At 39.6% G+C, this 72089-nt stretch overlaps 2 protein-coding genes across 2 annotated transcripts; both read left to right on the top strand.

Moving 5' to 3' along the window:
- Nucleotides 1-15278: 15278 nt before the first annotated feature.
- hivep3a (HIVEP zinc finger 3a) lies at nt 15279-32823 on the top strand (the record flags this gene model as incomplete). Its single annotated transcript, XM_079828531.1, has 6 exons — nt 15279-19061; nt 19562-19701; nt 28224-28399; nt 28952-29053; nt 30238-30926; nt 32254-32823. 6 exons carry the CDS (start codon nt 15279-15281, stop codon nt 32821-32823), a joined length of 5460 nt encoding a protein of 1819 aa, XP_079684657.1.
- A 20565-nt stretch (nt 32824-53388) lies between these two features.
- Nucleotides 53389-55754, top strand: edn2 (endothelin 2). Its single transcript, XM_079828634.1, has 5 exons — nt 53389-53544; nt 54131-54284; nt 54563-54676; nt 55140-55232; nt 55336-55754. The coding sequence occupies exons 1-5, from the start codon at nt 53484-53486 to the stop codon at nt 55421-55423; spliced, it is 510 nt and encodes a 169-aa protein (XP_079684760.1). The 5' UTR covers nt 53389-53483; the 3' UTR covers nt 55424-55754.
- The last annotated feature ends 16335 nt before the right edge of the window (nt 55755-72089 follow it).

The following is a 72089-nucleotide window of genomic DNA, read 5'->3' as shown; positions in this document are numbered from 1 at the left end:
AGAATTACTAAACACAGCAACATACTCATGACAGATAAAAACATTATCCTGAATGTGTGTGGAAACAATGTACTGAATGTACTGAAATATGCATAAATACAATATGCGATTAATGCGTCTAGAGCGCACATACACGGTTTGTTTGCACTTCAATATAACAGACTTGCTCATGCTTACTGTACAACTCCTGTAGGTCACTGCAATCATTTTTACCTTGATTATAATCCGCATCCATCAAAACTTTACTAGTGAGATGGTGGTTTACTTTATCCAACCGAGAAACGTAGTTTGCATATCATCTGGCCAGCGGTGGGTTTTGATGTTCCGTTATTTCACACAGTGTGATGCGTGAGGGATTGTGCTCTTCAGAAACAATGACGAGCTTTTGTATTAAAGCTAAACAGACTCTGGAATGAATATTCTTTATTCTGGTTTTCTTTACCTATTTTTTGAAAGAATTAAACTTTCCTCGAGTTTAGCGGCTTAATTTGATATGATCGCAAATAGAGAAGTGAAATTGAGTTAAAGGGTTAGAATATAAATTTCTGCCTACCAGAGTTAATGGTGTTTTGTGCCATTGTAATTTCTCAGTGTGATAAACTCCTGACTTCTAAGATCATGTAACTGCGTGACATAAATTACGCTAATGATGCAATTTCACAGTAATTTATTTGCGTTATTTGTGTTAAATTATTTTAACGCATTAAGAATGATATTGAATTAATTGCACGTGTTAACCCGTTAACACGTTAAAGTTGAGAACCCTAATTAAAATATATTAGATTTATTTCATTTTCAGTGCATATACCATTTATACATTTTAGGATGGGGTCCCTCACACAAGAATGATCATATTGGGGGTCTGTAACATCTAAAAATTGGAAACCCCTGGTTTAGACTATATGTGATTGTCGCTCTCTGTTTTGCAGGTGACATTGAGCCCAGAGTTTTCTCCATTGTTGCAAAGTACAGGATTTTCAGACAGACCCATCTGGAGTACACTGGTAAGACAGACTCACCTAGTGTCTGATGTTCTAGTCTAATGTGACATGACAGGCGAGGACGGGTTGAATGTTGAGTAACTCAGAGTACATGTATTCTGTCTATAGTTAACTGCTGTGCTGTTATCCTTGCTTTAGAGAGAGCTGGTACACGTCTTATAATTTTTGGGACTATGCTTTTACAAGGGTTTTCAAATATACTGTTGTTTCTGGAAAATTACTAGTAAATTTGACCGCTGCACCACATCTCATAGGTGAGCGCACATTTTTAATAACATGTGTTGAGACCCTTTCTTACTAAAGATACAGCTGCTCGACAACATCTTTTTAAATGCTCCCTTCTGTGTGAACTGCTCCATACACCTGTCACTTGTACATTTAAAGGGGGGTCTAATGCTATTTCATGCATCCTGACTTATTTACACTGTTAAAGAGTTGGATTCTCATGCCAAACATGTCCAAACATTTTTTTTTTAATTATCTATATTTTAATATATGAATTTGGATTCAGTATTTCTGATCCAAATACACTCCTTTAGGATTCAAACAAGTTTCGGAAAGTTTTTTTTGAGAATTGCCATGTATTTCGTCAAAAAGGGTGGAATTCCTTGTATGGGCACTTCTCCCAGAAGAGCACATGTGCACACATCAACTTGCTTCGTTCAGGTTACGGCAGCACTGTCATTTAGACAACGAAATCAACAACGTCACTAAAGACAAAGTGTGTTTCTGGTTGTGAGGGAAAGATAACCTCAGCTTCTAGGGATGGTCCAAATACCATTTTTTTGAGCTTCGAAGCTTCTGTAGTAATCAACACTGAATATTCAGAGGGAGGGGGCTGAATATAATCTTCTTTCTAATAAAGTCAGGAATTCCGAGATTCTCAGTGGCGCACCTCACGCGGGCAGGATTTATATGATCCGAGAACGGACACTGCACTAGTGATACAAAACACACAGGTCTGTTACGTCCCAGTAACAAGCACCTTTATTTTGCAGTAGATTAATTTAGATTGATAATAACAGGTAATAGGCTTGCTGCCATAGTCGGTGTTACCGGTGTTCAAAAATGTAAACGCATCTATTTAAGGGAGTTAGTCATTGTATGTTTTGTTGTTATGTTTCTCATTAAGTATTTCGCCAGATTTTATAGTGTAAACATTTTCAAACGCGAATGAGAACCGTTTCGAGGGGGATGCTGGTTTTTAGGGCTGGGACGGTATGGATTCTTTCTTACTGCGGTTGAAAAGCAAGAAATTCCTGCAGTTCAGCGGTAAACCGCTTTAAACGGCTCCCGCTCGACTTTCGCGCACAGCCGCACACGCACACACCAGCGCAGGCAATTGAACATAATATGGAACATGTTTATTTTACATGTATTTTTTCACGTTTAGAACAGGAACTATAAGAACAGAAACGGAACAATATCTGAAAAAAAAGTGTTTATGTTTCAGTATTGCGGGAATGCGGTAACCGTCCCAGCCTTACTGGGTTTGTGAGAAAAAAACAAATATTCAAATTCCCAAATTGAAAATCGAATACCAACCCACCGAACGAATATTCAAATATCCTGGTCCAGCCCTATCAGCTTCCCAAACAACCCAGCATTGAGGAAACAGTGGATTCAGTTTGTTTTACCGGAGCAGCAAGGAATTCTGCAAGTGTGTTTGTTTGTTGAGTCGAAATCGCAGGCGGTGAGTAAAACTGCATCAAATGTCTGTGTTTTGTTGGCAATCGGCGTGCAAGCGGATATAATGTAAACATAACGAACATATAGTGAATCGAAAGTTATCCAGGGATAATGTGATGATGTATTGTGTGTGTGTGTGTGTGTGTGTGCTTGTAAGTGACTCTTTAGCTCCGCCCACAACACGCCTTCATGAGTTCAGCTGTTTTCGGAAAGAATCGATACAGCGATAGTGCCTGCCCATCAAGGCTGCCCAAAAACGCTTTGGTGGACACACGGCCTACGACTTTAAATTGGCGGGTGAAGGGTGGTGCGACGCCCGACCCAGGTGGGACCAACGTCCAGACTCACCTTGCAGCCGTCTTGCAGTCTGACCCAGAGGCCAGAAACATCTCAAAGAGTCTGACCAGGGGTGTAAGCCAGCGTCATCGTCCGTTCCTGTGCAAGTCCAGCAATGGACAATGACGCTGGCTTACACCCCTGGTCAGACTCTTTGAGATGTTTCGGCTCCGGGGGGGCGATGGTGGGCGCTGTCCTCTCTTCCTCAGGCTCTGGCTCACATGTCGTGACAGGCTTCCACTCTGCGGGGGGCTCTGGCATAAATTCCTTTGATCGGGTGGTTATGGGCTAGCCTCTGGGTCAGACTGCAAGACGGCTGCAAGGTGAGTCTGGACGTTGATGTTGTAATCAACATCCACTTTGTCCACTGTGAGTGTGGATCAATTCACCCACAGCGCAAAACGGATGTAATCCTTCAGGGTCCAGCACGGATTGCCCTGGGGCATGACAAAGCGAATGTCGTTGTCCAATCCACACCGAAATCCCTCCATCAAGCAGATGTCATTACAGCTGGCACGGTGGCAGGTGTTGACAAACTCCTCCACATACACCTCAAGGGTTTTCCCGTTTTTAAAAATAAACCGTTGCTCTCCTCAACGGGGGGAACATTAATGGATGCAATATCCTTATTTTCTCGTTTTCAGGTTCAGTATTCTGTAACGCTAAGAGTAAGATGATGAAGAAGTCCACAAAGATTAAAATAAAACCAGTGGTGTATAAAGTACTTGAAAGCCATACTTGAGTAAAAGTATAGATATCTTATCAGAAAATGACTTTGGTAGAAAGTAAAGTCACTGTTTAGAATATTACTTGAGTAAAAGTTTTAAAGTATGTGATATGTATTGTACTTAAGTATAAAAAGTTTTTTTTAATATATATATATTAAACATACTTAAGTATTGAAAGTAAAAGTACAAGTAAATGCAAAATACAAAAGTAGCAAAATAAATATTAAAAATGGTTCTATACACAGTTTGAGCAGCAAGATTGTGTTCAGTTTAACTCTTCTATTTTGATTTCTTTTAATTAAAAAAATGGCAAAATGTTTATTGTTGTTAAAATCCACGCCTGTCCTGGACTCAGTTTCCCATGATCCTCCCTGTCCGAAACCTGAACTCACTCCGTCATCATCTCTCCCTCTCTCCCCGGATTCTCCACGAGCCTGCTCCAGTTCTCCACGAGCCAGCTCCAGTTCTCCACGAGCCAGCTCCAGTTCTCCATGAGCCCGCTCCAGTTCTCCACGAGCCCGCTCCAGTTCTCCACGAGCCCGCTCCAGTTCTCCACGAGCCAGCTCCAGTTCTCCACGAGCCAGCTCCAGTTCTCCACGAGCCCGCTCCAGTTCTCGATGAGCCCACTCCAGTTCTCCATGAGCCAGCTCCAGTTCTCCACGAGCCCGTTCCAGCCCACGAACCCTTTCCTACTCACAAATTTGCCCCATTCCTCGAGCCCCATTCCACGAGCTCCAGTTCTTCAGCCAGCTCCAGTTCTCCACGAGCCAGCTCCAGTTTTCCACAAGCCAGCTCCAGTTCTCCACGAGCCCGCTCCTGTTCTCCACGAGCCCGCTCCAGTTCTCCATGAGCCCGCTCCCGCCCACGAATCCTTTCCTACTCACAAACTTGCCCCATTCCACGAGCCCTTACTGCCACCCCTAAAACTCCCGAAGGAATTTTTTTTGGGGGGGCTATGTACCCGTGGGGACCATGTGGGTGGGGCTCCTGACCTGTCATGGCAGTCAACTGGCACCTGAACCACCATGGCCGCCCGAGACTCCTGACCCGTCATGGCCGCCCGAGGCTCCTGATCCGCCATGGCATCCCACGGCTCCTGACCTGTCATGGCAGTCCACGGCACCTGAACCACCATGGCCGCCCGAGACACCTGACCCGCCATGGCATAAAAGCGAACAAATGGATAAAAATGAATGCAAATAGATAGTAACAATCGTGACATTAATCAGTTCAGATTTGCGTGTGTTTTTGTCACATTGTTTTAAACATTGTTGTTCACAAAGCCCCAAAGGCAAATACACTGCTGTTCTCCACTAATGCAGCATTTAGTCAACAAAATAATTACTTTATAGTGATATGAAAACATATAGCGTACTGTATAACATACCATTTTGTTGTCTATGTTTTGAACCCGTTTTTGAAGTGTCTCTGTGCAATGGGCAGCCTCACGTCACATGTCAAAACAAACTCTACAAGGCATCAGTGAGTTTTTTTTTATTTGGCCTCTAGAGGTCGCTCTCGGTCTGTATAATGACAGAGGCAAGGGGCAACCTCCCCCAGTTTCTCTTGAAGCCAATACGGAAGTGACTTAAACTGCAATTAATCTACTGGGCACTAGGGACAGGCTCCAAAAGGGAGCAGAATCTCATTGAGCCCCATGTTAAAATGCCCAACTTTACACCAGAACATGTTTACAGCTTTGTAAAAATTGTGGTTTTGATTTATATATCTAATTTTGCCCTTTTTGTTTATAACCATTTTGTTTATAACTCATTAATTTACATTATATAAAGCCTTAAAGTTCTGCATAATTAAGGGCGTGGCCACTTTGAGTGACAGGTGGATAGCCGTTTGTCTGCTGTCTGTTAGTCATGACGTCACCTCAGCTCCACCCACGTCCCGCCTTTTTGCCCATTTTCTGTTATCCGGGAGTGACGCGTGATGATGCGCTGCCAAGATGGCAACGGCCTACTTTAAGCTTCAAAACTGCTCTTCAGAATCCTATGGGTGACGTCACGGACACTACGTCCATATTTTTTTACAGTCTATGGACAGACAGCTGCTCTAGCTACGGACGCAACCTGGAAAATGAAATCAACCGCAGTTTTGTGAACACTTGTTTGCACATGCTTGCTTGCAGTCTGTGTTCTTCCGACTTTATTTTGTAGTAAGTAACGAAAATGCTTTGGGGAAATGTATCGGAGTAAAAATATACATTTTATTTAAGAAATGTAGTGGAGTTAAAGTAAAAGTTGACAGAAATATAAAAATTCAAGTAAAGTATAGATTCTCCCAAAAAATACTCAAGTACTGTTACAAAGTATTATTACTTTGTTACATCACACCACTGAATAAAACAAGGTTTTATTACTAAACTCCAAGGCTGGTAAATTCAAGAACAAGTATGCATGTGAAACAGTGTGCTCAACACAAACAATACCGGACAATGAGTGATACAAACAGAGGAACCTAAATAGACAGAAATAATGAACTAAATGTAAAGCAGCTGTGTCCATTATTCAGTGTCCATAGAAACTAATTATTGGCGGGAAACTAAGACAAAGGAGAACGTGTGACTGAAAAAACAACCTAAGGCACTGTCCACACAAACATGGGTATTTTCAAAACTGCAGCTTTTTCTATGCGGTTTGGCCGTTTGTCCATACGCAAACGCAGTATCTGGTTACTGAATCCAAACTTTTTTGAAAACTCCTGCAAAGGTGAAGAATTTTAGAAACGCTGGTTACAGTGTTGTCGTGTGGAGAGTGAAACCGAAGATTTTGGCTTGTTATGTCAGAACCGGGAATGGCAGTAACCAGGCTTCTAATTGGCCAACGTGGCTTTACGGTTAGAGTTATATTGCCACCTGTTGGTTTGGCATGCTCTTGACAGCGCTTCATAACGGGTTTTTGCATTTTCATGTGGATGCGGAAAAACTCTTTTTATAAAAATACGTGTGGACTAGGCCAAAAAGTCAATGAAAATGTAACTAACTGAACAGAACTGTGACATTCTGATGATATTACAGGGAATTTTCACCTTCATGAGGTCATAGTTTTTTCTAACCGTATGAAAACGGGAAAGCACATGAAAGTATGTTGTCCGTTTACATCACTTAATTTTTCACTTTTCCTATTCATTGAAATTCTCAATGTGAAAAAATTTAGCTGTTACTTACTCTAATCAACATAAAAATGAATGCAAAGTATTCAGAGATACAAAAGTAATTTACAAGAAGCACCAAAACACCCTGAACCAGAATTGAACTCATTCTGGTCTAAACTGGTCTTTTCCAGTAGGGATGTGTTTCAAGTTTGCCCTTTCTCACCCAGCAGCCTATTACCTTCAGTACTGCACAAAGTACTGCACACTGAGCTTCAGATTCCTTTAAACCGTATGAATGGAAAGAAACAGAAAACTGTGGTGATGTCAGAGCTCCTGGTCCTATTTCAGCTGGAGCAGAGGACATTCTCCAGAGCCACTCTAACTGGACCCCCTTTTTTCCACCTGTGGCCTGATTCTTTCCATCTTGTGCAGATTCAGGGCTGATGGGAGCAGCTGAAAGCTCAATGGGAAAGTGTACTTAAAGTGTGTTACCTCACTCTCTCCACACTAGAAAGACAAACACAAAGATAATAATAACTAGAAATGTCCAGTTCTGTCCGGAATGAATGAGGGAATCCTTATAAATGCCTTTAAATAATGTGCCAACAGAGTATGTGCATTATACTACATTGCGTTTCAGTCAGTGCTGTTGAAAACTGTGTGGGAAATACAGCTTTTACAATTTCATCAAAATTAGAGCAATGATTAAAAATAATGTATAATAATTGTCACTCTTGAAGCAGCCCTTGTGAATAATTATTTATTACAGAAATAATATATTTCAAAAGAACTTATTAATTAATGTAATGTGAACTGAATGTGTCTTGGACATGTTCAGTTTTGTGGACTCTTATTTAGATATTCTGTTCCATTTTCTTTGGTTCCTGTTTACCTGATCTGTTGGTTGTTGATTTAATTATGCACCTGTCACGCGTTACAGAAGACTGAACCAAGAAAGGATTTAATAATGGACTTACCAGTTGTCTATCTGCAACTATCTGATGAACAACAGATCTCTGTTCACCATCTGCCCCGCTGAGGAGGACATCACCAGCCCCACTCTGGACCCAGAGTCCAAAGTCCCAGAGTCCCTCTACGTCCCAGAGCCCACTCACAAGATAGAGTCTGACCAGGTGCCGGCAACATCGTCTGTGCCAGTGGGTGCCCTCGTGGAGTATGAGGGAATGGAGTGGGTCCCTGTCCATGCCCCTGCCGATGAGGTTGAGTTGTGTCTGGCCTCTAAATCATTATGTGAGGAAGTTATTCCCTATGGTTTCCTGTGCCTGCTGGTCCCACCAGGAACTAAAAACACAGGAACTGACAAAAGAATATCAAGAGTCCATAAGAGCTCCCCACCCCCAGTCTGACAAGCAGAAAGTTCATAGATGGCCTTCTCGGCCATGACAGGGTAGACAGAGAGTTTAGATTCGGGCCTCCTTAGCCGTGACAGGTTAGACGGAGAGTTCATATTCGGCCTCTTTGGCGGTGACAGAGTGACAGAGATAAAGCCTCGAGAGGACCCGTAGAAGTTGCCTGTGGTGTGGAAGTGTTTGCGGTGGCACAAGATGGCGGTAGCCTTCATAGACAGTGCAGACTACAGTGGCAGTAACTCTGGGACCACCTGACTCGGATGCGCTGAGACCACTGTACTTGTTTTGTCTCTTGGAAATGTACATTTGACAGTTGATTGAATCGGCATTAGCAGTAGCTTGAGTTGGGAAGCAGATATAAATTTATTTTCATTAACACAAACAGTACCATCTGTAAAAATGAGTTAGAACTATACTCTTATTAAAACTAACCATTGGTCTTCCATAGTATCATTCATTTATATCATGATAACCACAGGTAAAACACACATGACACCTCACTAATATACAAAGTAACAATATGGTTTTGTTTGTATCTAGAATAGCTAGAAAAGCTTTGTGTTCTCTTGATTGCATATATTTAGCTCCAACAAGTAACCTTTTGGTAAGGAGACCTCAAAAGTACAAAGTTTACTCAAAAATACAGTTTGTGCTCAATACTAAATTAAATGAAAACAATTAATTTATAATTATTGCACAGGAGAGACTTTTCAAACAAAGGGAAAAATATGTATATTGGTATCAGCAAAATGAGTTAAAAAGTATCGATCAGATATCGACAAAAATCTAATATCATTCCTCCCTCAGTAGAAATATTACTTTTAAACTTATTTCAAATTATTAATATGAAAGTAACTCTTTATTAGAGTTGGGGTACTTGAACTTGGACTCGACCCGGACTTGAGTCCAATTTTGAATGAACTTGTCACACACTCGGGTGAATTTGTACTCGGACTTGACACTGACTTGGACATTTTGTACTCTGAAAATATTCCGAGTGCAGTCGAGTCCATGTGTAACCGGCATAAATAAGAAATTAATTAATGTCTCCCCACCTGTCATTTTACTGCACCACACCGGCAGGCAGCAGTAGCATCATCTTATGCTTGCAGACAAAACACACATCACACACTGGATCGCAATACGTGGGCTAGGATAATGTCTTCAAAGTCAGAAATAATTTGTTTTGCTTATGAAAATCATAAAGAATTGATTTGCAAGAAATCCGGTAAAAAGAAGCACTCTGCAGATTGCAAATCAACTCTTACTGATGTGTCTGGCATGACTTTCTAGCGACATGTTCAAAGAAAACCTAGAGAAATGTAAGTTGCTTATTATAACTTTTAATACCAACTTAAATCCAAATAACTTAGGGCTGGGCGATATGACGATAAATATCGGATTTTTGTGACAGCGGCAGACAGATTAAAGTGGCAGACAGAAATGAGGCCGCCTCATCGTGCATCATCAGTAACAAATTATCTAATGGTTTACACTTGGACTGTCAAATAAATTCACATACATCATGTCAAAATGCAAGTCTGACGAAGTATTCATGTAAACACTGTCGGTTATGTCTTAAGTAAATGGAAACAGTTAATCGTCAATATAACAGTCCAATAAACTTGCTGCTGTAATGTTAATCAAACAACAAAAGACAAAATCACTCACTCTACTGCTGACTAACTTTAGTAAATTTAATAAGAACCACTGTACATGTCATACAGTGAAGTTTGTTTTATTTTACATTTAATTGTTTTATTAAATTTCTATAGTATTTATTCTTACTTGAATAATCGTACTTGAGAAAACATATCACTATCGTGAAATAAGATTTTAGTATCGCCCACCACTAAACATTAGAATTTGGTGATACCAGAGGCATTAAATAATTGAAATACAATAAAACAGGTTTATTTGTGTAATAATAAAAGTTCTACATATATATCTATGTCCATTCTATTCTTTGAAACCATTTTTGATTGGAAACTAGTTGAGGTTCTGTTGACAAAATAAAAATGTTAAACGGCAATGGCTAGATGTAATAGTGGTATTTTTGTTCAATTGTATATTGCCATTGGTTTAATGGGTTGAAAGGTTAAAATATTAATAGAAGGTAAAAATATACAACAGCAATTTCTAATCTTTTTTCAATTTAATTACTTTCTAGACTCGGACTCGGCCGATAAGAACTCGGACTTGAGTCTAACTCGGCCCCTTTTGGACTTGGACTTGGACTCAGACTTGGAGTCGGACTTGATTGTTTAAGACTTGGTCTTGACTCGAACTCGACAAAGGTGGATTCGGACCCAACACTACTATGTATTATATAGAACATTTAGATATTTTACTACACAAGATTAACATACTGATAAATAAATTATTTATCTTGATGTTCGCTGGACAACTGACTCATATCTGACTATAAACAACTGACTATAAACATCATTATGGGTCCCGACTGGATATCATGCTTCACTGGAAGAAAAATTGACAGCAAATAACTAAAATCTGAGCAAATATCTTAATCTTTGCATTTGTACACTGACAGCCTTTAAAATGTATCAACACAATAAAGCCGGGTGCACACTGTCCGATTTATAATAGTCCTTTACGATTGTTCCTTGTCAGACTGTATGAACATGATCTCCGCTGTAAGCCATGTCACACTGTAAGATCTCAGTTGTCATTAATAAAAACGAAAGCACGCAAGAAAACTTGTGCAGAGTTTTATATCATCAATCAATGACGCGTTTGGTGAAAGTGAGCTGCATTACAAGCGGGATTGAAATGGTGGCTACAAAGAAATCTCTAGCTTTCATTTTGGTCATAGTTTGTCTTGAAAAACGAAGATAATTTGACGGTCGTCGTAGGAGAAGTCACACTGCAGGACTATGCGCCAAATCTTCTGACACTGCCAGAATTTCGTCTGCGGTCAAATTTGATCGCAGCGGTCATTAATTGGCTGTCAGTGAACATGTCAAACTAACGATCAAAGACTTCAGATTTTAGCTTTGGGCTAAAAAAATGTTTTGTCTCAGGTGGCCAAACCGTGGTCAAAATCGCAGTGTGCACCCGGCTTAAGTCAGAGAATGTGGTTAATCAAAGTCTTTTTGCTAATCCATTCCCTTTTTCTTGCATTTCAGAGTAAAAACTAAATTTTCAATGATAAAATAATGTAGACTGAGACTTGATTTTGTCCATGTTATGCCAGGAATTGACTAGATTGAGAAAAGTGGGCTGTACATACTAGGATGAAGCCAGTCCTGATTGCAAGTTTGCTAAAACATTACCCAATCGATTGCAAAGCCTATACGTGACGTCAGTGCAAAAGCACATTGATTTCTGAGGCAATGAGCAATGAATGGACATGAATTGTTCGCAGTAATGTCAGGTGATGTGTTAAGAAAGTAAACATGGTCAATTTTAATCCCCCCTCACCCCTCCCTGAAAATACATGACACATTTCGCATTGATAAGTGGCATCTGTGCCTCCCCACTCATAGAAAATCTTTACTGTCCATCCACAGTACATGAAGCATAATCTCACCTCCCCTTTCCCTCACGGTTACCGTGCTAGACTACGGCAGCTCATTCATACATTCAGCCCCTCTCTCTCACTGTCTCTCTCGCTATGACTCACTCGCGCTCAGCCTCGCAGCCTTCACTCAAAGCCTGACTACTCTCACATATTAGCAGGGCTGAAGAGAAGACCTGCAGCTTCAAGGTAAATAAAAAAACAATGATGATTACTAGTCTAATCTGCTTAATTACCAGATTTCACACGCATCCACTTCTGCAGAGCTCACATTTACGGGATCTTGATGCGGCTTATCTTAAAGGGCTCTCAGCTATCTATATGGTTCGTATTATGTGTTATGCTGAATTGTGAGAGTTATATGTCTGATTGTACAGTATGTACTAACTGACGTGGAGTCTGGGAGGCTGTGTGCTGCCTGTAGTGTACTGTGCGTGTGTGTGTTTCAAATGGCTGCCAGTACAGAAGGCAAGCAAAGTGAATGAATGAACTGACTGTACTGCGTATGTGTCCTCCTCTACGCTGCTCTGCCGTATGAATGAGACTCGGGGTGGATGGATGCCGGGGGTGGCCCAAGGCTCTTTCACTGGAGGGAGGGGAAATTTAAATCCCGGGAGATGGACGTGAACAGTCTAGATGAAGTCATTGGGATTGGGCTGATGATTTGCTAATGTGATAAGCGTAAGGTGTACAGAAGAGACTTGAAAGAGTAGATGCGTAGGACGGGCAAAAGATTGCTTATCTGGAATGCCTGACACAGGTGATTAGTGCATCAACAGATTCAGAATGACTGCAGAGCAGATGCTTTATGTAGTTTATCTATGTCTGCATGAGTAATGTTTATGTAATGTGAAGTTATACCGAGAGATTTCATAATGAGTATGCAGTAACTGCAAGTTTTTTTTTTTCTTTTTAACTTTTGACCATGTATGTGAGCATTTTGAATGCTGTATTTATTATTTTATAGAGCCACAATAGTACAATAGCTTTGCTAATCCTGGGATGATATATTTTTAAATCCTAAAATTTAGTTTTTGCATTCATCTTTTAAAATTGAAAAAAGTTTTATTTCATTATTTAAAGGAAACAATGAAAAGAAGTACTAGCTTCTGAAATTGTTTTTCCTTGTCCATCACCTCCTGTCTAGAGAGATAGGGATTTTTGGAGGGAAGGGGGGCACCTTGGCTTGTCAGGCGCTCACTCTGTAGTCAGGGAGGATGCTGGGAGATAAATTTAGCCCTCCAGCTTTGCTTCCATCTGCCATTGCATGGTTTAGGGCCGTTGCTATAGGAACCACCATGGGTGCCCATTAGTGAGTGAAAGGAAAATTTGGCGAGGTTTCTTAAACGTATTTAAACAACATATTTTAGATTTGGTTAAGTACAGTGTAAAGCTTCTGTTTTGTGTGTTTGTGGTTTTAACAGAGTGGACGAAGCTTTATTCCCAGTTTCTAACCATCTGAGCCTGGCAGGGTTACGCTGTGGTTTGGTAAGACTCGTCACTGACCTTGTTATAAAATATTTTAAAATGCTCACATGTGCCCAGTGGCCATACACAATGCAGCTGGATGATTCTCTTTGTCACATATACAGTATTGAATGTTTTCATGTTCTCATGGTTTCAGTACAATCATTGCCAATGGTTCTTCCCTTTTGCTGGCACAATCCCTTTAAATGTACGTTTTGTCTGCGGTCTAGGAGAACATCATGTTTTGAGTTAATTACCTGCAGAGATTTTATGAGTTCACTGCAAAAGACTTCCTTGTGTGTTTCAAGTTAAATTATAATCCTGTCTCTTAATCAAGAACATATTTGGAAAAACAGCTCATAGTCAAGAACATGTTTGAAAAAACAGCTCAGAGAGAACAGATCAGTCTCTCTGTTGAAGCAATATGTGTAGTTTGAATACAGAATTGTGGAACAGTTATAGAACTGTAGTTGAGCTAAAATGAGTCATTATGATGTGCCACTGCAGTCTGTGATTCAAGGTCGCCAGTGTTTTTGAGTGGGAGGACAGAACAGGTGGTTCTAGAGAGATGAATGCTTGCTTGACTCACATCCAAGTCCAGACAACCACCATGTTTTAGGCCTCCTACACTATCCGTCCGACCTACATATACTCATCAAACCGAACAAACCATGAGCCACAGAGTGACATGTGAATACAACCCAGGCAGTTTTCTTACTTTGTTAGAAGTCTTCAAATCACAGTGCCCTTTTGTTAAAACAAAGATGTATTTAGTATTTCAATGCTATCAGTTAATTTTCCATGAATCAAATATTTTGAATTATTGAATATAATTGTCACCTGTCAGATTATCTACTCTCCACAATACAGGTTTCTTAAATCATACACTCATCTGTTTTTACTATAATTGGAAGTCTGTGATCACTTAGAGTTGGATTCATACAAGCATTGTGCTGGAATGTATAGTTGGCAGGGATTTTGATATGTACCAGCAGGATCTCCTGTGATTCCACACCTAACCGCCCCCTAAAGCAAAGCGTGGGTGCCAATACCAGCTGGTCAGTGAGTGGGATGCCTGATTCCTTATTGTGTTCTAGTGAAAGTAGTGTCAGAGTCAGTGAATGCTGTATTAAATTGTGCTTTAGTTAAGAATACCAAAGAACCTGTAGTCTTTACTCTTTGTTACAAATAATTTTAATCCTTTTTTATAAGCACATACATGTACACAGACACTTTAGTGTTACTTTTAGTCCAGTTAGACAGTTTTTTTTTAACCAATTTACGTGTAACAGTCAATGTGAACAACTGCATGTTAATAGCAGGAATAAGGTTAGCTAAGATCCCATTAGATGTAGTTCATTAAGTGATTTAGTGATTTCAGAAGTTTTGGTACTTTGGTACCAAGTCGACTAAAATAAAAAAAATTGTAACATGCCAGTCTTTCTGCAGTATTGGTAATACCTAGCACAAATTCAGGTCAATAACTTTGATCTGTCTGACTGACAGGCTACTTCTTTCAAATGCTCACATATTTATTTTGTGTGCATGATCTGTGTGGTCTGGAGGCTTTGAGCTTTGCTACACATGAGTATAGGGTGTGTTGTGCATTATATTCTATCAGCAATTATAATGTAGAATTGACAGTCTGACTAATTCTGTTGCCTTCTGGTATTCCCCAGAATTTGAATCTCTAAAGTGGATCATCACCTGAACCAGGCAGAACATAAAGCATCTTCAGAACGCAGGAACTTGAGAACCAGCCAGGGCACTCATGGGAAAACATAGTTGCCATGAATTTCCAAGGACAAGAAAGGACAAGAAACAGAAGAGGCGTAATTATCTGTAACTGAAAAAAAGTTGTGGTGGTATTCCATACAATTAATTTGAAGAAGCTCTTCTCACATCAAGCAATAATGTATACAGAATGCTCCAGTTGTGACAGATATGTACAATCCATGCATATGTTGAATGAAACAAATTATTAAGCAATGCTCTGAATTAATTCAATTAATTGGTCATTCATAGTCTGGATTCATCCCATTTTATGGAGGCCTTGCATAGCCAGTTGACCACAGGGGAGCAATCTGCATGTTTAGAAAAGCAGAATGAGACCCCAGTGGACAGCCCCCAGCCTCATTCAGTCCCACAGTATCATGACCAGAACAAGGCCACCCAGCAACATCATGCACAACAGCAAAAACGTATTAATCTTGAGAGAAAGCGTCTCAGATTACAGAAGAAAACTGCTCAGGAGACAGACACTGTTGAAGATGGAAAGCCACCAAGGGCATCTGGTAGTTTTGAATATCTTGATGATAACATGAGACAGCCTAGTGAAATGCCATCTGGAGCTTCATCCTCAGCAGTATCTGCTATACCATCCTGTTCCATGGATGAGGCCCTGGAAGGTACACCTCGACAAAAACGTGAGCGTAAACCTCAAAAGCCTGGAAAGTATGTGTGCTCATACTGTGGTCGTGCTTGTGCCAAGCCCAGTGTGCTTCAAAAACACATTCGTTCCCACACTGGAGAGAGACCTTACCCATGTGCACCATGTGGATTCTCCTTCAAGACTAAAAGTAACCTGTACAAGCACCGAAAGTCACATACTCATAGGGTGAAAGCTGGTCTGACTGCAGACAGGGAGGGACCAAGTATAAGTTGTTCAGAGGAGCCACTTACAGAATCAGATGAAGAAAGCCAACCATCTTCCTTTTTAGAAAAACAAAGGATGCCCATTCAAAAGCAAAATACTACAGAAAAGTGCTCTGAGGGACAGTTACAAGGTACAGAGGATTCCCATGCAGTTAAAAAGAGACTTGCAATGAGACTTAGCAGAGGAAGACGTACACCTATAGGATCATCTGATGAAACATCCTCATCATTTGGTCTAAGTAGCAAAGGTAGCACAGAGTCAGGCTATTTTTCTCGATCTGAGAGCACAGAAATCTCTCAAGATAGTCCACCAAACACAAGTGCCAAAAGCTATGCAGAGGTCATCCTTGGAAAGTTTGGTCGTCTTGGTCAATTACAAAGGACTGCTCATCAGCAACATGCCAATCCTGCTGGGCAAGAAAGTAAAAGAATTCCATTCTCTGTGCCTAAAAAGCAAGTTATTGACCACATAACAAAACTCATCACCATCAATGAGGCTGTGGTAGACACCAGTAAGATTGACAGTGTCAAACCAAGAAGGTTCTCACTCTCTAGGAGAAGCAGCACAGAACTAAAGTCAGCCTCTTCTAAAGAGCCATTTCTTCACAGTCCAAAAGAAATAGATGCAAGTACAAAGAGCAGTGGTTCCATTACTCTTGGTGTACCTTGTGAGAAATTTCAGCACCATTCTCTCAGTATGCAACAAACTGACCCCACGTCAACTGCTCCTCTCCTGAGAAGTCACTCTATGCCCTCAGATGCAAGTGTTAGTGATGTGTCTGAAACTTCTCGTAGCCTTCGCCTTAGCCAATCCTTTGATGACCAGCAACCAGTTCAGAATCGGCGTCATGGTATGCTAAGACGACAGCCTGCTATTGAATTGCCTATCGGTGCTGAAATAACCATAGACGAACATCCCTACTCTAGCTCATCATTTCATCCCTCAGTTCCTGCACTGCCTGATCCCAGCCAGAAACAAGAGCCACTTGAGTGTGATGCATGTGGTATGGCTTTTAATGACTGGGAGAGATATCAAACACACAAACAACACTGCTGCACGGTTCATATTTCTCAACAAACTGACATTCCAGTCAATCAAGTAGAAGAACACACAAGAACATTCACAACTCGTCCTGGTGCTTTTGCATTTAGAAAAAGAAGAAAAGAAGAGAGTATCGAACTTGATGATCCTTCTTTACCATCGGTTTCTTATATATCACTCAAAGGATATACACCATCTTGTGAACAGCCTATTAAAGGGACCAGTGAATTAGGTCAAGAACATGGCACAGAATGTGCTTTGAAAGGAATATCTGTCATACAGCATACTAGTTCATTTGAGAAACATGATAGTACTTTAAAAACCCCTGGACCAGATGAGGTCTCTCACTCTCGTGATGTCTCCCATTCTTCTCCTTGCTCACAATCAAGGGAGCAGACAAATAAACCATATTTCCGTAAACTTGTACGGCAACACAATGTCCAAGTGCCAGAGATTCTGGTCACTGAAGATTCAAACACCAACACCATGGCAGTATCACCCCCTCCAAATGTCCCTAAAATCAAGGATGCTGAAAAGGTCAGTGAGTTCCAATGGCCCCAAAGAAGTCCAACTTTGGCCCAACTTCCAATTGAGAAGTTGCCGCCTAAAAAGAAACGTCTCCGTCTTGCAGAAGCCACCCAGTCATCAGGGGACTCAAGCTTTGAATCGATGTCCCTGCCTCACAGTCCAAGTCAAGACAGTTGTGTGTCTCACACCTCCAGTCGGTCAACTTCATTTGAAGAGGCTTGCAAAGCTGATGCAGATATGACACCAACTAGGAAATCAAGAGCCACTCATACTTTGACAATTCCCACAAATTCTCACAGAGAAATGAGGCGCTCTGCATCTGAGCAGGCACCCCATGTTCCTCAAAATGTTAACCTTATTAAGGAAACTCGCAGTAAGTCATTTGACTACAGCAGTTTGTCTCCAGATCGGACCCCTGCAGGATGGAGAGAAAGGCGGAAATGCCTTCTAATGAGGCATAGTGCAGTGAGGGAACCTGAGGAGGAGGATCAATCTTCTAAAGTCTTCAACACCAATTCTCCAGCTCAAAGGACTAGCACATCACCTAGCCATAGCCCAGGAATCTCTTACAGTCCAACCACCACCCATCTTGTGTCTTTAAGCAATACCGTACACTCATTTAGTGAGAAGCAGATAATACAATCACAGGATGTTTTATCAGAGAATACCCAGCAGAATGCGTTGCAGTTGAACCCACTGATTCATACTGACCAGCCCACAACAATGGGAAGTCTGCTTTGTCCATCAGGTGCTGCAAGAGCTCATTATTCTTCAATGTCGACAGGACTCAAGCTTGAAATTCCAATGGAGAATGACTTGGTGAATTCTGATACAAGTATCAACCAACCATACCTCACTCATTATCACCACCATCAGAATCTCGGTTTTGATGTTACTTCAAACACAGAACTACTGAGAACTTTACCAGCCCAGATAATTCCAGTCCGTCTTAATTCACACCTTTCACACCATTCAGGCTCTATTTATACTACAGTTTCACAAACATTTGTCTCAAGGTCTCAGGAACCTTGCTGCTCTGGAGTCAGTTCAGTTGCAGTGGCCTCAAAGTTTGAAATCATGGACCAACAACCAATATCTGATGGATCCAAATCAGTATGTGCTGGATCAGCCAAACGTGTGCTGTCCCCCACAAGCAGTGGGGAGCTCAGCCCAGAAAGTGAGCAACAGCAGAAACGGGTGAAAGAGGAGGAGAACAACCAGGAAAATGAAACAGGAAATGATGGAGTTTTGATTGAATGCAAGAAGGATGAAAGACTGGGTGAGCAAAGTGTCATCTTACCAACAGAACACAAAGAACCACCATTTCTGACTCTTAACACTAACCTTACTTGTAGCTGGTGCTATCTAAACTACATAAAGCCCAATCCATCTATAAGGAGTGAACAACAAAACTCAGTCTATTCTTCATGGTGTACAAGTACCCGCGACCCAAACCCTCCTGGCCTGACAAGCAAGGACATGCTAGCCCTGTTGCACTGCAGACAGAGATCAGAAACAGTCATCTACACCATGGCAGACATGTCACCCTCTCTGGACAGGAAACAAGAGACACCTGAATCCCCGAAGCCTGACGTGACTGAGGTAAATGTAACAACTCTTGCATTTATTAAGTCAATTATTTCTGCCCTGCTTGGAAATTCAGCGTAAACTTGTAGCTGTGTTTTGGAACATGGTAGCTGGTTTCTAGCTGCTCCAAGCTGGTCATTAGTTGGTTAACCAGCTACCATGTTACCAAAACAGCTTGACCACTTTAAACTGAATTTGAAATAACTGATATGCTAGCTGACATTAATATTATTAAATTGAGGGATTATGTTTTTTTTAAGCTCAGTATTTTAAAAGGCAGGTTTTATGTAATACAAAAGGTAAGTGGCTTACAAATCTCACAATTAGCTTCACAGTCCCCACTCTTTTAAACTATCCTTAAATCGAATCTTCACAAGACAACGTAAATGTAAACTTATACATTTTATTTATAAAAAGTAAACTTAAAATGTTGAATGAGACTCCCCCCCCATCTCTGTCTCCCTGGGCACCCGGAATAGGGTTGGTGAACTTGCCCGTGTCTCTCTCGAGTGTAGGTACATGCCACTCAGCCCACAGAACCGAAAGAAGCCCAGCAAGCTGAGTTGACAGAGGTAGAAAATAAAACAGCGGTGGAGAAGGAGGACCAACTATCTACCTCCAAGTACAGCTCACGGGTACAGATTTGTGAGGGAGGGTAAGTAATAATAATGCATAACACTTGTATAAATGCAACAAAAAAAAAGAAAGAAAGTCTAAAAGCATAAAGAATATAGATTTTCAGTTTATCTTTGCTACTGTGTTTGCAAGGCAGCATTGTATAGAATTTTTTGTTGCTTTTCTACACTCTTTTCTGCAAGAAATTCAGCTTAAACCTACATTTAAACTTTGTTTTGTAGATACCTTTTATTCTTAGGTGTACTGTCATGTGCTGTCTATTTTTGCTTTTGTAAACAATATACTTGTAAAAGTTAATAAAAATGGACTTACATCATTAGCATTTGGCCATTCAAAATGAAACCCAGAGTGATAATGACATTGTAATATTTGCATACTTGTTTGTGATTCATCTTCTTTTTTTCATTTCTTTGCATACTGAATTATGATTGGTCTTCTTTCTTGTGTTTGGTCGTTTCTGTCTTGCATTTATTTAACCATATATATCTGTCTTTACACTCTAAAGATGATATCATGTTAGCTGTTGATTCTTATACCCAGCTGTAAGAAAACCAGACGGATGTGAGCATCATGATAACAAGGCTCTGATATACCATTTCTTTTAGAACCAAAAACAAACTTATAACTTTTTTTTGCTGCCTTGCAAGCAATGTTTTTTAAAGCAAATCCAGTTTAATGCTGATATAGATACAGCAGCTATGAATGTCCTCCTCTCCACACCCATCTGAAAGCTAGAATCTTTGTAGTTCCTGCACTGTGCATCCTGCTCATACTGTATGTGTGGTGGCTTTCTGTCACTAGTTTGTCAGTATTTTGAGCAGTGTTGTTCTTGCCCCGCTGCAGGAGATCGGTTGGCTGTCAGAGCCAACACGGACCGTCTGTTACACAGCCCGAGCCAGGAAACTACCTAGCCTGGCGGTCACTTCCTGTGGAACCCCACAGAGTCCCATTTACACCATACTGCATCAATGATTTTGGTCATTGAGCTGAAGGCATGTGGAGATGGCCAAGAGGCAGTAGAGTCACATTTTGAGGTGTTTTCAGATGAATGAAAAACCAACATCTAAGAGATTTAAGTGGTTTTCAGCTGGATTTGCTTTAATACCCAAATTATCCAAATTATAAGTGGCAGCTAAAAACAGTTCCAAAATAGTTTGTTGTACAAAAAGTTAAACATTTTTTTAATTGAAAACTGCATAGGCCCAAGAAAATTCCCAATTATTTACATGATTAGCTGAATAGGAAATTTAGGTCAGAAATTTTGGTCACATCATATGCATTTGCAGGTTGGAGTTCACCAAAACTTTAAAGGTGCCTTGCCACACAAAACCGTTTTTACTTATATTTTTTGATGTTAGGTCCATATGTGTTTGTGTTATGTCGTGAATGTGAAAAATTAACTGCTACCTCCTCTGTCAGCTCTAGCAACTGAAAAGAAATAAGCGGAGAAATCAGGTCAATTACAAAAGCCGGTCAGTCTGATGTGGTGTTGCCTGAGCTCATTACTATTCATGAGCTCGCTCAGTTGAGACCGCGCCCACAGAATTCGTCTAACTCAGTGACAGTTTTCGGGACTTATTTTCCGATAATTACCGGCGGACAATACATTATCCCGCTTATTATACGGCTACTTGCCAAAACGAGAAAAGAAACTTAACACAATGGGTCTTTAAAAATTATTTTGCTATCGTCTAGTGGCTTCTGCTGGCAAAATAAATAGTTTTTGCCACACAGATAGAACTTTACAGTTTCAGGTGTTGCGTGGCGACGTCTTACTAGCTGACTTTCACTTTCAATGAAATTCCATTGCAATAAGCAAACAGACTTATTGCAGAATGATATGAAAGACGTGAATCAAAAGCACAAAACCCATTGCCATTGACAGCGGTCATTTTATACTTTGCAGCGGTAATTATATAGATTTAACAGACCTCTGAATGTTGGGAAGGCCAATTCATGCAAATGAAGCTTTCTGCAGCACTCTGAAGAGCATGTAATAAGCTATAAGAACATGCTGTAGTTAGCATTTCAAATGGCAAAACTACCAGGCTCAAACCATCTTTGCTTCTGTAATGCCAAAATTACAAGTAGGCTATTTGTCTTTGAATGTCTATCTATCCATGTCTCCAAATGCAGGCATAGCCCTTTTTGTCATATAAACACATTTGGCCACTAGCCAATAGTATAATGTTTTAAAAGTGAAGATGTCAGAAGACAATTGCCACAAATACATTGTATAACTTTTCAAACTGTTTGATGGTTTAATTGCACATAAATTACCATTCAGATACAACCATGGCTGAATGAGCTGGTTGCAGTTTTTGTGGTGCAATATATATATATATATATATATATATATATATATATATATATATATATATATATATATATATATATATATATATATATATATATATATATATATATATATATATATATATATATATATATATATTTATATATATTTATATATATATGTGTGTCTCCTCTTCAGATTCAGGGTCATATATATATGTCAATATACCTGAAGAAGCCATTTCTGCAGCAAATCCAGACGATAGTAAACAAAGTTCATCTACTTGTTGCTTTGGGTAAAGGATGCTGATAGCCAGGCTTTCATTGGCTAGCTGTTAGCCAATCAGAGTCAAGTAGCTTAGCTCGTTGAATATTAAAGGGTTAGTTCACCCAAAAATGAAAATTCTGTCATTAATTACTTACCCTCATGTCGTTGGACACCCGTAAGACCTCCGTTCATCTTCGGAACAGAAATGAAGATATTTTAGTTGAAATCTGATGGCTCTGAAAGGCCTCCATTGGCACAATGGCACGGTTCACTCTCAAGACCCTTAAAAGGTACTAAAGACGTGGTTACAAAGTCCATCTCACTACAGTGGTTCTAAAATAACTTTATGAATCGGCGAGAATAGTTTTTGTGCGCAAAAAACCCCTAAATAACGACTTACATAGTGATGACGATTTCAAAACAAGGCATCATGAAGCTTCGAAGCGTTATGAATCAGTGAGCCGAATCATGATTCAGATCGCATGTCAAACCGCCAAACTGCTGAAATTTGGCGATTCAAACCGCAGATTCAACTCGCTGATTCATAACGCTTCGAAGCTTCATGATACCAATGGAGGCCTTTCAGAGCCATCAGATTTCAACTAAAATATCTTCATTTCTGTTCCGAAGATGAACGGAGGTCTCACGGGTGTCGAACGACATGAGGGTAAGTAATTAATGACAGAATTTTCATTTTTGGGTGAACTAACCCTTTAATGAGAACTGATGCAAATCGAGCTGAGTCTTCCTGCAGGCTTTCTATACCACGCTAGAATTGCTTGAAACAAGGTAACCAAGGCATTTTTTCCCACAAAACATTTTTACGGAGTCCATGGGAGAACTTCAGACATTACCACAAAAGTAATGATATACGTGTGGCAGGGCATCTTTAGTTTTTTGTTTGCAACAAACTGCAAAACTTCTTTGCATTAGGTTGTGTATTCGGGTCTCCCATGTTAGCATGCATATGAATGAAAGACAATGAAAAATAAAGTCTAGTGTGGCTGTTTTAACCGCTCATTTTAACCCTTTTTGCAATTGAACCCATATTTAATGTATCATTTGGATGCAGTTTAATGGAATGCATGGACCTGCACATGAGCATCAAAAGATATGTACAGTATATATGTTTTTCCAACCAGTTTAAAAAGCCTATTTATTTTGCTCTTTTACTTTGCACAATTATATAGTAGTTACTTTTTATTATTATTTTGCATTTAGCATCTCTCAATCCTGTCAAAACAGACCTGTGACCTACTTTGGGTCTTGTCCAACCAGTTGAAAACCACTAGCGTAAAGTCCAAAGTATACTTCCGTTTTAATTCGAGCGCTTAACGTATGCATACAGTCGAACGTATAAATCCCAGAGTATACTTAAGTTTTGACATGAACTCTAGCATATGCATACAAATGGATACATAAGATTTCAAAGTATACTTAATTTAATGTCTGTGGTATTTCTCTCCAGAAGTTAAAGGGATATTTCACCCCACAATTAAAATGACCCCATGATTTACTCACCCTCAAGCCATCCTAGGTGTATATGACATTCTTCTTTCAGACAAATACAATCAGAGTTATATTAGAATATGTCCTGGCTCTTCCAAGTTTTATATGGCAGTGAATGGCAGCCCAACATTTGAAGACCAAAGTGCATCCATCTATTATAAAAGTAATCCACATGGCTACGAGGGTTAATAAAGGCCTTCTGAAGTAAATCGGTGGGTTTTTGTAAGAAAAATATCCATATTTAACATGTTATAAAGTAAAATATCTAGCTTCTGGCCGACCGCCATTATAAAACTTGGAAGAACCAGGACATAACTCCAATTGTATCCGTGTGGAAGATAAATGGCATATACACCTAGGATGGCTTGAGGGTGAGTAAATTATGGGATAATGTTCATTTTTGGGTGAAATATCCCTTTAAGTCTTTGTACTCATTTAACCCCTTAAACCCAAAGTTTACCACCGGCAATATTACTTAACTCCTAAGAGTTATTTGCTGTTAAAAACAAAAAAATTGTTTTCATCATTTATTAAATACTTTTTTTGTACTATATACTATAATATGTCAAAAACCTCATACAGCTGAGATAGTCATATGTCATTTGAAAGATCTCAAGGAGTAGAATACAACAAGCATAATTGTTTTGGGCTTTGATTAAACTTGAGCGTTTTTGTACGTAAAGCCCCACAAGACCCATATCTAAATTATATACGGATACAGCATTCATGACACGTTTTTCCTCGAAACTTCATGATTTTCATTATTCATTATTCAATTTATTTATTAAATTTCATCTTTGTCTAGTGTCCAGTTATGATCATTAAAAAAACTGTTTAAACTAGAGTTGCGTGTATCTCTTAACCCCCTCACACAAACATCTTTTATGTTCATTAGAGTGAGTGGTTATTTTTAATAAAAGAGGGAGGTGTATATAATAATAGTAAATAAAAAATAGATAAATCTGAGCTATGAATTAAAACTATAAATGAGTCTGGCTTCAAGCCCTATGTTAAAGGTTATGTAGTCTGTAACTTAGTCTGTCGTGACTGAGATCAGTTTGAAGACACAAGTCTTCTTAGAAACAACCATCTGCGGCACTTCTGAAGAATGGTAGCATTTTTAAAACACAGCCATGAAATTGACTCATAATTTGTGCTGTGCTGTTTCACCATCCAAGTATGGTCTTTGGGGAGCATTGAAACAGAGTTTAGGAGACATTTCTGTCTCTTCAGAATGAAAAGACTCAATGTGGTTAAGGTGGTTTGTGCATCTTAAAATGGAAGCTCTGAGGTTTTAGTTGATGTATGAGGGGAGTGATTTTGCGTGAAAGTTTGGAAAATGGATTGAGCCAGCGTTTCAGGTGAAGGGTAATTATGTGGTTTCTGCTCAATTCATCCTCACTTAATGCATATGTCATGAATTTTCACATGTGAGTTTATGTAACATGATTGATGCCCTTTCTTCAGGCCATTTCTAACCTCTCAATAATTAGTTGTCACTATTGCTCATACTTAAGTTTAGTTATTAAACTTCAGTTATTAAAACATTCAAACAACGTTTGAACAATTAAATGCATTTGAACAGCCACAAAAGACCGCCCCCTCACTGCCTACTGGCCTACCATGTGACCGTTATAGGACGTGTTTTGAGAAAGTGCACCAAAATCATCCTTTCTGCTTGCTGGCAAGCAGTGTAATGGCTTCATTTACACTGCTTAAATGGCAGCACAATGGCTTTACGCTGTGCTCCCACAAAAGTGATGTAGAGTGTGACGAAATAAGAAGGGAGGGTCTACAACAAGTGGTCACAGGAGATTTAGAAATGCATGTTAAGACCAGGTGTAAACGATGTGTCGACTGACCACTTGTGGATCATTGAAAATGCATCTTAACATTAAGTGTAAAAAGGGCCTAAGTCTTGAAGGTGGATTCCTTTGACTCTGCTTGAGCAACCACCTTGCATTGTTTTAGCAACCACCCAAAGCACCTTAGCAAATATGAAGAAACATGCTAAAAACTGCCCAGAAATAGTTTTTGCATGCCTAAGCATCACTCATATTTTCTTCAGAAACTATTAAATCTAATTGCAGTGCCTTTTGGACCCACTTTAATTTAAAGTTTTGGAATTCCGGTATGTTTAAAATGACATGTGTTATTGGATCATATTAATTCTGTCTTAACATGTGTGGTGAACAGTAGTCTGTTACTTTGGAAATATATCATACCACAACCACAAATTAAATAGCTGCACGGCCTAAATCTAAAAAACGAAACCCCCCAAAGTTGAACTCTATTATGGCTGTTATTTTTTAAGAAAGCTGGCACACAGTTCTTGATTTGTACTCATGTTATTGGTTATGAGCTGCTGGTTGGGTCCAGGGTTCCCCCCCTCTCAGCTGTTTGCATTGGCACAGAAGCCCGGGCTCTGGGCACAGAGCGGCATTGCAAGATCCCCATGTTTGAGCCGGGGTGGTGGTGAAGGGGGTCGGATGGGAGGGGGGCCCTAGTTCTTGACATTATAAATGGCCCTCTGTTTGAGGTCAAGTGGAGGCCCCGTTTTGGGACTTTCTGGACACAAACAGGGTGGATACCCAGCCAGACTACCCGTGTGTGTGTGTGTCTGTGGGTAGGCGGAGGGGGAGCGTATGGATATATATGCATGCGTGGTGTCTGAAAGAGGGTCTGTGCCAAGCATACCAAGTTGTTTAAGAGCACCTTTAAAAGCATACCATGCAGGTGCTATAGATTGGAGATCAGATCTCCCACACAGACCTGTGAGATCAATGTATAGGCCTCTTTATGCGCATATTCCAGCCCAGAGGCTTTGCTTTGCTGGTATTTTAATTAACCTAAAGGTGATGTTGAGAACTTGCAGTGTCAGTGTCAACCTACATGTGCTGCCTTTCAGTTCCATTCTGTTTGTTTAACTTATTAAACATAGAAAAAATAGTGCTAATCTGATATGATTCACCTTTTTGTTGCACGCATTTCAGCCAGTTAAAGGGTTTGTTCAGGCAAACATTGAAAATGCTGTCTTTATTTAATCACCCTCATGTTTGTCCAAACCCAAATGAGATGTGTTCCCTTGTGAAAAAGAAGTGCGCTTAATAAATGTGCAACTGTAGTGTAAGTCAAATCTTATAAAAGTATATATAAAATATATAATATGACTTAAGTGCATTTTCATGACTATGTTTCTTAACACATCAATACTTAAGTACTTAACACACTTAAAGGTGTACTTTTTAATTAAGTCAATTTAAATGTTTCATTGAGAGTATATTTTAAATCGTTTTGTTAATCTTTTGCCGTGCTTTAAAGAAGTACTCTTATTTGGATGTGTTAACATACTAAAGCACTTGATATGTAAAGTACTTGATAGTAATTTTAACTGTACCATGTTTTTCAATATTCCATTTAATATAGGGCTGTCAAACGATTAATCGCGATTAATCACATCCAAAAAAATGTGTGTACTGTGTATAATTATTATGTACATTTGAATACACATACATGTATATATTTAAGAAATATTTGAATGCATATAATGTATATATATTTATAGCATTTATATTATATATAAATATAAATATTTTATATATAAATATAAAAAATATGTACTTAATAAGTATACACAGTACACACACATACAGCACATTATGTAAAAACAAACTTTTATTTTGGATGCGATTAAACGTTTGACAGCACTAATTTAAAGTAAATATATTGTATATATAATTGTATATATAACGTACTAAATTGTGTCTTCATTACAATACAATCAGCAGATCCTTTTAATCATAATTCAAAGACAATATAATTAGATATGACCTTGCATATAAACATGTACTTAAGTCCTACTTTAGTGGGTCATAAAAGCACTCTAAAACTACATTTAAATTATAATACATTCATAGCACATATTAAATTATGATACATTTTCATGTAATTACAATTAACATGCAATTAAGTGCCAGAAAACATTACATTCAGTTTGTACTTATGTATAGTCTTTTACAGTATTTAATTTCCGTAATAAGTACTTCTTTTTCACAAGGGTTCAGAAGGGTTCCAAAGTGCTATTTTTTTCATAACGAGAACTATCAAGCTCCAATAAAAGTCAAAAGTAGTTCATACGGTTTGTGTGACCAATTCCAAGTCTTCTGAAGCCATGGGGTCGCTTTGTTTGGGGGGGGGGGGGGGGGGGGGGGGGGGTTATTCGCTAATTGAATTATGTGTTTAATTTGCTAATTAAAACATGGTTGTCATCAGTGATTACAAACTTTTTTCTGTTTCACCAAAAAAAGACAAAAGAAAGAAAGACATTTGTGGGTTATCTATAGTCTTTCCCTTTAGTAGTTCATCTTATAAGGATCAGTCTGTTATCTGTAAGTGATTCCTGATCATGGGCAAAGCCCAGTGAAGGTTCACACAACATATTCTTTCAGCTTTTATGTTTTGTTTTTCAGCTACAGGTCAAGTGAGGAATACGTGTATGTACGTGGCCGGGGGAGAGGACGATATGTATGTGAAGAGTGTGGGATACGCTGTAAGAAACCCAGCATGCTGCGCAAACACATACGACTACACACGGACGATCGACCTTACGTCTGCCAGCACTGTAACTTTGCCTTCAAAACCAAAGGTATGCTGCACAACTGATGAATGGAGATATGTGGCTTTAAGTTAATGTCTATCTATATTATGTTTTATTAATATTATTATTATTATTATTTTTTTTTTACAAATTCATAAAAAATATTAGGCCTAATATTAACTTTGAGCCCCTCTATTATACGTAGTAGACATCTAAAAGACAAATTTAACTTTTAGCATGCAGATATACGTACACAATTAAAATGTACAGTCTTTCACTTTCAGGAAAATTCATCAAAAATATAGATGACAATCTCCTGCTCAAGGGTTTATGCAAATATTTTGTCAAATAAAATGTACTGTAGAGTAGAATAGGATCATCAATATGCGCCCCCTGTCCTGTCGTAGAAATATTGTCAACACAAGAAAAATTGTGGTTTCTAATAGATGTTATTATATCACTAGTTCAATGACATCAGGGGTTGTTTATATGGACATGGTTAACTAAGTCTACACCTGTACTCTCAAAGGGACTCACTTGATATAAATAAGTTTCTTTTTTTTCATTCCCATGTTGAAGCTCTCATACTGCTTTCCTCAGGGAATTTAACCAAACATATGAAGTCAAAGGCTCATGGGAAGAGGTGTCCAGAGGGAACTGCTCCAGGACCAGTTCAGTGCGAGCTTGAGACAGATGAGGGAGGTGAGAAACAAAAAAATATGTTTTTGAAAGAAGTCTCTTCTTCTTGCTCACCAAGGCGTTTATTTGATCACAAGTAAAACAGTAATATTGTTACAATAAAAAAATACTGTTTTTTTATTTTATTTTAATATGTTTTAAAATTGTATTTATTTCTGTTATGGTAAAGCTGAATTTTCAGCAGCCATGTACATGTATAATATATATATAAATTCAGACACGTTTGTCTGAAATATAAGTTACTTAATAACTTATTTTTAAAGTACTGTTTGTTGAAAGCATTAAAGGGTTAGTTCACCCACAAATGAGAACCCGTAAGACCTGTTTGATGAAGATATGTTTGATGAAATCCGAGAGCTCTCTGATCCCTCCGTAGACAGCAATTTAATTAACACTTTTAAGGTCCAGAAAGGTATTGAAAACATTGTTAAAATAGTCCATGTGACCAGTGGTTCTACCTTAATTTAAGGAAGTGAAAATAATACTTTTTGTGTGCAAAAAACAAAACAAAAATAACGACTTTATTCAACAATTCTGGCCTGTGCCAGTCTCCTACGCTGTTTGCGTTGTATCTCGCTCATGCATCGTGGTGCTCATGTGAACCTGCCGTAGATCTCGAGAGTGCTGCACTATTTACAGTGGAAACTGTGTAAGAGACTGACTCAGGCTTGAACGAAATTGATGAATAAAGTTATTTTTGTTTGTTTTCGCGCACAAAAAGTATTCTCGTCGCTTCATAAAATGAAGGTTGAACGACTGCTGTCATGTGCTATTTTAACAATATTTTTAATACCTTTCTGGACCTTGAAAGTGTTAATTAAATGGCTGTCTATGGAGGGGCCTGAGAGCTCTTGGATTTCATCAAAAATATCTTAATTTGTGTTCCAAAGATGAACAAAGGTCTTACAGGTTTGAAAGGAAATGAGGGTGAGTAATATTAATGACAGAATTTTAAATTTTGGGTGAACTATCCCTATAAAAAATGGTCAATTTGACTCAAAGCAAATTATATGATACACGGGTTAATCTGATTATTTGGAAATAATTGCATATACCACGGATTATTGTAGCATATGGATTCAGTATGGTTACTTAATCCATGATTGAATTGGTTAAATGTATTTGTCTTTTTTGTATAATTAATCGTACCAAATGAAAGCTGATACAGTGACTCTCTTATGCTGTAGGTGACAGTGATAAACGTTTCCTTGAGACGGATCTGTTGGAAGAGCACCAGTTCTCAGATGCAGAGGAGACAGATGTGGACGAGGCTGATGATAATGATGAGGGTGACGAGCAAGCTTCATGCTCCTCTTCATCGTCTAAGAGTACATCTCTCTCCAGAGATAAGTCTGGCTCCTGTGACATCTCAGGCCTTTCAAACCCAGGCTGGGAACAACATCCCAAACCGCCTGTCAGTATGAGCCCTCGAAAACCAAGCCACTATGGAGAAGCTGCCTCTCCGAAGACTACAAAGTCTATAGTAACCCTTCCACACCTCGAACCCACCACTGGGAAATGCTCGTCCCCCATCCGCAGCCTGTCTCCCGGTCTGCAAATGTCCCCTGCTTTACCACAGTCTCCTCAACGAGACATGTCCCCTCTACGCTGTCCCTCTCCAAGACATCTCTCTCCATCATCAAGTCTCTCTCCATCATCTTGCATGTCCTCTTTGTCTCCTTCTAAACACCCAGCCTCATCGTTCCCAGGGAGACGCGTGTCCCCCATTAGAGCCTTGTCACCGATACAACCTTCATCTCACCGTTGTCCACTTGCGTTGACTGTTGGGGCCAGTGTGACTGTTCAGTGCCAAGCTGATAGACCCAGAGATTCTACAAAAGTCTCACCCAACAGATTAAACCTCAAGACCAAACCGGTGAGTATCTTTATGTAGATCTTTCTTTCTGAATGTAAGATGTAACAAGTAACCCTAATACTGATAAACGTCTGAAAGAGAAATTTACCAGCTTAAACCAGCACTGAAAAAGTGAAACGACCGTGCCATTTATTTAAAGTGCATATTTATATTAGTCTGATAATGGTTTCCTGTTTTGTTCAGTTTGTCTGAAAGTAAATAACACCCATAGAGAAAAAAATATATGAAATTATTAAAATAGTATTTTCACTTGACAACAGAATGTTGATGTGCAGAAAATACAAACTGGCCAGCTTTACTGACTGCTGAAATTATTTAGGGTGTTATTAATGTTTCTGGGTTTTTTTTATTTAGCTTTTTTAGTACATTACAGAAAATATGCATATTTTAAAAATACATCAAAATAAACATTAAGGTATTTCAGTTGTATTTAATTATAGTATAGACTAATATGTTGATATATGGCCTTTATAATAAACAAATGTTTGTGTCTTTGGGAAAATAAATATCTTTGATTAATATTAAATCAAAATTCAATCAAAAGTTTAAACTGAACCATAACATCTGAGAAAACATTTGATAAAAACGACTAATTGTGGCTGTAACAAATATTTTTTAAGTTGGTCCAAAGTATCATTTTTTTTATATTTAACCATATATCATATTTAAAATATAATTAATTATAGTATTTATTAAGATTATGAATTAGCTTTTATTTCTATATTTGTAGTTTTCTCAGAAAATACATAGTTTCTTAGAATGAGCCATGCTCTCTTTTAACATCCATTCATCCTTGTTTCAGCAGTGAGTAAATTGTGGGTTTCTAGTCTTGATAGCTAAATATGTAGATGCTTCTTTCTTTGTCTAAGTTTGTTTTACTCCACTTATAGAAAGTTTTTTTTATTAGTGCACAAAACAGCAATTCGTCTGAAAACAAGACACCCGAATATATCCAAGATAAACATCAAAAAACAAATATCTTGATTCTAAAAGCACACAGTGTGTTATTTTAGTGTCGCACCTACAATTACAAATAGTCATGCCACCGGTCTTTACATACAATTAAAGCCAAAACCTTAGATACTAACCCATGAAATTATGAATATATACTCATCTGTTTACCATCTACTGTGTGAAGTGCTAATTTGGGATGAACCAGGACTATCTTTAGCTGTCAACTCTAGCCGGGAAAAAAAGTTTAACCACACTGTTTAGAAATAACGTCCTTTGCCTAGAATAAAGATGACCGCACTAGTGGTCACTCTACAATATCCAACAGACTACTTCGTGATTTCACTAAAAAAATGTCTTTCCCGCTCCCCTCAAGGAGAAAACACACAGTCCTCAGAGAAGGACCAACATGACACAGTCTTGGCCTCTGTCACATGGGCGTCTCTCCAGGAACATGCAGCCGAGGGAAGGTCAGCGTGTGTTAAGTCACCTGCCCCTGCACTCCCAGCCCCAGGTGATGATTCCCAATCTCAGCCTCACGATTCCTATAGGCGGGATCCAGATGGTGCAGCCACGCTCCAATATGCTCCGAAGCGCATCTCTGAACCACAGTGTGGCCCAGATGACTGTCACTGTGCTGACAAAGGAGAAAGGGGCTGATGGGAGTCCTACAGTTCAAGTTCCTCATCGTAAAAATCAGCTGATAGTGTTCACGGAGCCTACGGTGGAGATGAGCTCTAAGAGTAACACTTCCTCCGATGAAGACAAGGAGCAAATCCGGGGAGTGGTTCAGTCAGAGCTAGTATCAAAAAAGAAGGAGGTTCCCAGTGTTCCAATGACGACCTGGAAGAGTATCTCTCAAAGAAATAACAGAAAGCATTCCCGAAGTCCCAAGAAAGCTCAGCCAGTAGACAGCTCAAGAACATCCATGGACACTAAGTGTTAAAGAAAAAGTTCAGCCAAAAATGAAAATGCTGTCCTCATTTATGCATACATAGTATATGTCATTCCAAGCCTGCGTGTTTGGCAGAATGTTCCGTTTTGCTCTTTCTACACAGTGGCATTTGGTCTAAATAAAACATGTTTCCACTGTGTTAGTTATGATGAAAGCCTTAGTGAAAGTGCAGGAATCTAGTTGCGCTGGCATTACTATGATAGGCTGCAATGCTCAGCCCTGCAACCTTTTATGCAATGGGAGTAGATATGAATATAATGCTGTAATCAACACTTTTCACAATTAGATAATCACGGCAATTAGGGCTGCACAATTAATCGAAATTAAACTAAAAATCAAAATATGGCTAAATGCGATTATCAATTTGCAAATTCTGTGATCGAATTGAATGAATATGTGCGTTGCGCGTTTCAGAGTGAAGCGCAGCACTGTGTTCTTACATGTGACCAACTTATTATCTTATTATTGTGTTTTCAGCATCTCGGAGCAGCTCAGTTCACAGTAAATTCTGCTCCACACAAACTCCATATCTGCATCTTCTCTCGGTTTGGTTCGTTTTTAACGTGCATTTGAGGACGCAACATGCGCCAACCATCTTTCCAAACTTGTAATAAGCACTTATCAACAAAAGAGAAGCTTTAAGGGTTCCATATGGTTTATAAAATGAAGAAATTAAGAAATTGAAAGATTATTTTTCTTTAATACTCGTTTGGATTTGACAGTGAATAGTAATTTTTACAATAGTAATATTTCTTGTTTTTTATTTGTTTTGTAATTTTACTTAATACCAATTTTAATTAATTGCTTATAAAATAATAATAATAATAATAATTACTATTATTTTATAGGCATATTGATCTATAGACCTGTTTTGTGTTTGCAAACAGCGACAACATATTTTTGTGGGCGGAGCCTACCTGGTGGCAGAAAATGGTGGCAGGCAATTTTTCCCGCAAATCCGAGTTTATATCACAATTCTTAAAAGGATAAACAGATCCTTTTCCCCCCTCAGAATTGTGATATAAACTCACAATTGCGAGTTATAAAGTCCGAACTGGGATATAGAAACACGCAAATGCAAGATGTCAAGAATTGTGAGATAAAAATGTTATAGGCTATGTTTAAAAGTTATCTATGTATAGGTTTAAATATTTCATGCTGTAACTACTATGCATGTATGTCCACTATATGAACTGCATATGTGAATATTATGTAAACTTACTGTTTACATCAAATTCATGCTTTAATATTAGACTAATCATTGCAGGTTTCATCAGTCCAGTCTGTGACTTGCAACATAAACGTCTGCGTTTAGCTTCAAAGGGGGTCTTCAACGACGGAATTCTATAAAAATGAAGACCGTATATTTGTTTCATTCCGATTGTGATATACAAAGGCACGACAAAATATGTGTGTCCTATTCTGTGGATTTTGCCTATTTTCCTCAACTTGTTGCGCTATTTTTCTGCCGCCACTATGTGCGCGCAGCCTCAAGTGACGTAACTGTGACGTCTGCTCAAAATTGGTCTATATAATCACAAAAAATGTGGCCAAATTGTGCATCCCTACAAACAAGAACAGCAAGCCTGGATTTTTTAAAATCACATTTTAAATTGCAAATCACAATTCAATTTTTTTCCCCAAATTGTGCAGCACTAACAGCAGCTGTAATACTAAAAATCCAGTAAATGTTTTCAAAAGATCTCCAAATGTAAGACTTTAGAGTAAGGTAACATTAAATACATTAAAGCATTAAATACCTTTAACAAACAAGGAGCAATGCATTTGTTAGAATATGTATTAACCTTTGTTAATGCTACTTAATAAAAATACTGTGCATTGTTAGCTCAACAGATACAACTTTTAATTTAAATAATAAATCCTGAAATTAACAAACAAAGATTAGGAAATGCCTTAGAAGTTTTTCATTGTAAGATCACGATGAAGTTAACAAATGGCACCTTATTGTAAAGCGTTACCGTTATTTGTTATTTCACGTTACCCAATCACAGCAGTTTGTTTACATTAAAGTTTTAAGGGAGACACGTCCCTTTAAACAGTGTGTTGAAATCAGATTGTTGAAATCAGAGTAGAAAATGGCCATATATATTTGTAATTTCTAACAGTTTTTGATTTTCTACTAAGATTCTACTACACAAAAATGCAGTTCACGACAGTGGCATGGTTTCAGAATACTTTGTATGGATCACTTTAGGCTTTTCTGTAGCTTGAACATTCTGCCTAACATGCCGGTTTGGATATGATGGTGATTAAATGATGACAGAACTGTCATTTTTGGGTGAACTATCCTGTCAGATTCTGTGTACCACAGAAAATGTTTCAGACCATGATTCAAGTCACTGGGACTAAAGCTTAGCTGAATAACTGAAGTAATGTTTGCTTTGTTTAACCTAGTTATGTACTGTAGATACATTATGTTCCTGATCTATGTGTATTTTCTTGTCTGCTGTCTACATTTTACACACACCAAACACACATGCACATATATGTGTGTGATCTGTGTGTGATCAAATGAAAACATTTATTACATATATTTAATGCAATTATATAAAAGGTGCCAATACAATTCAACTCCCATTTTCACGTTTTATTGTGTTACAGCATGGAACCATTTAATGGAAAAAATGTTCCTCTCATCATGAATATTACATTAAAAATATATCTATATCCTACTGTAAATCTTAATAGAAATCCTACTGTACAAATGTATGTTTTTATATGCATTTATACTATATTATATGGCATTGCAGTGTATATGTGTTTTTATTTGTTGTATGTGATGGTCGATAGAATTTTTTTGGCCAGCAATTTAAACACTCATGCATTTCCAGTAAATAGTCTAGAATGTGGTCAAACCCTGAAGATGGACAGCTCTGGTTGATGGTTCAGTTGTTCTTGTGGTGTTGATTATTTAGATGTGGGAAGATGTCAGTATGGTGTTCCTCACGTTGTGATGTATCCAGATAGACGGAGATCTCTTGTGTAATCTTACAGACAGGACAAAGTATTATCAGAAATATAAGAGTAACATGAATTTACAGTACATTTAAATATGCATTGGCTATGTTTATTTATTCGATAAACTATGCACAAATAATTGTGGGTTCTGTCATAATTGTATTTCAAACTATATGCAAAGATATTGTTAATGTATGGATTCAATAATAAATGCTATTAATAGCATTTTTACATTCATGTTTACAAATGTTTGTACTACTGTTTGATTTGACTTGTCTGATGTCATTTGAAATACAATAATTATATATTTATGATTGAGACTCAGTTGTGAAAAATAAGTGCACTTAATTTTATTGAATGTACACTTGTAGTGTACTTCAAATATTAAGTCACACATCTAAGTTACTTAAAGAGAGTGCACCTTCTTGATTTAAGAACACTTACAAACTGCTACTTTGTAATAAGTCCATGTATTGTATAATACAATGTACTGTCACTTAATCATTATAAATCAGTAATGAAAAATTATTTAAATACATGACATTGGTTTCAATATTAATTTCATAAAAGCATATTTTAGTTTACCATAAATGCTTGTAATTTGGCAGTACAGTTTAACCATATAATTACAATAAAAGTAATGACAAATAAATATGCACTTAAGTCTTATTTAAATGGCTTTAAAATGAACTCTTAATTTAAGCCAATTGCTTAAATTAATTAATGTAAATGAACAGTATAATCATTTACAGTCATTTTAATTTAATTTAATTTATACTGACAATATTTTTAACAACAATTTTGTGTCAACAATTTAACAAAACAACAATTAACATGCAATCAAGTCTGTAAACATTGCATTTGCACCTCAACATTGAACTCCCTTGACCAGCAAAACATTTTGCTGCTAGAACTAAATTTTGTGAAAACAATTCAACAAAGGCATCAAACTATTATAGAAACATTTGAGTGATTCTGAGAACGTAAAGTTAATGAGAAATAAATAAAATAAAAACTTCTGTCACCTCTCAATTGCAATCTTGACCCATTCCTCGATTGAAAAAGCTTCCAGATCACTGATAATATTTGGTTTTCACATTACCACTGCTTTCTTTAAATTACCAAATATTTTCAATGAGATTAAAATCTGAATACAAGAACATTCTACGACTGATCCCTGAACCAAGCTTTGATTTGGATCTATATTTTTGGATGGTTGTCCTGGAGGAAAGTCCATTGATCATCAAGCTTCAGTCTCTGCACCGAAGGCATCACCGTCTTTGCCAAAATGACTTGATACTTCAAAGAATTCATGATGTCCTTAATACAGATTTCCACTTCCTGCCAGAGAAAAGCACCCAAATAAGACTGGACCACCTCCATGTTTAAAGGGATCACAGGAAAATTAAAACATTCTTCAAAATATCTTCTTTTATGTTCAGCAGAACAAAGAAACCCATACAGGTTTGGAACAACTTGAGGGTGAGTAAATGATCATTTTTGGGGGAACTATCCCTTTAATTATGGAGATGGCATTCTTCTGCTCAAGCTTTGCCTTTTTTCTTTTTTCTTTTTTGTGCATCAGACATACATTGGGTCCAAAAAGTTCCAGTTTGGTCACATCACTCCATAAAATATTCTTCCAGGACTAAACAGGTCTCCAAATGAATTTTAGCACATTCAAGGCAGCATTTTACGTTCTTCTTGGTCAAAAGTGGCATTCGGCAAGATTCCCCAACATGAAGGCCATTTCTTATACTCTGCATTGAAATGTTTTTTTTCCTCCTTTCATCAGGTCATCTTGCAAGTCTTTGGCAGGAAATTGAGGGTTCTCTGTATGCTTTTGTGAGAACTCTTTTGACTTGCCCATGTTTGCTACTCAACTTTAGCACATGTATGTGTAACAGCACAAGAAAAATCAGTTTTGTTATAGAGTTTCCAAAGGCTTAATTGTGTTTTAACACATTTTTTGACTATTGATTATGGGTTGAATGATTATGAGTTATAAATCATATAACTCAAAAGCTTTACATTTTATATTGACATTATCACTTTTAATTTGCACTATACTGTTATAGATAGAATAAAAAAATGCTGTATCTTTAGAAAAGCCTACATTTGTAAAATATTACAGTCTCTAGGGGGTTACACACACACACACACACACACACACACACACACACACACACACACACACACACACACACACACACACACATACATCTTAAAGTATATATGCAATCAAGTCACCTTAATGTGCACTTTACCTTAAAATAACTATATTTTTGACTCCATTTGAAGGCCGTATTAGTGTGTGTGACCTAAGGAATATGCTCAGAGGATACCATAGAACTTTGGTAATAACGCCCCCTACTGGCACATGATGATCATAGTTCTAAATAATGCCCACACTGAAATGACAGAACTGTTTGCAGGACAAAAGTAACCTACATTCATAAGTTGTCAAATGTTATTGTCACGTGTTTTATAGGATATAAAGAGTTCAGATCCAAAAGCCTCTGAAAGCCACTTCGGTAAAAAATGAGATAACGATACTGAGTGAGTGATCTCCGCATATAGCATACGTTCATAAAATACTTTCACTTCAAACCCACTAAATCCCAGGCTCACCAGAAGTACCGGTAAAAAAAATTTATATATATATATATATATATATATATATATATATATATATATATATATATATATATATATATATATATATATATATATATATATATATATATATATATATATATATATATATATAAAATGTATTTATACATGTTGAAAAAGGTTTCACAGTGACAACCGAGTGAGTTCCCCATAAAGTGCGACTTCATACCTCATTACCCCAGCCTCCCTGTACCTCAGGGCCGTGCAGAGAGTTCGTCAGGGGCAGGGGCTCAAATGTAAAAAAGGGGCAATATGTAAATATATATATATATATATATATATATATATATATATATATATATATATATATATATATATATATATATATATATATATATATATATATATATATATATATATATATATATATATATATATATATACCCTGTTCGTCCCTGTTCGGGCGAACCAGCCTCTTACTGCATTTCGTTGCCTTGTACCTGTACTTGTGTAATGACAATACAGTTGAATCTAATCTAATACACATTATATATATTTGTATTTATGCATGTATGTATGTATGTATATATATGTATGTATATATATCCTTATGCTCATCAAGCCTGCATTTATTTAATCAAAAATACAGAAAAAACAGTAGCCTAATATTGTGAAATATTATTACATTGTATTCTTTTTAACTTTTTATTAATCAAAGAATCTTGAAAAGAGTATCACAGTTTCCATCATTGACATTAAATCCTCATATTAGAGTGATTTCTGAATGATCATGTGACACTGAAGAGTGGAGCAATGATGCTGAAAATCCAGCTGTGATCACAGGAATAAATTATATTTTAAATGATTTTAAAATGAAAACCATTATTTTAATATATTTCGCAATATTGCTGTTTTTTATCAAATACATGCAGGCTTGATGAACATAAGAGACTTCTTTCATAATGCTGCATAATATTAAAAAATGGTAATATAATAAAGTCCTTTCATGTAACCATTTTGCCAGCTTACACTTCACATAATAGGCCTGTAGGAGCCGCTGGCACTTGGGTTTTGTTAACTTTGATAGTGTCATGAAATAGTAAACGGTGTATCAATATACATAAATACAAGTGAATTTGGTCCGTGTAACGCTTCACAATTCAATTTTCAGACCATATAGTGCAAATGCAAAAAATAAAATATTGAAACAAACGTCCATTTTTTCCTTTTTCTCGGTTACTTCATCAGTGGATTTTTGCCATTTTCTCTCCTTTTTTCAAATTTCCTTTTGCTAAATTATGACTTAAGAAATTATCTTTTGAATAAATTGAAATCTAACCGATTTTATTTTCCTTCTATTTTTTCCCCCAATTTACGTGGACTGTGCCATATAACGTTAGCGGGGGGAGGTCGCGGACTGTTTTACATCGTTTATGTAGGCTATAGCCTGTGTGCACGTTGAGAAGTAACTTATAGTTTAAAAGGCTAACACAGAGGACGCCATAGTTTTTATTGTTAATAACTGTGCTAAATGTAGAATTCAGGTCTGGCCATCGGGAGCAGCGGGCAAAACGGTGGCCTGGCTACTTATTTCGCCCGCTGCTTTGTATTTATCTATACTTATTTGTTATTAGTGCACGCACACACACATACACACACACACACACACACACACACTCACGTGCACGCATGCACAAACACACACACACACACACACACTCACGTGCACGCATGCACACACACACACACCTACTTTATTATATTGATGCATGCCTCGATGTACCCGAATGATTTAAGGACTTGCCATTTGATAATTAAACGTTACAAATTATGAATCCGCTACTCTTGACTTGCAGCATATCATTATATAGCCTACATATACATAGGCATATCAAAGCCTATCATTCTCGGCTAACGGCTTGTAATGAACTGAGTTAATGACTGCTAAATTTAAGGGCAAGAGAAGATGTGAGAAGCAGTATATTCAATGAAAAGTTCAATGTTGCCGTGGAAACGAAGAATGATGATCACTAAGTGAAAACATCGGCAAAGGAGTTTATTTAGGCCCAAATATTTTGTATGTTTGCATGTAGGCTAGGTTAAGATGTGAATAAAAGCTAACAAAAAAATGCTGAACTTTATAACTTTAACAAAATTATAAAGAAAGAAAAAGTGGAAAGACAGTCACAGACATAGGCTACCAATTCAGATAGATTTTAAACATTTTGCCTTATGTAAATATTACGGTGACGCATTGCTGCCACATACATATTATTTTTTTCACTCAATTATGTCATAATAACGAGATCTTATGGAAAAGAGACTACTTTCTCAATGTGACTACCCTGGTAAAACAAAGGACAAATAAAAAAAAAATCTTATGTCGTTAAAACAACATCTTTTCTCGTAATAACGAGATCTTATGTCGTAAAAACAACATAATTGTCTCGTAATAACGAGATCTTATGTCGTTAAAACAACATATTTTTCTCATTAAAACGACATGTATTTTCTCCTAATAGGGTGTTGTATAGTGATGTGTGTATATATGTCTGTATCCACATTAGAGAATGTATTTAGCCCATGCCTTTGTCACACTTGTTTGAAAGCAGAAAAATATCATCCGCTGCCTGTATCAGTAGCAGTGCCCATAGCACGAAATTGTTGTAATTTATTGATTGAAGCCTGCAGTTCATAACAGCCATGGGTAACAGGTGCCATGGATCACTAATGATAAGCGTGTAACTTTAACCTAGTAATGATGGACCCCGGTGCAGCCACACATATCATAACTGTCTATAATAGGCCTACTGTAATTAAGACATATATTCAAAAAATGTATTAAAAACAGAAAGACGCTATTTCAGCCTTATGTGGCGTTCACACCGGACGCGATTCGCGCGAATAATTCGCGCTAATCGCGCGAAGGTGGACGCGTGTACATTTTGAGTTTACTCGCGCGAATCGCGCGTGAAATTCGCGCGAATCGCGTGTGACATTCACTGCACAACAGATGCGAATTCGCGTCATGGGCGGGGCTTCCGCCAGCAGCTCGTCTCGTTGAGAAATGGCTGACATGGGCTGTGTTTACATGTCTTTTTTTTTGTTCATATCTACTGTTAATGTGTGACAAAACGTAGTTTTAAGACTTTTTCAGTCGATAATGTAGTTGTTTAAAGCTCAAATCTGTGGTTTATTTACATAAACAGTGCCTATTTGAACATTTTATCTGCCGTTGTCGGAGCTGTGAGCTCCAGCGGACAGCGCGCTCAGCGCACGTGAAAGCCGGCGAGGGCAACCTTTCCTCGGCCAGTCCTTCTGCCGTCTCCCGCTGGCTCTGATGTCTCTGTGGTGTGTCTCGAGCTATAATTCGTCTTGTAACGGCCGATCTTTGGTCTCATGGATCTATAATTTGTTCCCTGGCAAATCGTTTAGGCTGAGGGCAAAGATAAGTTTCATTACTTTATATTTTTAGGCTATAACTGTACGTTGCAGTTGTAACGTTAGCCTACTAGCACTGACTTTGAATGTTTGACTGCATTGTTGCTTTGTTTCATGTATAGCTTGTTATACATTACTGATACTTTTGTATTATTGGTCATACATAAACTTGCATTTAACAAAAAGAGACTGGGTTGTGTTTCATGTAATTTAATGTTATCACAGTGATAATCATATTGTCTGAACCAGATATCAATATACAGATTTTCTCTTCATTGTTGTCACTACTAGAGCAAGCTCCTGATTGGTTAACGCGGCGCGAAATATCCGCCAAAGTTCAGATTTTTCAACTTGAGCGTTTCGCGCGATTCACGCGATTCGCGCGAATCGCGCGTTCAAAACGCTCAAGTCGCGTCCTTCTCGCCGCCTCAATCGCGCGAATCGCGCGAATCTCGCCGCCTCATTCGCGCGAATCGCGCCGCAGAATGCCATTTCGCGTCTCTGCATTGACTTAACATGTAAATCACTCGCGCGATTCGCGCGAATCGCGTCCGGTGTGAACGCACCATTAGGCTACTCAAAGGCAGCGGAAACATGGCCAGTGGGTTCGTTACGCATGCCAATCCATTCCCGGCATTCTTGGTTTGCTTCTTATGTATTAAATATACAGGCAATTAGATGAACCTTGATCAAAATTAAAATACAATTTATAGAAAACTAAATTCACTTCAAAGAAATTATTTCTGCAAAACAAAACTCAACAAAAATCATGTCTGACCCCACTCCATGTTTCCAGACATATTGCGCGTCTTATAGCCTATCTTACTCATGCCGACGAAAGCGCCCACGAATTCTTTAATATTTTTCATTTTTGCAGTTTTTTTTACCACTTCGTTATTTTGGCTCGGAATTTCGTTTGTTGGAAATATGAACTGAATTTAGAAATTAAATTTGAAATTAAAAACTTTGCGTTAATAAACAAAATACATTTTTGAAGCGTTTGGAGTGGAGTAGGCTAAATGCAAAACGTAGCCTATTTAGATTCATAGTTAGGCTATATGTTTAAATATAAGCCTGTTGTATTATTGTTTTAATTTCATATGTTGATGATGAAAAGTGAGCAGCATGAGTAAGATATAGGCTATAAGACGCGCAATATGTCTGGAGACATGGAGTGGGGTCAGACATGATTTTTATTGAGTGTTTTGCAGAAATAATTTCTTTAAAGTGAATTTCTTTTTCTATAAATTGTATTTTAATTTTGATCAAGGTTTCATAAACTAATGGCCTGTATATTTAATACATAAAAGCAAAATAAGAATGCCGGGAATGGATTGTGTAAAGAACCCACTGGCCATGTTTCTGCGGCCTTTGAGTAAGGCTGAAAGCGTCTTTCTTTTTAATACATTTCTAGAATTCTACATTTCTACACAGTGAGGAAAATAAGTTTGAACACCCTGCTATTTTGCAAGTTCTCCCACTTGGAAATCATGGAGGGGTCAGAAATTGTCATCGTAGGTGCATGTCCACTGTGAGAGACATAATCTAAAAAAAAATCCGGAAATCACAATATATGATTTTTTAACTATTTATTTGTATGATACAGCTGCAAATAAGTATTTGAACACCTGTCTATCAGCTAGAATTCTGACCCTCAAAGACCTGTTAGTCTGCCTTTAAAATGTCCACCTCCACTCCATTTATTATCCTAAATTAGAAGCACCTGTTTGAGGTGGTTAGCTGCATAAAGACACCTGTCCACCCCATACAATCAGTAAGAATCCAACTACTAACATGGCCAAGACCAAAGAGCTGTCCAAAGACACTAGAGACAAAATTGTACACCTCCACAAGGCTGGAAAGGGCTACGGGGAAATTGCCAAGCAGCTTGGTGAAAAAAGGTCCACTGTTGGAGCAATCATTAGAAAATGGAAGAAGCTAAACATGACTGTCAATCTCCCTCGGACTGGGGCTCCATGCAAGATCTCACCTCGTGGGGTCTCAATGATCCTAAGAAAGGTGAGAAATCAGCCCAGAACTACAGGAGGAGCTGCTCAATGACCTGAAAAGAGCTGGGACCACCGTTTCCAAGGTTACTGTTGGTAATACACCAAGACATGGTCATGGTTTGAAATCATGCATGGCACGGAAGGTTCCCCTGCTTAAACCAGCACATGTCCAGGCCCGTCTTAAGTTTGCCAATGACCATTTGGATGATCCAGAGGAGTCATGGGAGAAAGTCTTGTGGTCAGAAGAGACCAAAATATAACTTTTTGGTCATAATTACACTAAACGTGTTTGGAGGAAGAAGAATGATGAGTACCATCCCAAGAACACCATCCCTACTGTGAAGCATGGGGGTGGTGGCATCATGCTTTGGGGGTGTTTTTCTGCACAAGGGACAGGGCGACTGCACTGTATTAAGGAGAGGATGACCGGGGCCATGTATTGCGAGATTTTGGGGAACAACCTCCTTCCCTCAGTTGGAGCATTGAAGATGGGTCGAGGCTGGGTCTTCCAACATGACAATGACCCGAAGCACACAGCCAGGATAACCAAGGAGAAGCTCTGTAAGAAGCATATCAAGGTTCTGGCATGGCCTAGCCAGTCTCCAGACCTAAACCCAACAGAGAATCTTCTCAGCGACAGGCCAGAAACCTGACTGATCTAGAGAAGATCTGTGTGGAGGAGTGGGCCAAAATCCCTCCTGCAGTGCAAACCTGGTGAAAAACTACAGGAAACGTTTGACCTCTGTAATTGCAAACAAAGGCTACTGTACCAAATATTAACATTGATTTTCTCAGGTGTTCAAATACTTATTTGCAGCTGTATCATACAAATAAATAGTTAAAAAATCATACATTGTGATTTCTGGATTTTTTTTTTTTAGATTATGTCTCTCACAGTGGACATGCACCTACGATGACAATTTCAGACCCCTCCATGATTTCTAAGTGGGAGAACTTGCAAAATAGCAGGGTGTTCAAATACTTATTTTCCTCACTGTATTAGGCCTACAGTATAACATACAATATATTACAGTAGGCTTATTTTAGATAGTTATAATATTTGTGCACCGGGGTCTATGATTTCTAGGTTAAAGTTATGCCACTGATGCGAACATGAGCGGTCCGTGGCGGCACCTGTTACCCGTGGCTGTTATGAACTGCAGGCTACATCAATAAATTACGATACTTTCGTGCTATGGGCACTGCCACTGATACAGGCAGCGGAAGAGTCTATTTTACGCTGAGCTTGCTTCTGCTTTTCAGACATGGAAGTGTGACAAATGTACAGTGCCACCGCTCCCATTACACACATCACGCGCTGCGCATAGGGCACCAAGTGCTCAGGGGGGCACCACAAGAAAATGCTCTCTCTCTTTTTTCACTTTTTCTTCTTGTAGAGTAGAATAAGTTATTATTAATGTTTAAAATCTATCTGAATTGGTAGCCTATGTCTGTGACTGTCTTTTCTCTTTTTCTTTCTTTATAATTTTTTTTTAAGTTATAAAGTTCAGCAAATTTTTGTTAGCTTTTATTCACATCTTAGCCTAGCCTACATGCAAACATACAAAATATTTGGGCCTAAATAAACTCCTTTGTCGATGTTATTGTTTTCACTTAGTGATCATCATTCTTCGTTTCCATGGCAACATTGAACTTTTCATTGAATATACTGCTTCTCACATCTTCTCTTGCCCTTAAATTTAGCAGTCATTAACTCAGTTCATTACAAGCCGTTAATTATCAAATGGCGAGTCCTTAAATCATTCGGGTACATTGAGGCATGCATCAATATAATAAAGTAGGTGTGTGTGTGTGTGTGTGTGTGTGTGTGTGTGTGTGTGTGTGTGTGTGTGTGTGTGTGTGTGTGTGTGTGTGTGTGTGTGTGTGTTTGTGCATGTGTGCACGTGAGTGAGTGTGTGTGTGTGTGTGTGTGTGTGTGTGTGTGTGTGTGTGTGTGTGTGTGTGTGTGTGTGTGTGTGTGTGTGTGTGTGTGTGTGTGTGTGTGTGTGTGTGTGTATGTGTGCGTGCACTAATAACAAATAAGTATAAATAAATACAAAGCAGCGGGCGAAATAAGTAGCCAGGCCACCGTTTTGCCCGCTGCTCCCGATGGCCAGACCTGAATTCTACATTTAGCACAGTTATTAACAATAAAAACTATGGCGTCCTCTGTGTTAGCCTTTTAAACTATAAGTTACTTCTCAACGTGCACACAGGCTATAGCCTACATAAACGATGTAAAACAGTCCGCGACCTCCCCCCGCTAACGTTATATGGCACAGTCCACGTAAATTGGGGGAAAAAATAGAAGGAAAATAAAATCGGTTAGATTTCAATTTATTCAAAAGATAATTTCTTAAGTCATAATTTAGCAAAAGGAAATTTGAAAAAAGGAGAGAAAATGGCAAAAATCCACTGATGAAGTAACCGAGAAAAAGGAAAAAATGGACGTTTGTTTCAATATTTTATTTTTTGCATTTGCACTATATGGTCTGAAAATTGAATTGTGAAGCGTTACACGGACCGAATTTAACACTACTTACCATTAATGCAACTTTTGCTGCTGTGGTTTTGTGCAGGGATTTGTTTGTTGTCAGTTAAAATCCATTTTGTCAGTGATGCAATTTATAAAATGAGACAAACCGCAGGAAATCGTTCCACAAACGTTAGTTCGTCTGTCCATGTAATTTTCAACCGATTTATGAATAAGAACAGAAAATTACCGTTTCACATCACCCAATGGAATTTGAACTTGCTTTGCCAGATCACGATTGGTTGGTGTATATACATGACAAACGAGCATTGGTGAATTGTGTAATACTTTAAAATATATAGCTAATATATAGATTTTTAATTAAATCAACACATTAGCTCTGATTATGGATGAAAAAAAAAATATTGGTTTACTTTTTTCCCGCGAGGCCACACACTCTCTGAAAGGATATTTGGCTCGAGAGCCGTTTCCGAACAGAGGAAAATCAGCTGTCAATCAAAACGCACGCGACCCATAGCAACGCGTTATGGCAACGCCTCAACAGAAATTGTCCGACTTTTGAGCCTTTCGTTACTATTATATGCATTGTCATGTTATAATAATCACATTTATTTAGTTTTATTGACCACGATATTATCATTGATATTTGTCTGAGAGGGGCACTTTTGATTCATTTTGAAAAAGGGCAGGGGCTCGAGCACCCAAAGCCATCCCCCCCCCACCCACCCCCCCCTCTGCACGTGCCTGCTGTACCTATTTATATTAGAACTTCAGGCTTAGTTAATAACACATTTCACACATTACATTTCACTCATTCCTTTATAACAATCGTTTTTGAAGGAACTGTGAATGCGAATGTATCAAATTGAGAGTTAATCTCAGTTCGTCACTAGAAGGCGCTGTAAATGTGCTGAAATGGATACTTACTGTCAATTAATTGTTATCATGATGAAAGTCAACAGTGTTATCAATGGCTATAAACATTTTTTAAAAATCAATGGCTAAGAGATAGGCCTACTTTAGTTTAGACAAGTAGAGACAGACAGACAGACAGGCAGACAGATAGATAGACAGATAGATAGATTTAGAATATAGGCATAGGCTTATGTAGGCTATGTGTATGTAGACAATGAGGGTTATTCAGTCAGGCCCATATTGTGCTTGAGTTCCAGACGCACATCATGAAATGTTTCTTGACTGAGATGCAGGTCATAGCTCACACCAGAGGAATGTACAGGAAATGGAAATGGACATTGTGTGTGTGTGTGTGTGTGTGTGTGTGTGTGTGTGTGTGTGTGTGTGTGTGTGTGTGTGTGTGTGTGTGTGTGTGTGTGTGTGTGTGTGTGTGTGTGTGTGTGTGTGTGTGTGTGTGTGTGTGTGTGTGTGTGTGTGTGTGTGTGTGTGTGTGTGTGTGTGTGTGTGTGTTTGTGTGTGTGTGTGTGTGTGTGTGTGTCATCTACCGTCATTGCCCTTCATGGACATTTGTAAAAGATAATGTATCATCTCATGCAGCATTCCAAGAAAGTGAATCCATTATTTGGAATTGTCATTGTTTGGGATTCCTCAAACACCTCTGTTACAGGGGGCATAAAAATCAAAGCGATTATACCTGCAGGTAGCGTGTGATAAGGATGCATTTTGCAATTTTGAGGGTGTGCTCGCCTTCTGATGTGTTCCGAAACACCTAGATTGGTGCATAGTCATTTTATAGAATAGCTATTACTCATATACAGAGAGTTAGTGTTGTGACTATTTTCTTTGCTCATCCTTCACCGTTACACCTAAGCAACTATCTACTGTATTAGCAATGCCCTAGCAACTACATAACAACACATTGGAAACCTCCCAACAATTAAATGTTTTTGTTTATTTATTTATTTATTACATTTCTATAAAAGGGATTTGTAATGGGATCCATTGTGAAAAAGATGTTATTTATATATTTAAAAGCTACTTATTACAGCGATAATATACTGTAATGATTTCGGACACTTAATTGCATGTTAATTACCATTAAATGAAAATGCATCATAGTTTCAATTAATATTAAATGGTAGCTGAACTTAAGAGCTCTTTATTGACTCACTAAGTAGGACTTAAAGGGATAGTTCACCCAAAAATGAAAATTCTGTCATCATTTACTCACCCTCAAGTTGTTCCAAACCTGTTTGAGTTTGTTTTTTCTGCTGAACACAAAAGAAGATATTTAAAAGAATGTTATAGCCAAGCAGATAGAGCAACCATTGACTACCATAGTATTTTTTCCCCTACTATGGTAGTCAATGGTTGCTCTCTCGGCTTGGTAGTGTTAATTTCGTCAGACGAGACGAGACTAAATATGTTCGTCAACGACTGTATGGCTCTTTAGTTGCTCAAAAAAGTATTGCAGATCATAACTGCTTACTTATTTGTGAAATTTGTGAAATTTTTAAATGTTAATAATAGTGAATAGTAAAGAATGCAAGCAAATATAATTTAACCACAAAAAAGTTTAAAATAGTGCTAAAAGGCAAACGTATTTTTCCTTATGTACAGTATACATATTGAATTCATACTGAATCAAGATCGAAATCAATATTTGTGCCCATCGTCTCATAAGCTAATGCTGATTTTAGGCATCTACGTTGTAAATCAACCAGTTAGCTATGGTGTTGTGGCACACACATTATGCAGGTTATATATATTTTATGTAACTTATTTTTCCACACAATATATTGAGTTTTCTTTTGACTAAAACTAGACTAAAATGACGAGACTTTTAGTCGACTAAAACTTGACTAACAAAAAAAGATACGTGAATGAAGACTAAATTAAAAATAGGTGACAAACATTCTTCCAAATATCTTCTTTTGTGTTCAGCAGAACAAAGAAACTCATACAGGTTTGGAACAACTTGAGTGTGAGTAAATTATGACAGAATTTAAATTTTTGGGTGAACTATCCCTTTAGGTAGGATATTAATCTGTGATTTTATAATTAAGTCTATAGTTTTTAAAAAGTATTTATGGTCAAATATAACATTTCAATGTAATTTCTATCAAACTTGTATTCACATTTACATATTATAATAAGTACAAATTTTGTACTTATTGAACTATATAACAAAATAATGATTTAACATGTACTTTAAGTAAAACTTTTAATTTAACATTAAACATGTACTAAAGTGTTATCTGCAAGTAAAAATAAAAACAAGTGCACAATCAATAGGCTACAATCTATTTCACAAGGGATAGCTCACCCAAATGGAAATTCTGTCATCATGTACCCTTCAGTTCTTTCCAAATCTTTCTTCTGGGGAACACAAAAGAAGCCATTGTGTCTTTTTGTCCATTTAATGAAAATCAGTGGAGTGCAAAAGAAACCCATTGGACCCCATATGGACCAAACAAAAAAAAAAGTGAAAAATATCTTCTTTTGTGTTCCACAGAAGAAAATTATGACTGCATTTTCATTTAAGGTGTATTATCCCTTTAATATTTTGCTGATATGTGTTGTATTAAAATGTGTGGGATATCACACTTTATAAATCCAAAGCTAAGTTTTTACAATGACATCATTATTCCTGTAGCATTGTTTAATACATTTGCATGCCATCTTTGCTGTTGCATGCCATCTCTGCTCTCTCTCTCTCTCTCTCTCTCTCTCTCTCTCTCTCTCTCTCTCTCTCTCTCTCTCTCTCTCTCTCTCTCTCTCTCTCTCTCTCTCTCTCTCTCTCTCTCTTTCAGTGATGACCAGTTTTGGTCCGGAAAGTCTAATGGAGCTGTCAAAGTGCAGTAGAGCAGTACATTCCTGAGAGCTTCTGAAGGAATTCCACAGGTGCTTTCAGTTGTTTTGTGTTTGTCAAAGCACAGCGCCACATTCCTTCAAACAGCCACCGCGTTAAGTGGAAGAGGAAATGGATAAGGCAACATTGTTAGATTGTGACTGTAGAAACTGAGACAGAAAAACAGAGAGAGAAAGTCTGAGGTGTATTATGAGTGCACTGAGGAATTATTAACTTATTATCAAGCACAATAATCTGTATAAGGTTAAATTGTTTTATAAATGCTATACAGCACAATTAATATTATTCTTATGACTTTTAAGGGATAGTTCACCCAAAAAAAAAAAAAAAAATGTTGGTAATCAAACGGTAGCCATTCGCTTCCATAGGCAGAAAAAAAAAAATACTATGGAAGTCAATGGCTACAGTCAACTGTCTGGTTACCAACATTCTCTAAAATATCTTTGTTTGTTTTCAACAGAAGAAAGAAACTCCTAAAGGTTTGGAACTACATGAGGGTGAGTAAATTATTACAGAATGAAAATTTTTTAGGTGAACTGTTCCTTTAAGTCACATGTAAGAAATACACTGGAAAAATAGCAATATTGTAAATAGCAAAAATGATGACCAACTTTTGATCATCTGTTTATGATGGGAGATGTAACAAACATTTGCTTTAGTTATTGTTGTATGTTCTTGACCCCCACGTTTCCAACAGGACAAATAATCTGTGAGGTGCCATTGTTTTGGTAGCTTGTGACATCACTCTGGTATTTCCTGCCCCCTGCAGTGACTCCTGACTGTTTAATATTTGTCCAGTTTATAGGGGGGGGGGGTTTGCAGGGCAGTTGCTGCATAACTTTTCATGTAAAATTCTTCCAACCTCTTTAAACTAGCCCAAAAGTCGCACTTAAAACATGAATTCCATTGCATCACATAACATATATGCAGTGCCATGGTTTGCTATTTTCAATGCATATCCATTGGTTTTATATTTTCATTGCATTACCATGCATTTTAATTCGCATATCTAAGAAACTAACTGTCCAAATAAATAAATGTTTTAGTAAAATGATCAGGTCTGCCATTACCATTATCATTAATTCTTTTAACAGCAGCTAAAATGAGAGCATATTCCACCAGTTTTTTCTCAACTGTAACACAATGTGTGTACATTTCCAGTGTTAAATAAAATGTCTTCCTCCAGGTCACAGTTTTGCATATTTGAATCAGTGACATTTGTTAAGGGGACAAATGATGCTGTCATGACCTCCATTGATGGGATTTCTTGTTTCATTTGCATATGTTCTGGATGTTATGTCATGCAGCGGTCAAATATATAGTTATGGAAAATGTCAACTGTCAATGTCAAAAAGTCACATTATATAATGAGTTATGAGCTTTTATATGATATATAAAATGTGTGTATACAGAGTAAAAGATAATTGCAAAACAAATTCACAGGGGAAAATGTTGTTGCATATACACTATATTGCCAAAAGTATTGGGACACCCAAGAAATTCAGTTGTTCCGGTCACTTCCATGGCCACAGATGTATACAATGAAGCACCTAGGCATACAGATGATTCTACACACATTTGTGCAAGAATGGGTCGTTCAGTGAATTCAATCGTGGTACCGTGATAGGTTGCCACCATTTTTCTCACTACTAATTATTCCACGGTCAACTGTTAGTGGTATTATAACAAAGAGGAAGCAATTGGGAACAACAACTCAGCCACAAAGTGGTAGGCCACATAAAATAACAGAGTGGGGTCAGTGCATGCTGAGGCGTACAGTGTGCAGAAGTCGCCAACTTTCTGCAGAGTCAATAGCTACAAGACCTCCAAACTTCGTGTGGCCTTCAGATTAGCTCACAAACAGTGCGTAGAGAGCTTCATGGAATGGGCTACCATGGCCGAGCAGCTGCATCCAAGCCTTACATCACCAAGTGCACTGCAAAGCTTCAGATGCAGTGGTGTAAAGCACACCACCACTGGACTCTAGAGCAGTGAGATGTGTTCTCTGGAGTGACGAATCACGCTTCTGTGTCTGGCAAACCGATGGACGAGTCTGGGTTTGTCGGTTGCCAGGAGAACGGTACGTGCCTGACTGCATTGTGCCAAGTGTAAAGTTTGGTGGAGAGGGGGTTACGGTGTGGGGTTGTTTTTCAGGGGTTGGGCTTGGCCCCTTAGTTCATACCAAGACGTTTTGGACAATTTCATGCTCCCAACTCTGTGGGAACAGTTTGGGGATGGCCCCTGTTCTAACATGACTGCGCACCAGTGCACAAAACAAGGTCCATAAAGACATGGATGAGTGAGTTTCGTGAGGGGGAACTTGACTGGCCTGCACAGAGTCCTGACCTCAACCTGATAGAACACCTTTGGGATGAATTAGAGCGGAGACTGTGAGCGAGCCAAGCCTTCTAGTCCAACATCAGTGCCTGACCTCACAAATGCGCTTGTAGAACAATGGTCAAAACTTCCCATAAACACACTCATAAACCTTTGTGGAAAGAAGAGTTGAAACTGTTATAGCAGCAAAAGGTTGTCCAACTCCACATCAAACCCTACGGATTAAGAATGGGGTGTCATTAAAGTTCATGTGCATGTGAAGGCAGGCGTCCCAAAACGTTTGGCAACATAGTGTATACATAAACAAAAAATGCAAGAAAATATACACAATTCAATATACATTATATTAAAAAAGAAATATAATAGAAATAAAAAAAATTGGAAACGATTATTTTAAATTGTACTTTCACAATATTACTCTCTTTACTATATATAATTAATGTTATAGAATTAAGAAGTGTACCCTAACCCTAATGTGATGCACTAAATATCTCATGATGTATATATTATGCCATGACCTATAATCCATAATCTGTGGTTCTGGACTGGATATCACTATCAGTCCTGCTTTTTCCGCCAGGGGTTTCTGCACTAATGTGGAATGTATCCATGGATGCAAAACATGCCATTAAATGCTATCTCCTCTGGTGATGACAGCACGTGGGCTCCCCTGCGGAAAAAAAGTTTCCTGTTTCTGTGACACTGGCTTATCCAGGGGGAGTTAATGACATCACTCCCTGTTCCATACCTTTCTTTTAATCTCCCCCCTCATCATGCCTCAAACCAATCAGGAGGCAGGAATAGCTGGACTGGGATAGTCACTGTTGTGTAACGGTTGGGTGGGCGGAGCATTTGGGAGGATAAATGGAAGGCGGGCAGGTTGAGTTGAACACAAGCACCTGTCATTCTCTCTCTTGAGCACTGTGACTGCAGACACTATCATCACTCAACTGGATTAACAGGCGTGTTAAACACTTGAGATACTATAATGGTTTTCTCTCTGCGGACTGCTGTCTTTATCTCAGTTACACTATGTGTGCTGCAGCAAGGTAAGATACTTCGACCTTTCTTTTTTTTTATAATCAAAAGTGGTCTGTCCTCTTGTGTGGGTCACAAAACTATGAGCTATGCACTCTCTGTTTCAAAATGATTAGATTAATTATACATGTCAGTAGTTTTAGCTTGATCGCAATGAGATTTTATGGAGCTTAAAGAGATTTTTCTTCTCAAATTTTTCAATTGAGAAAAAGATGCCACTAATCAGATTTAATGATTAAATAGTCTTCTACAGCCTCTGTATTCTCTTGTACTTTGTGACCCTGTTGGACATCTGCCAAAACGTAACACACAAAGAATATGATTGTCTTATTATCTTTACAGATAAGTGCAGCGGTTATTATTCAGTGTCATATCTATGTAGAGTAGTGCTTTTATACTGCATCTGTAGGATTTGTGTATTTATCAGATTATATTGAACACCACTATAAAAAGGGAATTTGTGCAGTTGGATCCGATCTGTACTTTAGTTGGTGTACCTAATGTTTCAGTCATGTAAAGATTCAATAAAATCAGTAGATTTAGAGATTAGCATACATTTCTAGGTCCCTTTCTTCAAAGATTCTGTGTGTTTTCTAGGGTTTGGATATCCACTATCTGAACAGGCTGAAGCATCTAGCAAACCACCTGCTGTCAAACGGATTCGTACCAAGCGCTGCTCCTGTAGCGATTGGTCGGACAACGAGTGCATCTATTTCTGCCATTTGGATATCATCTGGGTCAACACACCAAGGTCAGTGTGTATATAAGATGATATAGTGTGAATTTAGGGAACGAGGTTGATGATTTTCAAAAGACACCACTTTTACCTGAATTCACAACATACACAAAAGCTTTTCTTCTCATTTTAAAACCTCAAAATATATGACTGGTAAAATGACCCCACTGTGGATTTAGATCTATAATGTGTCATTTTAATAACCTGTAGACACTGAAAAAGATGAATTTATAACATCTTGTGTGCGTTTTAATGAATCCCCCGCTAATTCTCTCCTTCTCATCTCACTACAGTAAGATCACCCCTTTTGGTCTGGGAAGTCCTCTTTCCCGTCGCCGGCGTTCCACTGGCCGTTGTGAATGTGCGAATCCCGCTGATCGTACCTGCTCCAGTTTCTGTCACACCAGGTGAGCTCAGACTCTGCACCTTCCAGCTCCACCCTGAAGATGAAATCAGACAGAGACATGGCATTTTGCGGATGCCGTAGGCAGTCATGTGTGACCTGCAGAGATCAGGGCAGATTGTGTGGGAGGATTTACCAAGCTCTGATATGTATCCCTTTTTTTGAGACAAAAGGAAATAAGGGAGTCGAAAAGCAACCATCTAATGACTAAAGTAGTTATGAGTCATGCAGGTCCCAAAATCAAAGGACAGCTATTTTTGGACAAGTTTAATTTTATCAGAAGAGTCATGTGGTTGTTCAAGGACGGCATTAGCGCTTGTCTGGGTTTGCAAGAGCAAGTAATTGAAAAAAAAGTACAAAAAAAGCAAAGCATCTTTTATTCAATAGCATTGCCAGTCAAAAGTTGAATGGCAAAACTGTTAACTGGTGAAATTAGTTGTAACCTTATTCTCAAATTGTATCTGCAGTTCAGAAAATCCAGATATGGAGATTGTGACCCAACTTGGTGACCAGTCAAATCACATGGGCATAAGCAGTGGTCATCTACTGTCAACGCTCAGGTAAATTTGCCATCAACATAAGCAGTATTAGCACATGCTTTTGCTCTAATGAACACAAAATATTCTTCTTTGGGGCTAAAAAATGTATCATTTCCATTTGCAGGAAGGTGGTTAAAGACAACCTCATGACAGCCTCACAATCTTCTTCACCCAAAAAGAAATCCAGAACTAGGAATCTCTTGATCAGTTAGAGATGGAATGACGGTCGTGTGAGCATTTGAACCAAACCAGTCCTGGGTGAAGAGGATGTGCCTTGTGAGAAGAGGGACAAACATGGCAGATTCTCTGAATTCAAGACAGAACTGAATGCTGTGGCACAAACCCCTAAGTTTCTTCAGTTGAAGTGGAGCAGAAACGTCTGTTCGGCATAGTACAACGAAGAGTTAGGTGGTGAAAAGAAGAACAGATCACCTTCTGCACCAGTGAAATTGTGACATTTCCAAATGAGTGTTGAAAAATTGTGGAAATACTGCGAAAATACAGTAGTTGGATAAAACCAAGAGAAGATTTGCAGGTTGGTTCAAAAAATAAAAAATAAAACACTAATATATATCTGTTATTTGGTTTCATATATATATATATATATATATATATATATATATATATATATAAAACCAAATAACAACCCTCAGACTGAAAGTCTTTAGATATATCTATCTTTATTTATTTTTTTACTATTTTACTTTATTTTAATATATATTATTTATTAGAGTTTTTCTCTGTATCAGAGCTTAATTTTATTATTTATTTACATATTTATTTACATTTTATTTGGAAATGAATGTGTCAGATGCTTTCTGTGATCAACTGCTCAAGAAAGTGACTAAATGTAAAAAAAAAAATGGAAAAGGAAAAAAGCTGTAGCCGTGAGGAATGTTTATCTGTTTTCTTTTTATGACTTTTCCTTCCCTCCACCCGCCCCCCCCCCCCCCCCCCCGGAAGTATTTATTGCATACTTTCAGTGGAGTGTTTTTATTGTTCAGATACCAGCAAGTTTCAATAGTTTAACGCTTGCCAAAAATGCTGTTATTGTTTTCCTAAAGTACAAACCGGCTGCTACTGTCTGCAGGGTCCATTATGTAAAAGACTGTAGTGCTGTAGTGTAGTGTAGTGACTGTAGTGTAGAGTTCCCATTACTGCCTCTAAATACCCTCAATTAAATGGAATCTATTCATGACTACCTGTGTATTACTTTGACTATTGTAATACAGTATGTATTTAATTATGCTGCACCTGTTATTATTTTCTTTCTTATTCACAGACACTTGAATGTTTAAACTTGAATTGTTTACGTCCAGAAGTCAATGTATTTATTTAACTTATTCAATGACATCTATTTTTGTATTATTGTATCTGTTAATAAACAAACAATATACTATCAAACAACACAGAAGTCTTTATTGAACAACTTATAGCAGCTTTCTGTGCATGAATAAAATATCACATTACACTCTTGTTAAACATTAAATTCCTACACAATATACTGTAAATCCAACTTATCATATACATCACACTTTACAAAACTACCATAAAAACAAATCTAACACAATCCCACAATGACAAATGCATAATTTGTTCTATCCACTCGTGTGGGTTGTAAATGTATGAGCAATACACTTTGAATTGCGAAGGCTCTTTGAGCTCTTTTATGTGTTTTCTGGGGTGTGTAAAAATTAGATGGCAATTTTACTGTCAGCGAAACCAGAGTAAATTTATGAAATGTGACACTTTAAATGAAAAAAGGCTCCCTATCTGTGAACTATGTGAAACTGAGACATTTTAGTGCTATGCCAACATCATATTTGTGGCTTATACTTTGAGATCTCCTTCATGCAGAACTTCGGAGAACTGAGAATTTCACATGTGCATTCAAACAGGTATGCAACATACTTATCTTAAAAGTCAGAAGAGAGGTTATATGGGTGAGACTAAAACATTTGTGTTATTTCTTTTTAAAGCAGCGTTTCACAGCCTTCTGAGACGGTTTTATCTTTTATCTTGCTAAGATGTGCAATCTTTTTGTCTACCACCCCATTCCTGCTGCCCGAATGTTTACTCAATACGTGCAGTTTTGAAATTCCGAGGAACATTTAAGATATCCCATGATGCAAGAGGGGAGTCTCATTATGCGGGTTGATCTATAGAATTTGGCTTATGTAAAATGTTTGAAATTCCTTACATAAATACTATGGGTTACTTTGGAGTACTGTAACTAATAGAGCTATTCATTGATTTTTGTATTTGTATAAGATCAATTACATAACGTGCTGATGCTCGTTAAAATTACAAATGACTTACGTCCAGCTGCTGACCAAGGCTGTAACTCAATACTAGTTCCCTTTCAGTCGGTCACTACGACGTACGTCGGTAATACCGACGAATTGGGATCACTTCAGAGAGCCCCTATCAGCTTCGAGAACTTAAGAACAGGCCAATGAACAATTGGCGTGCGAGATTTGCATCTCGCGCTCCGCCCCGCGCCGCGGGTATAAACAGGAAGCGAGAGCATCGCACTGACGTCATTCACTTCGGAGCCGAACCGGCGTTTGAAGTTTACAGACTGCTTTCCTGTATTTCAGCGAGAGAAAACTACACAGAGAACAGAGAGAAGAGGATCGTGTGTTGGTGTGACGGCGCTTTCCAGCGGGACCGCGAACTCAAAGCTGCAAGGAACAACTGCTGTTTTCACAGCAAGAGAGCTTGTTGGTTTCGGTGGGCGTTCCTTCTGAGTGCAAACACAGGCTGCACTATCCCCTGTGTGTTGCCTCGGTTTCCCTGGGTGCTTCAGCACTCTCTTAAAAGAACGTTTCCTCACAAAAAGAGCAACACGGGTGTGACACTGCGTCTTTTTCAAGATATCATTCCACCCGTGCGTTTCTGGATGCGGTCGTTCCCTCTCGCCCGCTGACGGCCACACTCACTGCATCACGTGCCTGGGCTTACAGCACGCTGAGGCAGCGTTTGTGAATAGCTCGTGTTCTCACTGCGGGAACATGACTATTGCGGTGCTTAGGTCAAGACTCACCTACCTCCGGGAAGCCGGAGTCCCCCTCCCCATACCTCGACCTAGAGCTATCCCTAACCAGGATAGACCTACTTCGACGGATGACCGGGGTGATCTGAGGATTACGTTCAGGACAAACCCGCCTAGTGTCCCTACGCAGGTCCCTGAACCCTCTCAAGCACCGCTGCCGGTGGCGCCACCGGAAGAGATCGCTGGTCCCGCCCACGGGCGCCCAGTCATCTCTTTCGGAGCGTCCGCGGACGAGCAGATGTCGATCGCAGCATCGGAGGGGGAGTTCCAGTCCTCGGAGGATGAGGATTCAGCTGTACTGCCTCCCTCTGGGAGAGTGGCAACGGCTGAGTCGGACCCTGAGTTGACGGCTATGCTTTCCCGGGCCGCCGAAAAGGTCGGGCTTGTGTGGAACCCTCCACCACGTCCCGAACCTTCTAGGTTGGATGATTGGTTTCTGGGGGGGGGTCGCGCTGGTTCTCAGCGTCTCGCCCCAGTGCCATTCTTCCCGGAGGTGCATGAGGAGCTTTCCAGGTCGTGGACGACACCCTTCAGTGCCAGAAACAGACCTGGAGGCTCCTCCCTCCTCACTACCCTTGACGGTGGACAGGCCAAGGGTTACGAGAGGATCCTGCCAGTCGAACGCGCCGTCGCGATGCAGCTGCGTTCGGCGACCGCCTCCGAGTGGCGTGGTGATCCTCGTCTCCCGTCCAAAGCTTGTAGGCTTTCGTCCAGTCTGACTGCGAAGGCCTACAGGTCCTGCGGACAGGCCGCGTCTGCCTTGCATGCCATGGCGTTGCTCCAGGTGCACCAGGCCCAGGCACTCATGGACATGCACGAGGGTAGGTCTGACCCAGAGCTCCTCCGGGAGCTCCGGGCGGCGACGGACCTCGGCCTCCGGGCGACGAAAGTTACCGCCCGTTCCGTGGGTCAGGCGATGTCCACCTTAGTGGTCCAGGAACGGCATCTCTGGCTCAACCTGGCCGACATGAGGGAGACTGACAAGAACCGGTTCCTGGACTCCCCCATATCGTCGGCCGGGTTGTCCCAGCCCAGCAGCAGCCTTCCACCGGTCGTGGGCGTGGAGCCGGTCGCGGGAAGAACGTCCAGCCCGCTCAGGCCGCTGCCAAGCCAGGTGGCAAGCGCCGTCGGAAGAGACCCTGAGACGGGCCGCCCAGAGATGGAGGAAACTGCTCTTCGGGAGATGGCTGCAGCACCACTCCTTCCCCCGGTGGAGGGCCGGGGGAACCCCATTTATTTTTCTGTTCCGCCACTGGCCCCAGTGCCAGTGGCACCCAAATTTTCAATAAAAGAGCAGTTTCTAACATCTCTGGGTGCCAAGAGAGCGCGTCTGGCGGTATGCGACGCTACCATGCCTCGTACCCCTCAGACACCTCTCTCCTCGCCAACAGGGGGCGTCGGTTGTGCGGACGCACACAAAGTGCCTCCCCACGCTCGCCCGTCCCCTCAGCGGATGCAGGTCGTGTGTCAGACCCAGACCCCTGCACGGACCACTCCCATGTCGTCCTGGGGACCCTGCGTTCCGCTGCGCTGCCCCGCTCCGGGTACGTCCGTGGTGCCGATGATCCCGCTTGCTCGGTCTCTGGGGGCCTGGCTAGCGCTCTCCAGCCCGTCTCGCTGGATCATCCGCACCATCAGACTCGGCTATGCGATTCAGTTCGCCCGGCCTCCCCCGAAGTTCAGGGGTGTCCACTTCACATCAATACCGAAGGAGGGCGCCCCGGTGCTTCAGGCGGAGATCGCTGTCCTATTGGCGAAGGACGCGATAGAGCCGGTCCCTCCAGCCGATATGAAGTCCGGGTTCTACAGCCCGTACTTCATTGTACCCAAGAAAGGTGGCGGGTTACGACCGATCCTGGACCTGCGTTACCTGAACCGCTCCCTCCACAGGATGCCGTTCCGAATGTTAACCCAGAAACGCATCTTCAGATGCATCCGTCCCCAGGATTGGTTTGCAGCGATCGACCTGAAGGACGCGTACTTTCATGTCTCGATTCTCCCTCGACACAGACCGTTTCTACGCTTTGCTTTCGACGGACGGGCATACCAGTACAAAGTCCCTGTCCCTGTCGCCCCGTGTCTTCACGAAAGTCGCGGAGGCGGCCATTGCTCCCATGAGAGAGCGTGGTGTTCGCATCCTCAACTATCTCGACGACTGGCTGATTCTTGCCCAGTCGCGGGAGCAGTTGTGCAAACACAGGGACAGGGTGCTCCGGCACCTCAGCCAGTTGGGTCTTCGGGTCAACTGGGAGAAGAGCAAACTCTGTCCCGTACAGAGGATCTCTTTTCTCGGGATGGAGATCGCCTCACAGAGGAGCGCGTCCAGTCGGTGCTGAGCTGCTTGAGTACGCTCAAACGCAGTACAGCGGTTCCACTGAAACATTTTCAGAGGCTCCTGGGGCATATGGCAGCAGCAGCCGCAGTAACGCCGCTAGGGCTGCTCCATATGAGACCGCTTCAGCACTGGCTACACGACCGAGTCCCGAGATGGGCGTGGCACAGCGGGTCCCTCCGTGTCCAAGTGACGCCGAGATGCCGCCAAACCCTCACCCCGTGGTCGGACCCTTCATTTCTACGGGTAGGAGTGCCTCTAGAACAAGTGTCCAGGCATCATGTTGTCTCCACGGATGCCTCACCCACGGGTTGGGGTGCCACGTACAACGGGCTTGCAGTATCGGGTCTGTGGACGGGGCCCCAACTGCAATGGCATATCAATTGCCTAGAGTTGCTGGCAGTTCGTCTTGCTCTCAGCCGCCTCAAAGGGTCGCTCAAAGACAAGCACGTTCTGGTCCGGACGGACAGCACGACGGCCGTTGCGTACATCAACAAACAAGGTGGTCTACGCTCCCGCCGTTTGTCCCAACTCACCCGCCATCTCCTCCTGTGGAGTCAGAAGCATCTGAGGTCCCTTCGTGCTATTCACAAATTTTGGGCCTGCTCAACCGTGCGGCCGACGAGCTGTCGCGGTTGCCAGTGCTTCCCGGAGAGTGGCGACTCCACCCCCAGGTGGTCCAGCTGATTTGGAGTCGCTTTGGGGCCGCACAGATCGATCTGTTTGCCGCCCACGACACGACCCACTGCCAGTTGTTTTATTCCCTGTCCGAGGGGACCCTCGGCATGGATGCACTGGCACACAGCTGGCCCCGGGCTCTGCGCAAATATGCGTTTCCCCCAGTGAGCCTTCTTGCACAGACACTGTGCAAGGTCAGGGAGGACGAGGAGCATCTCCTCTTGGTAGCTCCGTACTGGCCCAACAGGACGTGGTTCCCGGAACTAGTGCTCCTCGCGACAGCACCTCCTTGGCCCATTCCTCTGAGGCAGGACCTTCTGTCTCAGAGACGGGGCACCCTATGGCACCCGCGTCCAGACCTCTGGAAACTCCATGTCTGGTCCCTGGACGGGACGCGGAGATTCTAGGTGACCTACCGCAAGCGGTAGTCGACACCATCGCTTCCGCCAGAGCCCCCTCTACGAGACGGCTATATGCGTTGAAGTGGAACCTGTTCGTCGACTGGTGCTCTTCTCGCCGAGAAGACCCACGGAAATGTTCGATCGGATCTGTGCTATCTTTTCTTCAAGACGGGTTGGAGAGAAGGCTGTCTCCCTCCACCCTCAAGGTATATGTTGCCGCTATCGCCGCAAGCCATGACCTCGTTAATGGTGAGTCCTTAGGCAAGCATGATCTGATCGTCAGGTTCCTGAGGGGAGCGTGCCCGAAGTGTTCCTCTATACCCTCTTGGGACTTGACTCTGGTGCTGACCGCACTGCAGAGGGCGCCCTTCGAGCCTTTACAGTCAGTAGAGCTTAAGATCTTGTCTCTAAAGACAATACTCCTGATTGCATTGGCCTCAGTTAAGAGGGTAGGGGACCTGCAGGCATTTTCGGTCGACGAATCGTGCCTGGAATTCGGGCCGGGTGATTCTCAGGTGACCCTGAGACCCCGGCCTGGATATGTGCCCAAGGTTCCCACTACTCCCTTCCGGGACCAAGTGGTGAGCCTGCAAGCGCTGCCTTCGGAGGAGGCAGACCCAGCCCTAGCTTTGCTCTGTCCCGTCCGTGCTCTCTGGACTTACGTGGACAGAACGCAAAGCTTCAGGACCTCAGAGCAGCTCTTCGTCTGTTACGGAGGACAGCAGAAGGGAAAGGCTGTCTCCAAGCAGAGGATGGCCCACTGGATAGTGGATGCCATCGTCTTGGCGTATGAATCCCAAGACGTGCCCTGCCCGCTCGGGGTTAGAGCTCACTCCACCAGGGGTGTAGCTTCTTCCTGGGCGCTGGCTCGTGGCGCCTCGCTGACAGACATTTGTAGAGCTGCGGGCTGGGAGACACCCAACACGTTCGCTAGGTTTTATAGCCTGCGTGTAGAGCCGGTGGCTTCTCGTGTGCTCGCTTCCCATAGTCAGCTTCACTGAAGTGCCCGTTCTAGTGTCGGCTTGCTGCGCCATTCCCTTCCCCTGGAACGGATACGTGCGCTTATTTTCTCCAGTCGAGTTCCCCAGGATTGGCGAACCCTGTTGAGTCCTCCGCACCCCTCGGCAGTCGGATGTTGCGGAGCATCCGACGCCAGGTCTGGCACTCGTATGCATTGGTGGAACTTGTGTCAGGCTGGGTTCCGTATGTCGTGACTCCTACGGCAGTCCCATACGTGTATTCTCCACGGTACAGCTCCCTACGGCGAGCTCGTGTCTTTCCCTTGGCAGAATTCCTCTGCCGTCTCAGTACGGTGTCGTCCCCCGCCTGCATTAGGCCGGGACCTCCCCTGGGACTTCATATGTCGAGCTGCCCATGGCCAGCCCATACGTATTCTTCCACATGGTAACTCCCTCTGGGCATGATGTGGCTCCCGCAGCGTCCTTCGGGCACGCTTTCCCAGCGTTATCCAATCAAGTCTGCTGAATGGGTCTTGCGGAACAGCAGTATGACTCTTCTGGCGTGAATCTTCCCGCCCGCTTCAGAACGGGGTCTGAGGGGCTCTCGCTGGGCGCTGGAAGTGGTAGTAACTGTGGCGTTTTCCATAGGGATCCCAATTCGTCGGTATTACCGACGTACGTCGTAGTGACCGACTGAAAGGGAACGTCTCGGTTACGTATGGTAACCCTCGTTCCCTGAAGGAGGGAACGGAGACGTACGTCCCGTCGCCACAGTTCCTTCCATCACTGCCTGGCCGGGTCTCTGGTTCGGCTCCTCAGTGAAAAACGTCAGTGCGATGCTCTCGCTTCCTGTTTATACCCGCGGCGCGGGGCGGAGCGCGAGATGCAAATCTCGCACGCCAATTATTCATTGGCCTGTTCTTAAGTTCTCGAAGCTGATAGGGGCTCTCTGAAGTGATCCCAATTTGTCGGTATTACCGACGTACGTCGTAGTGATCGACTGAAAGGGAACGAGGGTTACCATACGTAACCGAGACGTTTTACTTGATCTTTGTGCAGCATTCAACACCATAGATCATAAAATACTCTTATCGATTACAAAATTAACATTGGTATTCAGGGACAGGCATTAAAGTGGTTTAGATCGTACCTAACAGACCGTAACTATTTTGTCTATTTAAACGGGGAAAAATCTACAATAATGATGGTAAATTATGGAGTGCCGCAAGGATCTGTGTTAGGCCCTCTGCTATTCTAAACATTATGCTGCCACTTGGTAATATTATAAGAAAACATGAAATTAGTTTCCACTGTCATGCCGATGATACTCAGTTATATATTTTCGCATGAGCAGATGAAATCTCTAAATTATCCAAGTTGACGGAGTGTGTTAAAGATATAAAATATTGGATGACCAGTAATTTTCTCCTATTAAATTCAGATAAGACTGAGGTATTTCTTATTGGACCAAAAACCTGTACACAGAATCTCTTAGAATACAATTTGCATCTAGAAGGATATACTCACTGTAAAAAATCCAACTCACAAAAATGTAGACAACTTCAGCACTGGGAATATGAATTTGTATTTAAACTGGGTCATTTATGTAGTAGAAATGTGAAATTATTTTTGAATCTGGTGCCTTCTAGACAGAGCAAAGATAGAAAATGTATTTTTGTCTCATGTGGATGAAAGTCAACAACTCCCAGAATGCACTTGCTTCGCTGCCCTACACGACCACTCCCAAAGCCACGGCTACTGGTTACATTTCTTGCCCACCGCGGCACCGTCCCTGACGTCGTTTTGATATTCATAGTAATACAATCATTTCGTTCAGTTAGAGAACAGACACTACAATTAAAAACTGAACATGTCTTTTCAATAAAGTGAGTGAGCTGAACGAAAGTCCCGACACAAACGCAGCAGATTTCATTCATCACTAGAGCGAAGAGCTGCACATGTCCAGTCTGGCACGTTATCAGATCATGCCTATGGAAGCTACTTTCAAAGGAATTCATTGAAAAGTTGAAACACTCCCTTTGCTCCACACCGCTCCGTTATGAATGCCCGAGCCGAGCAGCAGCGGCCGTGCACATTAACATTATGTGAGTGAGTTCCCACCCCTATGGACGGGTTGATAACATGACCATGATGGTGACATAAAAAATAATCAAAAATGTCAACAAAAAAATTAAAAATAAAAACTATAAAAACTCAAAAAGCTGTGCAGCAAAGCTGTTGCCTTACAATTTTAAGTTATGCCAACTTTTCTTTTTTTTACAGTGCTGTTACTTCATCAGTTAAAGACCTGGGTGTTACATTAGACAGCAACTTGTCTTTCGAAAATCATATTTCATATGTTACAAAAACATCCTTTCACCTCAGATACATCGCTAAGCTACGGAACATGTTATCTGTCTCTGATGCAGAAAAGTTAGTTCATGCATTCATGACCTCTAGACTGGATTATTGTAATGTATTACTAGCTGGTTGTCCTGCATCCTCAATAAACAAGCTACAATTAGTCCAAAATGCAGCTGCCAGAGTTCTTACTAGGTCAAAAAAAATATGATCATATAACACCAATTTTATCATCTCTGCACTGGTAACCTATTAAGTTCCATATCGATCATAAAGTATTGCTACTGTTTTTGTAAATTTGTGTAAATTTTCTCCTCTGATAAATTCCGGGATGATTCCGGGATGATTAGTTAATATTTCACATATTTTTACAAAGTTTAATTATAATAACACTATTAACAGTTAAATTGACAAGCCGTAGTTACCAACATGTGTTCAGCATATGGGAGGGTTTTTAGTGAGAGCTTTTCAATCTTTATAATATTTCAATACAGCAAATTTCAGTAGAGAATTCTACACCCTTATGTACAACTAGGCCACAACTAGAAGACTGAAACCAAATGTTCCCTTTCATTTCTCTTTCTTTCTTCAGCAGAGAGGAAAGCATCTTGTGCTCACACAGCTCTTTGAGAGTAAACAGCTGACTAAGTGTAAGAAAAAACAGGATGCTGTCTTCACCTTCCCGCCGCATTCCTTCAGACGTGTAGTTAACACACTATAGGGAAGAAATGGAAAAACAGTGGAAAAACACTCAGTGAGAGGAACCAATGTGGCTGGGACGGAAACTGATTACGACTAAATAGTTGTGGTTGTCATAACACTGTGTGCTTTGTTTTAATATTTTCCTTTGTGTTCTCTAAGATTTTCTGTGTTGTTTAGGCCATTAGCATTGGATGCAGGTGCATGTATGTCTGCAGGTTAGCAAGCATTCCTTCATGTGTTTGCTCAGATTTTTTTCCAAACAGGGAGATTACAGCAGTCTGTGTCTGATGGTTGCAGGAATGTGTGTATTTCTTAGATGTACCCATGCTTTGGGGACAAAAATCCCATTTTGGGATTGTCCTCTCAAAAGGGGAAATAAAAATGCAGTGCACTTCTTTTAGGGCTATGGTTAGTCTGTACTAATTATCATTGGCCCTATACGGGGGATTGGGATCAGGTATTGATCTACAGTATCTGGAACTAAATATTATGAATATTAGTAAACCTTGACATAACGTTGAGGATAAGAAAACTGCTTAAAAGCTGATAAAATTATGTTTTGATTAGATTTTAAAATGAATATTTAATTTAAATTATGCTAGGTTCATAGTTTTACTGTAAAGTGTATTATGAAACTTATTATGATATACCCCATTATGATATATAAACAAATGTGTAAGTGTGACAAGACATTTTAATTTCATGAGAAATGAACATGTATCTAGTTGTGAAGCTCTGCTTACCAAGAGGATGTAACATTCATGAGGAATTATACATGTCACCTCTTATCTTATTTTTATGAAAAGGTTAATACATATACAGAGCATGGCAAGGTTTCAGCAACAAAAATGTAATAGTTTATTGATAACTAATAATTCTTCCGCCAAGCAATGTAGTTCTTCAGCAACATATCAGAATGGTTGTCAAGCAACACACTCCATTGGCGCAGTGACTGGGTTACAGGTGTGTGTTTAAAGAGTATTTTACAACAGCTTTGAATGCGGCTCAAACGGATTCTAACTTAAAGGGTTAGTTCACCCAAAAATGAAAATTCTGTCATTAATTACTCACCCTCATGTCGTTGGACACCCGTAAGACCTCCGTTCATATTCGGAACACAAATGAAGATATTTTAGTTGAAAGCTGATGGCTGAGAAAGGCTTCACACAGGCCTCCATTGGCATTCAGTACATTGACACTTCCAAGATCCATGAAAGGCACTTAAAACGTCGTTACAAAGTCTATCTCACCACAGTGGCTCTACAATAATCATACAATGCGACGACAATAGTTTTTGTGTGCAAAAAAAAATCAAAATAACACCTTTATCCAACTTGTTCTTGTCTTCCGTGTGCGCCTCCACGACGCATGCGCGAGAATATGACGTAGCGCCGGTGTTCGGGAATCGATGAAATACACACTTAAGCCCCATTTTGAGCACTACGCCGAGACCTAAAGCACGATCAATGTAGAATCCAACAGCTGAGACACGCGCGTCTTCCTCTGCTCGTAAACAAATCGCTTCTGGGTCATCTGTCCGAACGCCGGATCTGCGTCATATTCTCGCGCATGCGTCGTGGAGGCACACACGGAAGACAAGAACAAGTTGGATAAAGGTGTTATTTTGATTTTTTTTTGCGCACAAAAACTATTGTCGTCGCATTGTATGATTATTGTAGAGCCACTGTGGTGAGATAGACTTTGTAACGACGTTTTAAGTGCCTTTCATGGATCTTGGAAGTGTCAATGTACTGAATGCCAATGGAGGCCTGTGTGAAGCCTTTCTCAGCCATCAGCTTTCAACTAAAATATCTTCATTTGTGTTCCGAATATGAACGGAGGTCTTACGGGTGTCCAACGACATGAGGGTGAGTAATTAATGACAGAATTTTCATTTTTGGGTGAACTAACCCTTTAACCTCACAAGTGAATGATTTGACAAAACTCTTCATAAGCAGCAACTTTGTGAGCCACAAGCAGTCCCTCCAGAAAAACGTGATTACGTGATCGCATGATTTAATGTATAATCAGCCAAAGTCTGCATATTTATGCGGGGGCCGCATTTTTTCAAATATGGCACACTTTCGCTGCGTAAATTGCCTATTTACGCGTGCAAAATATGTGGGGCTAGCATGATTTCACAATCCCCGCATTTTCGTTGCAAAAAAAAGTCATATGTATTAGCAGAAAGTAGAATTTTTTTTGTTTACTTCACACAAGAGTCGCCATTTGCCGCCTTTCTGAGCCATCGGATTTCAACTAAAATATCTTCATTTGTGTTCCGAAGATGAACGGAGGTCTTACGGGTGTCCAACGACATGAGGGGAAGTCATTAATGACAGAATTTTCATTTTTGGGTGAACTAACCCTTTAAGAGATTGCACTTTGCATTGGAAGCACTCAAATGTCTGTTTTGTATATCTACCTCTGTAAAACATGAAATTATTTATTAATTTTTTCAGAAGTTGTAGCATATTCCTTTTGTAAAGCTACAGAACTTGTTTGACTCAATGTTTTGTAAATTTGAGCCATGTGTTTATTAAGGTCTTCAATAAAACAAGATGAGAACTTAAATATTCCCAGCACTTTCTGTGATGTAGTGCTTTTTTTCTCTTTTCCATCAAACCGCAGTTTTTGCAAGTTCTCGCATAAAATTGCATAAATATCCTGCATTTTCCATCGCATTTTTTAAGAAAAAGTGCCGCATAATCAAGGATTTTTGCCCGCAACAATCACAAAAAAGCCGCATTTTTCTGGAAGGACTGCACAACCATTCAAAAGCCTCGATTTTGTAAAACATCAAACACTGACATCTAGGAGCACGGGGAGCATGGTGAACAGGTAGGCCTATCCAGACACAGCAAACAACAACTGACAAAGGAAACACAAGGGCTATTTATGCACAAGATAACAAGGGCTAACAAGGGACAGGTGAAAGTGATTAGTTGCTACGGGAACAAACAAGGGTAACTATGGCAACAAACAAGAGTAAGTATAGAAACTAACAAGGCAGCAAAGACAACAGGAACTATACAGGAAGTCAAAACACAGTAACAATCATAGATATGTATACAATGCCTCATTCGACCGCTCCAGGCACGTCAACGCCCGCCATTTTGGAATGGTCAACACACGGCAACACTTCAGATTCTGTAGTCACTCACAGTAAAAAAACAAAAAACAAAACAAAACCAAAACAAGAATCCAACATGCGAAGAAATGGGATAACCTTTCCCTTACTAAAAATAAGTTTATTCAAGTGTTCTATTAGTATATTTCTTAATAGTGAATGAATATATATAGTAATATCAGATTCAAATGGCTGATTGGTTGATGGTTTATAATTGATTTCCAATTAACTGGTTTATAATGAGCTCACTGCTTTCGTTAAAAGCTAAAAGCAATGTGTCTGTAGGGTTCTCTGATGATCAGTAATATTTATAAGATCTTTAACCAATATTTTTAGCATATGCAGAATTATCTACCATTTATGATAAACTAAATCCTATAAAATCATCTGCTTCAGTCTATTGCAGATATAGATATTCATACATGCAAGAGTATAAATACGGTTGCAAACGCACAGGCAATTTGCTTTTGAATATTCATGAAGCGTTAATGAGCGGATTTGTATAGCAGCCCAATGCAATGAGGCATCTTTTTACATGTCTATGGGAACAAGGAACAAATATATACTTCATAATAAGTGTCCACAACACAAGACAGTTATCACATTAATAATGACAGATTTATAATTGAATCAATATTGTTTGTCTTTAGCATGTTGCTAAGCTAACAACACACTCATGAATATTGGGTAAAATACTCAATTTTAAATATATATTTAATAATTTTACTGATAAATGTCAGTACTTAATGAAATACATGTACTGTCCTTCATTCCTGTTGCTCAAACAGAAGAGCAAGGCGTTAGCAATGGCAAAATCATGGGTTTGATTCCTAATGCATGAACTTGACAAAATATGTAAGTCACTTTGGTTAAAAGTACGTTAATGGCAATGCATTCTGGAATTGGGTACATGCAATACGTCCATGGCCAAAAAAAGTGTGTTTTAGAAGGGACCTGTTGAAACATCATTGGGTTTTGGAATAAAGCTCAAACTAGCCAACATTCGGCCTTCTGCTTGGAGCCCAAAACAACTCTGCTGTTCCCAGACCATTTCATGTCTGGACTTGAGACATATTTGAGAATAACAGCTCAAGATGCAGATCAAGGTTACTCCTGTGTTGTGGCACACGTACAGCAGATAGCCTAAAGTCATTTCCAGACTTCCAACCCTGCAGATAGTCAGACCTTCTTTATAAACAACCTTCAGCAAGCTCTGTAAACAGTCAAATCTGTCAGTTTAATTGCATTGGATCACTATCTTAATTTCTCATTCAAACCTGACAGTGATAACCATCTCTGGTTGACCCTGATCCACATACCAGAGAATGAAGGGAAACCCAGTGACTCCTGGTGCAGGACGGTGGAATCTGCTGGGATTCATGTCGCGAGTGAATGCAGGCAGTCACGTCTACTGCGAGCAGGTGCATGAAGGTACGGCTGTTGACTGCAGATGCAGTTGTTTCCTATAACGGGTCTAAACACTAGGCAGAAGCAAACAAAATTGTTTTTGTGGGAAGTCATTACTGCATGTCGTGAAAAGAAGCAATGCTATGGCAATTGTCTATTGGATCAAGAATGGAGAAATTCTCATGGGAGTCAAGAGAGCATTTCCTCAGGGAAATATTACGTGTTTTAGGAGAAGCAACAATTTCAAATGAAAGACATCCTCCCTCCCCAAATCAAAAAGCAAAACACTCTATTGAGAGGGACTCAACGTCACAAACACTGAGACGTGTTTAAACCACAACAGATGCAAAGTAGATTAGTTCTGCCACTAATTGACACATAGGCATAGTAAAATACTGATCAAGCCACTTGAGTATTTTTCTGGACAGGTGTAAATATGTATGACCTTGTGAAAAAAATTGTGCACTTTAGCATGCTTTTATAAAAGAGCACGTAAGAGTACTTAAGTGCAAACTGAATGCAATGTTTTCATACACTTAACTGCATGTTTTTTAACAATTAAATGAAAATGTATATAGTTTACATTTTTATTAAATGCAATTAGTTGAATTTAAGACCCACTTAAGCAGAGCTTTTACAACAGGATCGTCCTCCGGCGTGAGGACACCGTGTAGATCCACTCTGACGGTCAAACAAAGTAGAGATAGCCCTGTTGTTCCTGTCCAGGAAGATTTGTCTGTAAGGGTAATGTTTAAATGCACAGTTACCTGACAAATATTTTTTTGAGTACTCCCTCCGGAGCGAGGAAGACCCGTTTAGATCTGCTCTGACGGGTAAAACATCTAGGGAAAGCCCTCAAGTTAGGCCAAGAAGATTTGTCTGTAAGGGTACTGTTTAAACGCAGTTACCTGACAAATATTTTTATAGTAAACCTGACTCCCCATTTTCTTCCACTCCAGACAGGGGATTTCATCTTTATTTTTATTTCTTTTAATTCCTATTATAACTGTTTTAATTATATTATTTATTTAAATTTTTTTATTATTATTTTTAATATTTTGTTAAGGCTGTCTGGGTGGAAGAGGTTGAGAGACGGGAGCGCGATAAATCGAAATCCCTCCGGCGCGAGGACAATCCGTTTAGATCTGCTCTGACGAATAGATCTGAGATAGCCCTGGTGGTTCAGTCCAGGAAGATTTGTCTGTAAGGGTAATGTTTAAATGCACAATTACCTGACAAATATTTTTACCGTAAACCTGACTCTCAATTTTCTTCCACTCCAGATACAGGTATATATATATATATATGTTTTTTTTTTAAATTCACCTATGAATATTTTAATTTAATTTCTGTGTAAAGCACTTTGAATTGCCACTGTGTATGAAATGTGCTATACAAATAAACTTGCCTTGCCTAATTTTATAATTACGTCTATTATCTTTGAAATATGGTTAAAATGTACTGCCAAATGTGCTGAAAAGCATTTATGGTAAATTACAATATTCTTTAATGTAATTTCTATTGAAACTTCGGTAACACTTTATAAGGTTGTATTAGTTAACATTAGTTAATGCATAAGTTAACATTAACTAACCATGAACAACACCTCTGTTCAGCATTAGTTAATCTTTGTTAACGTTAGTTAATAAAAATACAGCTGTTCATGGTTTGTTCATGTTAGTTCACAGTGCATTAACTAATATTAACAAGATTTTAATAAAGTATTAGTAAATGTTGAAATTAACATTAACAAAGATAAATAAATGCTTTGTAGGTGCAGTTCATTATCAGTTCATGTTAACTAATTGTAATGCCAAATGCATAAATGTAAATGTAATGGAAATGTAATGGAA

Source organism: Gobio gobio, assembly GCF_949357685.1.
Source record: "Gobio gobio genome assembly, chromosome: 11".
NCBI lineage: Eukaryota > Metazoa > Chordata > Actinopteri > Cypriniformes > Gobionidae > Gobio > Gobio gobio.
Note: the sequence above shows the minus strand (reverse complement) of the source record. Positions and strands in the feature narration are given on the sequence as shown.

Excerpts from the sequence above, each read along its gene's own strand:
- edn2 (XM_079828634.1), top strand. The coding sequence starts at position 53,484 with ATGGTTTTCTCTCTGCGGACTGCTGTCTTTATCTCAGTTACACTATGT. Across the intron at positions 54,677-55,139 it reads TCCAGTTTCTGTCACACCAG|TTCAGAAAATCCAGATATGG; the intron begins GTGAGCTCAGAC and ends TTGTATCTGCAG. Across the intron at positions 55,233-55,335 it reads CATCTACTGTCAACGCTCAG|GAAGGTGGTTAAAGACAACC; the intron begins GTAAATTTGCCA and ends TTCCATTTGCAG.